The sequence below is a fragment of the Sminthopsis crassicaudata genome, chromosome 6 (assembly GCF_048593235.1).
Source record: "Sminthopsis crassicaudata isolate SCR6 chromosome 6, ASM4859323v1, whole genome shotgun sequence".
NCBI lineage: Eukaryota > Metazoa > Chordata > Mammalia > Dasyuromorphia > Dasyuridae > Sminthopsis > Sminthopsis crassicaudata.
In genome coordinates, this window is record NC_133622.1 from 131364759 (window position 1) to 131436847 (window position 72089).

Here is a 72089-nt window from a genome sequence, read left to right on the forward strand (position 1 = left end):
GAGTTAGAGGTAAAATGAAAAATTACTTTACAAACAATAACAAAGAGAGATAAAAGAATTACAGGCTGAGTTACTGGTTGAGTTAGAGAAAAGACAAAAAGAACTGAAAGTTCAGCCTACTAGCTGAAACTGAGAAGGAAAAAAACAAGCAGAAAGTTGGTGAACATACCATGTGGAAGTTAACCAGAGAAATATTCTTTAGTATTTTGTTAATTTATCTCAGCTGCTATTGCTTTAGGGGATCTACAGAGAAAAGAATTAAATATCCTGCTAATGGGAAGGGGTTTGGATCTATTCATACACAAAACTTGGTTTTGGCTTTAATTCTGCCTACCACCAAGCATGCACCTTTGGGGAATTTCCCATTTCTTGATCTTCCTCCCTCAACTCCACCTTCATGGGTGGGAGAAGGAGGAAGAATGGGAGGGGTGATGATATTATCAGCACTGCTCACTAACCAATTCCAACCCCCATGAGGCTTCATGGCCAGAGGCAAAGGAGACTTGTGTTTTAAGTGTACCAGTTGTTATTATGCTCAGAGAGTTTTTGAAAATGCAGCACTCCAACCTGATCAGTTAGTCTCTAAGCAAGCCTGTGAGGATAAGAGATTGCAGTTAGAGAAAGTAGAGTTTTATGCCTACAAGACTACAAAGATATTATCTGGGGAGCTGAAACTTGCCTTTGTTCATCTTATAGATCTTTCTTTCGCTTTTGCACAGAGTTGAATGTCCTTTGTTCATTATCTGTATGAATGACATACCATTGAAAAGATTGTTAGACACAGATGTAGATCGTACAGCTATTAGAAATGCCAGCTGGTCCAGTAATTGGCTAAAGATTACAGTAAACACCTATATGTCTGCCATAAAAGGCTCTATAGTAGCTAAAATTAGTGCTACCTCTTTGAGATGGGAATTTAAAGATAAGACAGAAGTTTATTTTTTTTTAATAATTAAAATAAGATATGATTTAATTAATTATAATGTATATAATGTACTTTTTTTTTTAATGACATAAGTAAGTAGTCTGCATAGGGTCTAGGAAAAGTAAAGGCAAATATTAATAAAGTTCTCTCATTGCAGGCTGTCAGAAGTTCGGTTTTGGAATGTCCCTAAAGGTTTTCTAGTCAAAACTATAAGTCTTGTCAAGATAACATGCATATATTAAGTGCTTACTGTATAGCAGAAATAGTGCAAAGTGATGGAAATACAAATAGGTAAAAACCCGTCCTTGCCATCAATGAGTTCAAAGGCAGTAGGCATTTCCTCTACCACATTCTCAACAAGTAAGCTTCTATCATTGTGTGAAACATTAAAGTGAAGCTCCAAAGGAGCCTCTTCCACTATAGTTAGTTCAAATTTATTGCAGGAAGTGAAATCTCTGTCTCTGAAATACCTACTCAGGATTCCTTTTTTTTTTTTCTTCCATGTGGGGTAAGGTAAAACACGTTTTTAATCGTTCAGTTCTTTTTTTTTTTTTTTAATTAATTAATTTTTATAATTATAACTTTTTTTTGACAGTACATATGCATAAGTAATTTTTTTTTTTTTACAACATTATCTCCTGTACTCCCTTCTGTTCCGAATTTTTACCCTCCTTCCCTCCACTCCCTCCCCTAGATGGCAGGCATTCCCATACATATTAAATATCTTATAGTATATCCTAGGTACAATATATATGTGCAGAATCGAATTTTGTTGTTATTGTTGCAAAGGAAGAATTGTATTGGGAAGGTAAAAATAATCTGGGAAGAAAAAAAAAATAATGCCCCAGTTCACACTCATTTCCCAGTGTTCCTTTTCTGGATGTAGCTGATTCTGTCCATCATTGATCAATTGGAATTGGATTAGCTCTTCCCTATGTTGAAGATATCCACTTCCATCGAATTTTGTTTTTATTGTTGCAAAGGAAGAATTGTATTGGGAAGGTAAAAATAATCTGGGAAGAAAAAAAAAATAATGCTCACAGTTCACACTCATTTCCCAGTGTTCCTTTTCTGGATGTAGCTGATTCTGTCCATCATTGATCAATTGGAATTGGATTAGCTCTTCCCTATGTTGAAGATATCCACTTCCATCAGAATACATTCTCATACAATATCATTGTTGAAGTGTATAATGATCTCCTAGTTCTGCTCGTTTCACTCCGCATCTCTTCAAGCCTCTCTGTATTCCTCCTTTTGGTCATTTCTTACAGAACAATAATATTCCATAACATTCATATATCATAATTTATCCAACCATTCTCCCATTGATGGACATCCATTCATCTTCCATCTCCTAGCCACTATGAAAAGGGCTGCCACAAAAATTTTGGCACATACAGGTCCCTTTCCCTTCTTTAGTATCTCCTTGGGATATAAGCCCAGTAGTAGCACTGCTGAGTCAAAGGGTATGCACATTTTGATAGCTTTTTGGGCATAATTCCAGATTGCTCTCCGGAATGGTTGGATTAAGACAGAAATTTTTATTTATTTTATAGTTGAAAGATTCCCCATCGGTGGGAGACATCTTACAAAGTGAAAAAATTCAGACCTTATTTTATATAGGACAGGAGCAACTTAACCAAGTACATTAACAAGCTTCTCTAAGTCCTTGGAATTCCCCTAAATTTGTTATGGATTCAAGATAAATAAATGGACAGATGGAGACAACGGAAGCTCTTCAGTTTGGGCTTCCATGTCCTCAACTGCCTCAAATAGTCTCTTTGGATTAAAGATTATTTCTATTCTATCCCTCTAGATAAGGAGAATATGAAGGGATTTGTCTTTTCAGTGCCCAGCATTAATCTAGCTCAGCCTTATAAAGAATTTGAATGGACAGTTTTGCCATAGGGTATGAAGAATAGCCCTAGTATGTGTCAATGTGAATGTGACTGCTTACCTTACTCCTGTAAGAATAGCATCTCCAAAAGTTATATTGTAACCACCATTAAGAGAAGACAGTGCTTTAGACTCGCCATGCCAGCTTGTAAAAAAAATCTCAAGAGACTCTAAAAGAGATGAAAATATGAACCTCCCAGCACAATCAGAACAAAATTTTATTTCTTTTATTTCTTACCCAGTGTTTATGGATAGAATTTCAATAAAAGCCATTAAGAGAGTACTACAATTTTCTGGTACAAGACCTGGCAAAATATATACCTCTCATGCCAGTGCAACATTGATGTGTGTTGTGGAACATTGATGTGTGTTTCCAGAGTGGAAAAATTTATTGTCCACAGCTCCAAGCCTTGCACATGGGTATATAAATATAATTTTTAATATGGCTTATTCAGTAGATGTAGTACAAAGAATTGCCACAGCCTAAGTAAAATTTGTAGTTTTTGAAATATATTACAAGCTCTTTAAAGAAGTTCAAGAGCGAGTGAGAAGGCACTAAGGTAAGTATTATATCCTGCATGTCCATTTTCATAGTGGACTTTCCAATCCTATCTTTTATCATCAGGCTGCTAGAGCTTTACATTTGCAAATTGTGATAACTAAAGAGGAAGCTAGCAGCACAGCAAAAGGATGTATAGCTTGCCTTTTCACATTCCTATGCTGCTCTATGGCAAATGGACATCACTCATGTTAAGAGAGTTAAGAGGCAGAGCATCTATGTAACCATGGATATAAAACCATGGATATACATTCTCAGTTCCTTATGGCTTCATTCCAATCAGGAGAAACAGTCAGCCATCTTTCCCTTGTAGGAATCTCACATGCACTTTAGATAGGTAATGTGCCAGCTTATACATCTTCTGCCTGTAGGTCCTTTTGCATTGAATCTGGCATTGCACATTCACTGGCATCCCATATCATCATTGAACAGTCTATTTAAACCCCCAAGATATTCCTGTCCAGGCCGGAGAAGGGAATTTTGGGATTTGCATGAGATGTAGCAATACCTACATGTAATTGCCTGCAATTTTTAAATTCTTTGGATTTTACCCTAGCAATGTGCTTCTGACACATGCAGAATGTGTGGCTAAACAACAGACTGGCTGACAAGGACAAGAACCCTTTCTCCACAGTGATGTAGAAGGGCTTAGATGGTATCTGAAAGGGCTGGGTTGGGTCAAGGTTTGGAGTCCGGATATGTTCTTGTTATTCCAGGTGCAGACCCAACAGCAGAGAAATGAATCCCAACCAGACACATCAGTGACTTGGGGAAACAAGAAGAAAAGGATTGGACGACAGCCCAGAGGGATCGGCCAGAGGTTAGCAGCCTTCCAGACACTGATGGCAGCCATGTCCCTCCTGACCATGCACCAGAGACAGCAGATACAGCACTAGTGTAGAAGCTCAATTGGACTGTCTTGGGTGATGTGCAATACCTACAGACTGATCTAATTGGACAATGAGCTTGTGTGTTTCTCCCATGGCTACTCACTGTTCATATGGTGGCCTGGGGAGAGACTTCACCCTGTTTTCCACTTATAGACAATGCCTCTAAGTTAGTGGGTGAAAAACCAACACATCCACCTGCCAAAGTTAGTGAGGCAGTGCTACAGGACATGATTTTTCTTGTATACACCTTCCTCTGTGCCTTTCTTTTACTAAAAGGTGTATACAATTGAAACTACAGACTTTGACATCCCACTTCATTGACGTCCCACCTTCTTGAGCATGACTTTATGGAATGGGTTGAACACCATGCTGCATGCTTGGTTTTGGCCACTGTTTGGCTTAGTTGTTATTGTTTTACTTTTGTTTGCCTTTGTTCTGTTATATACATTCTGTAATCTCATTGATTAGTCAAGCTATTGTTGATGCTAAAGTCAGTTTGATGTGATGAGTGGTCCCCCCACTTTACAAGAGAAGGAAATTGCAAGGGTCAGAGGAATCAGGCACTCTATAGTCAGGTAGTAAACGGTCAAAGAAAGCCTGAGACCCCCGGATGTGATTTGCTGTGAGTAAACAGAGACCACCTTATGGGCAGGAACTCTGGTCGAATTGAGATTGCATCATCAATGAGAAGTGTCTCCTTCTCTAATTGGCTGTGTGTTTGACTTCATAGACCCAATTAAAGCTGTGGGGACAAGGAAGCAGATTCTCTTTGACCTTGAGTTCATCAGGAGTTCACTGAAAGTCAGCAAGAGGTTAGCTAGAAACAGGATGTGAACACGTGAATAAAAGATCTTGAGCTTGCACATAGCTGTTCTCAAGCACTCTGTCGTGTATTTAAACCATCTCTCCTATGAAATGATGGCCAGAGATCTCTGAAGACCTCAGACAGAGGTAAGCTTGGTAAAATTCTTGTAAGCACTGCAAAAGACTCTAGTTTCTCTGAGGGCCTGGGAATTAGGAGAGATTGGTAGTAGTGAATGCAGAGTGGGCATTAACAAGGGTATTCACAAAAGTAGTGAATGCCTTGTGAGCATTCACATGCAAGTGGACAATAAGAGAAGGAGTAGAAATGCTATGTGGTGGATCACACTCATTTCCCACAGTTCTTCCCTGGGTTCTCTTCATTACTGAACAACTGGAACTGATTTGGTTCATCTCATTGTTGAAGATGGCCATGTCCATCAGAATTGACCATCATATAGTATTGTTGTTGAAGTACATAATGATCTCTTACTTCTGCTCATTTCACTCAGCATCAGTTCATATAAGTCTCTCCAGGCCTTTCTGAAATCATGCTGCTGGTCATTTCTTACAGAACAATAATATTCCATAATATTCATATACCACAATTTATTCAGCCATTCTCCAATTCATGGGCATCACTTCAATTTCCAGTTTCTACCCACTATGAAAAGGGTTGCCACAAACATTTTTACACATACAGGTCCCTTTCCCTTCTTTAATATCTCTGGGATATAAGCCCAGTAGAAACACTGCTAGATCAAAGGATATACACATTTTGATAACTTTTTGAGCATAGTTCCAAATTGCTCTCCAGAATTATATATTATTATTAAGATTATGATGTTGATACAAACAGGATTGGTCTAATAAAGAGACAGTGGGCCTTAGAAGATACTAGATACTAGAGATACCAGAGAGAAGGGAGAAGATATTAGGATGGTTTGCCATTTTCTCTTCCATTTATTTTACAGAGGAGAAAACATGATTGAGGGAGTTTACAACTAATAAATATCTGAAGTCAGATTTGAATTTGGAGGGATATATAAGTCTTCATGACTTCAGGCCTGGCACTCTATTCATTGTGCCAATTAGCTGGCAGGAAAGAGGGAGAGTCAGATTCAACGGCCACTTCTCACATTTATTTGCCAAGTGACACCAGGAAAGTCTTAATATCCTACTGCCCCCAGCATCTCTTTTAAAACTATATATTTCAGAGCAAGTGTTGAGCTGCATTAGTAAATAGCAGTTTCTCACTTGGAAGTTCCTTTACCAATGAAACCACAGAGCCAGTTCCTAAACTTGTATAATGATTATGATGATGATGATGATGATGATTTGAAGTGAGGAACATAACTTGAGAAAGAAGTATCTGAAACAGGGAGGAGCCAATGGCAGAGACAAGATGGCAGAGAGGACACAGACATCTTCCTAAATTCTCCTTTGCCCTCAATCTATTTTAACAATATTCAGCCTTGTAATTAATGCTTGACTGTCAGAACTCATGAATATTGGGAGTATAGAAGATATTCTCAAAATTTTTCAGAAAAGGTCTGTTTTTGCTTGCTGGTGCAAACAGAATAAGGCTACGTCAGGTGCAGCCTTCAGGCAAGTTGGCAGTGAGAGCATAGGAAACAGACCACAAGGAGGGATGGGGTGTGGTCTCAGCTGAAAATCTGCAGGGCAGAATTTTCCACAGTGGACCTTCTTTGCCCTAGCAGCAAGCCAGTAGATCAGCATAAAAGCTATAAAAATAGGAAGTAAAGACTATAATCCCAAAACACTAGGGTCTCTCTGGACCTGGCCACACCTACCCAACACCCAGAGTGACTCAGTATGATCCCAAGCACAGCTGCAGTAGTTGGCTCCAGCAAAGTCCTAGTAGCTGCCTTTCTATTGCTGCTTATTTCAGCGTAACTGCTAATTCCAGCACAGCCAGTGGCTGTCCGACTGTCCCTTCACTGCCACTTCCTGCTGTCTGTAGAGGAAGCTTGGAAATACTTCACTGCTCCCGTAAGCAGGTCATAAGGCTTTTTTTTTTTTTTCCCCCAGTACAGAAAGAGAGCAGACTTCAAACCCTGAGGAGACTAAAAACAGTTTGTCTCTAGATCCAAAGGTGGATATGATCTGGTCCCCATCAAAAAAGGCTCTCATAGAAGAAATTAAAAAGGATCTTAAAAGAGAGCTAGATAAAAAATGGGGAAAGGAAAGGAAAGTTTTGCAAGAGGGTCAGAACAAGTCATTAAAAGATAGAGTGGATAAAGAAATCAATTCCCTGGAAAACAGAATTTGTGAATTGAAAAAAAAAATGATTCTTTAAAAAAAAAATTGGCAAAATGGAAAAAAAAAATTCCATAAAATAAAACAACTCATTTTAAAACTCAAATTGACAGATACAAAAAGAAATTTAAAAAAGCAAATGAAGAAAATAATTCATTAAAAATCAGACTTGAACAAATGGAAATGAATGACTTGAGACACTAAGTCAAGCAAAACCAGAAAAAAAGAAAAAAAATTTGAATACCTACTTGGAAAAACAATAGACCTGGAATATAGATCTAGGAGAAATAATCTAAGGTTTATTAGACTCCCTGAAAAATCATGATTAAAAAAAGAGCCTTGACAATATTTTTCAGGAAATCATCAAAGAGAACTGCCCAGATGTTATAGAAACAGAAGGCAAAAGAGACATTGAAATAATTCACTGATCACCTGTGGAAAGAAATCCCAAAATCAAAACTCCAAGAAATAGCATAGTTAAATTTCAGAACTATCAGACCAAGGACAAAATACTACAAGCAGCCAGAAAAAAACAATTTAAATACTGAGGAGCCACAATAAGGACTACTCAAGATCTAGCAGCATCCACATTAAAGGACTGAAGGGCCTAGAATCTGATATTCCGAAAGTCAAAAGAACTTTGTATGCAGCCAAGAATAAGTTACCCAGCCAAAATGAAAATTTTCTTCCAAGGAATAAGATGGATATTCAGTGAAATAGGTGAATTCCATTTATTTCTGATGAAAAAACCAGACCTAAAGAAAAAAAATATATAGGACTCAAAAGAAGCTTAAAAAGGTAAAAAGAACTCTTGAGAATTGTATTTCTGTTATGGGTATACATAGAGAGTACATGTATAATTTGGTTTTATTGTTATAATATAAAAAAAGAACTAGAGGGGGAAAGGAAATTATACCAGAAAAAGGGGGAAATGGATGTAAAAAGAAGGAAACTACATCTCATGAAGAGGCAAAGGAAACCTATTATATCTGAGGGAATCAAGGAAAGGGGATGAACACAGTGTGAATCTTATTCTCATCAGATTTGGTTCAAAGAGAAAATATTAGACATATTGGTTTACATAGAAACTTCTCCCACCTCATGGAAAAGTGGGAGGGGAAAAGCAAAAAGGGAAAGGTGAAGGTAAATAGAAAAGAATACAGAAATAGTAAGGAAAAGGTTTAAGAAAAGGGAAGGGGGGATGGAGGGATTCTAAAGAGGGAAATCTGTGTGAGGCAAATGGTGCTCATAAGTCTAATACTAAGGAGAGGGGGTAAGGGGGAAAGAAAAGAGAAAAGAATAATCTGGGGATAATAAGATGACAGGAAATATAGACTTAGTAGTTTTAACCATAAATGTGAATGGGGTAAACTCCCCGCATAAAACGTAGGCAAATAGCAGACTGGATTAAAAGCCAGAATCCTACAATATGTTGTTTACAGGAAACACACTTGAAGCGGGGTGATATATACAGAATAAAGATAAAAGACTGGGGCAAGAATCTATTATGCTTCAGGTGAAGCCAAGAAAAAGAGGGGTACTAATCCTAATTTCAGATCAAGCAAAATCAAAAATTGATCTAATTAAAAGAGATAAGGAAGGACACTATATCTTGCTAAAGGGAAGCATAGCTAATGAAGCAATATCAATATTAACATATATGCACCAAGTGGTGTAGCATCTAAATTCCTACAGGAGAAGTTAAAAGAGCTGCAAGAAGAAATAGATAGCAAAACTTCAATAGTTGGAGATCTCAATCTTTCACTCTTAGCACTAGATAAATCAAACCACAAAATAAATAAGAAAGAAGTTAAAAAGGTAAATAGAACACTAGAAAAGTTAGGTATGATAGATATTTGGAGAAAACTGAATGGATTCAGAAAGGAGTACACTTTCTTCTTGGCAGTTCATGGAACCTATACAAAAGTTGACCATATATTAGGACATAAAGACCTCCAGTTCAAATACAGAAAGGCAGAAATAGTAAATGCGTCTTTCTCAGGTCACGATGCAATAAAAATTATATTCAGTAAAAAGCCATGGGGAAATAGGCCAGAAAGCAATTGGAAACTAAATAAGCTCAATTAATAATTTCATCCAAGAGAATGACAATAATGAGACATCATACCAATATGTGTGGGATGAAGCCAAGGTGGTAATAAAGGGAAATTTTATTTCTCTAGAGATGTACTTGCATAAAATAGAGAAAGAGAAATTCTAATTCTCTCTAATTCAATGAATTATGCTTACAACTAAAAAAAGCTAGAAAAAGAGCAAATATTAATTTGAAATTCTAAAAATAAAAGGAGAGATCAATAAAATTGAAAGTAAAAAAAAAACTATTAATAAATAAAACTAAGAGTTGCTTTTATGAAAAAAACTAACTAAATAGATAAAGGAAAACTAACTAAATAGATAAACCCTTAGTAAATTTGATTAGAAAAAGGAAAGAGAAAAATCAAATTGTTATTCTTATGAATGAAAAGATAAAAATTTCCGCTAAGAAAGAGGAAATTAGAGCAATAATTAGGAGTTACTTTGCCCAACTTTGTGCCAATAAATTTGATAACTTAAATGAAATAGATGAATACCTTCAAAAATATAGGTTGCTACATTAACAGAGGAAGAAGTAAATTGGTTAAATAATCCCACTTTAGAAAAAGAAATAGAACAAGCTATTAATCAACTCCCCCCCAAAAAAAAAAAAAAATCCACAGGACCAGATGGATTTACATGGGAATTCTACCTAACATTTAAAAAACAATTAACTCCAATGTTATATAAACTATTTGAAAAAATAGGGAATGAAGGAGTCCTACCAAATTCCTTTTATGATACAGACATGGTACTGATACCTAAACCAGGTAGGATAAAAGCAGCGAAAGAAAATTGTAGACCAATCTCCCTAATGAACATCACCTAATGAACATCAATGCAAAAATCTTAAATAAAAGATTAGCAAAAAGATTACAGAAAATCATCTCCAGTCTAACACACCAGGACCAAGTAGGATTTATATCAGGAATGCAGGGCTGGTTCAATATTAGGAAAACTACTAGCATAATTGACTATATCACAGTAACCAAATTAGCAAAAGCCATGTGATCATTTCAATAGATGCAGAACAATCTTTTGATAAAATCCAACACTCATTCCTATTAAAAACACTAGAGAGTATGTGAATAAATGGACTTTTCCTTAAAATAGCCAATAGCATCTATTTAAGATCATCAGTAAGCATCATATGTAATGGTGATAAACTAGAACTATTCCCAGTAAAAAAACAAGGTTGCCCACTATCACCATTACTATTCAGTATTGCATTAAAAATGCTAGCTTTAGCCATAAGAGATAAAAATAAAGTAAAGGAATTAGAGTAGGTAATGAGGAAATCAAATTATCACTCTTTGCAGATGATATGATGGTATACTTAGAGAACCTCAAAGATTCTACTAAAAAGCTATTAGAAATAATCCACAACTTTAGCAAAGTTGTAGGATACAAAATAAGTCCACATAAATCATCAGCATTTTTATACATCATTAACAAAATCCAACAGCAAGAGATACAAAGAGAAATTCCATTTAAAATAACTGTCGATGTATATGTATATTGTATTTAACTTATGCTTTAATATATTTAACTTGTATTGGTCAACCTGCCATCTGGGGAAAGGGGTAGGGAGAATGAAGGGAAAAGTTGGAACAAAAGATTTTGCAATTGTCAATGCTGAAAAATTACCCATGCATATATCTTGTAAATATAAAGCTATAATAAAAAATAAAAGTAAAATAACTGTCGATACTATAAAATATTTGGGAATTTATCTGCCAAGGGAAAGTCAGGTACTATATGATCAAAGCTACAAAACACTTTTTGCACAAATAAAGTCAAATGTAAACAATTGTAAAAATATTAAGTGCTCCTAGATAGGTTGAGCGGATACAATAATGACAATACTACCCAAACTAGTCTATTCACTTAGTACTATTCCAATCAGACTCCCAAAACATTATCTTAATGACCTAGAAAAATAACAAAATTCATCTGGAAGAACAAAAGGTCAAGAGTTTCAAGGGAAGTAATGAAAAAAAAAATCAAATGAAGATAGCCTGATCTAAAACTATATTATAAAGCAGTGGTCACCAAAACCATTTGGTATTAGCTAAGAAATAGACTGGTTGATCAGTGAATAGGCTAGGTTCTCAGGACAAAATAGTCAATAACTATAGTAATCTAGTGTTTGACAAACCCAAAGACCCCAGCTTTGGGGATAATAATTCATTATTTGACAAAAACTGCTGGAAAATTGGAAATTAGTATGGCAGAAACTAGACATTGACCCATATACCATACACCAAGATAAGATCAAAATGGGTTCATGATCTAGGCATAAAGAATGAGATTATAAATAAATTAGAAGAACATAGGTTCATTTACCTCTCAGATCTTGGAGAAGGAAGGAATTTGTGACCAAAGAAGAACTAGAGGTCATTATTAATTACAAAATAGAAAATTTTGATTATATTAGGATAAAAAGCTTTTGTACAAATAAAACTAATGTGGACATGATTAGAAGGGAAAACATTTTTGCAGCTAAGGGTTTTGATAAAGGCCTCACATCTCCAAAATATGTAGAGAATTGACTCTAATTTATAAGAAATCAAGCCATCCTCCAATTGATAAATGATCAAAGGATATGAACAGACTGTTTTCAGATGATGAAATTGAAACTATTTCTAGTTATATGAAAAGGTGTTCCAATCCTTGCTGATCAGGGAAATGCAAATTAGGGCAGCTCTGAGATACCACTCTGCCATACATATCTGAGATATGTATCTCTGAGATACATATCTGCCAGATTGGCTAAGATTGGCAGGAAAAGATAATGATGAATGTTGGAGGGGATGTGGGACAACAGTTCACAGATGCATTGTTGGTAGAGTTGTGAATGGATCCAATCGTTCTAAAGAGCAATTTGGAACTATACTCAAAAAGTTATCAAGCTGTGCACACCTTTTGATCCACTAATGTTACTACTAGGCTTACTTATATCCCAAAGAGATATTAAAGAAGGGAAAGGGACCCGTATGTGCAAAAATGTTTATGGCATCCCTTTTCATAGTGGGTAGAAACTGGAAATTGAAGAGATGCCCACCAATTGGAGAATGGCTTGAATAAACTGTGGCATATGAATGTTATGGAATATTATTGTTCTATAAGATGATCAGACGCATGAATACAGAGAGGCTTAGAGAGACATACATGAACTGATGCTAAGTGAAATGAGCAGAATCAGGAGATTATACACTTCAACAACAATACTACATGATGATGAGTTCTGACACATATGGCTCTCTTCAACAATGAGAGGATCCAAACCAATTCAAATTGATCTGTAATGAACAGAACCACCTACACCCAGAGAAAGAATACTGGGAAATGAGTATGGACCACAACACAATATTTCTATTCTTTCTGTTATTGTTTGCTTGCATTTTTTTCTTCTCAGCTTATTTTTATCTTCTTTCTAAATCTAATCTTTCTTGTGCAACAAGATAATTGTATAAATATGTATACATATATTGCATTTAACATATACTTTAACACATTTGATATGTATGGGACTACCTGCCATATAGGGGAGGGGGAGTGGAGGAAATGAGGAAAAAAAGTTGAAAGAGAAGTTTTTTCAAGGGTCAATGTTGAAAAATTACCCATGTATATGTTTTACATATAAAAACCTATAATAAAAATAAAACTTAAAAAAATATCTAAAGTATGGATTCATAGAAATATAAATAAGTGGGAAGAAACATTCATATGTCCATAGTTTGGGGGGTAAATCATGAAATAATATCTGAATAGTTATGCAATAATCAATTCAGAGTGAGAGAAAGCCATTGGAAGCTAATGAAATTTTATCTGAAAATTTTACATACATCAATTTTTAAAAATCTTTGGTAAAAAATTTTGTTTCTTTTGTTAGCAACAGACCTCTAGATTGGTACTTTAGATAAGGAATTGATTCCAATAGGATACAATTGTGGTAACCAAATGTTAGAATGAAATCTTGGCCATAGAGTTTCCAGAGAATTATCTGGCAGTGTTATGCAGAGTGAATTAGTAGATGGAGACTCTAAAGACAATGAAGAAAAATACCAATTTATAATTCCAGAAAAATTTAGAGTCTTTCCACAAATGCTAGGACTCTTAAAAATAGCTGTCAGATGCCAGCCATGAAATCAGGAGGATGTGAGTTCAAATCTCAGACACTTAACATTTCCCTGGGAAAGTCACTTAACCCCAATTGCCTCAGTAAAAAAAAAAAAAAAAAAAAAAAAAAAAAAAAAAAAAAAAGCTGTCATAGCAGAAACTCAAGGAATTTTAATGTATGTATTAGCAATTAACCACATAAGTCATACTGACACATTTGCACTATAAGCACAGAATTCTTTACACTGGAAAAACACAGGTTTGTCTGTGATTTTGCTGATGTAAATGACTACTGAATGAAAAAAAACAATTAGCTATCAAATACTTATTAAACATTTTTTATGATCCTCTCATCTAATACACTGGATGTGAGCAGTACAGATACAAAGAGTGAAATAGTCTTCAGAGGAAAAGAGCAAATTTTCTAATCAAAAAGACTGATACATTAATAGAAAAGTATATACAGAATAAATTTAAAGTTGATTCATCTAGCATAACTATAAGGTAAATATATATTTCACACGTGTTTATAGTTGGAAAATGTAAAATATAAGGGCACAGACGTTTTGGGGGAATCAAAGAAAGTTTCATAAAGAAAATGATGTCTAAGCTAAATCTTAAAGGAAGAGAGTAACTCTAGGAGGCAAAGAGTAGAGATTGCACTCCAGTCATGATGGCTAGTCAATAAAATGTCAAGGGAGACAGATGGGAACTAGAAGTGACATGAATTCTAGTTTGGCTGAATTGAAAAGACCAACACTTGGGAAATAATCTTTAATGAGGATAGAAAGATAGGTTGCAGTCAAATTGAATATGGATTTAAAAGCTACGATAGAAGATTATATTTTAACTAAGAGGTCATTGAGTAGGAGAGGCATGTGATCACATTTTCACTGAAGAAAATTCACTTTGTTGAATGCATAGGATGGACTTCAGTGGTGAGAGAATTAAGTTGGGGTGACCAAATATGCCTATTGTAATAATCTACACCAGAGCTGTTCTGAGTTTAAACTAAGTTAGTTACTATGAGTTCAAAGAAGGGGTTAGATACAAGAATGTGAAGGCAGAGACAGCAATAACTGGCAACTGACTGGATATGTGGAGTCAAGTAGAGTGAGAATAAAGACAAGATGATAAACCAGAAATACAGGAAGGCTATTAATATCTTTGACAGGGAAGCTTGAAAGGGAGTATATAGAAGGAAAGATGATATGTTTAGTATTTGACATATTGAGTTTAAGTTATATCTATAAAGTCTTTATAATATTCAATAAACAATTGGTAGTGAGAGAATATGTCAGGGTAAAGAACTGGATTATAATTCTGAAAATCTTCTACATAGAAACAATAATTAAACTTATGGGATCTGATGAAGTTCCCTAGTAAAGCGAGTATAAAGGATGAAGAGAAGATGACCCAAAACAGAATCTTAAGTAAAACTAAAATCCATTCAGAAAGAGAATATGATATGGATGATGAGCTAGCAAAAATATAGAGAAGATGAAATCAGGTAGGTAAGAAGTCATAGAGGAAAGAATAATGTCATGAAAACTCAGAGAAGGGAAAATCTTAAGGAGAAAATGGTAAACCGTATATATGTAGCAAACATATCAAGACAAATTAGGACTTAAGAGATTGATAACTAAGGAAAGAATAGTTTCAGTTGAATGTTAAGGTCCAAAGCCAAATCATACTGTTGAAGAACTACTGAGAAAGAAGGAGGAGCAAGAATAGACAATTTTTTCAAAAAGTTTGGCTGAGAATAGGTGAAGGAATATAGAACAAGATTTTTAGAAGATGACAGAGTCTAGGAAAGTTCATACTTTTGAAAATTAGAGAAATTGGAATACTTGAAATGGTTAGATAAGGAGAGATTAAAGATTTGAGAATGCTGATGTTTAAGGATGTCTGCTGTAGAGGATAAGAGGGTATGTGATTACTTTCTGTGCCAGTAACACATTTTCTGTATATGTGAATACTTACATGTTATACAACATATATGTGTGTGTGTGTGTGTGTGTGTGTATAAATTTTAAGAAAATTGAATGGACATGGATTGTAGGAAATTATAGGGTTTTTTGCTTTTAAAATACATTTTGTTATCTTTTGCTCTGCATTATATAAATTTCTTCCTCTATCCCTTCTCTTCTCTCATTCCAGAAAAATTAAATCATTCTATATATATATAATTTTAAAAAAATACATCAAATACAGCAATACATTAAAAGAAGATCATGAAACTATATAGACAGTATTCATACCTATATACTATCCAACTCTGAAAAGATGTGGTTTCTAATAACTCTTCTTTAGGAGCATATTTGTTCTTTATTATTTTTTCAATAATAATTTTGTATTTTTTGATGACTTTTCTTTCCATTTACATTTTCCAGTCATTTTGTATTTTGTTTTCTTGGTTCAACTTATTTCATGTATTTTTATGCTTTTTTTTTTTTTTTACTTACCACATTCATACTTTCTTACAAATAATATTCTGTTGCATTCATGTAAGGAGGATTATGGATAGAGGTAAAGGGGAATTTCTTTGGTACCCAAATTCAGGTCTCCCTAATTCTTATTATAGTAATCTGCTTTTCACCTTTTAATAAGTTATAACTTGATAAATAATCCAAATAATAAATGTCATACTATAAAAAATAACAGTAGTTTTTACAACTATTTGTTCACAACTATATGTGGATAAGAAGTCATAACAGGATGATGTAATCTTAATTTGCTGTCCTTTAATAATTCGGTATATTGTTCTTTTGAATTTTATTTTTCCCTTTTGTATTATTTCAGAAAAGACTTTTCATGTTTCTCTTAATTCTTCAATTTGTCCTTAATTGAAGTATAGTGAATATTAAATTACATCTACACACAAGTTGTGTAGTTATTCCCCAATTGTAGGGCATATATATCTAAGCTTTTGCTATAATTAACAGTTTCACAGATGCATGTTTTCTTTCTGTCATTAATCTTAAATTAAAAGCTCAGTTTTGATACCTCTTAATCAAAGGAATAATTATCATTAATATTATTTCATTATTTTAAAACTGTATCTTGTAAAATTCCATATTGTTTTTTAGAATGAATTGGACTAATGCTTTCCCATCAGTTAAAGCATAAATATGCATTGAATGTCTCCATTCTTAACCATATTTGTTGATTTGATGGGTGTGAGGCCCCAGGTTTATAGGTTTATTAACTTTGAGTTGGAGTGGATATGAGAGGTCATATAGTATAATCCATTTATTTTATAGGTAAAGAATCTGAGGACCAGAAAGCTTAAGTGACACGTTTCAGGTTACACAGATAGGATAGAACAGTTAGAATGTTCCCACAGTTCCAATCTAAATTTACAATTCTTTCATCTATATAATATATTATGCCTCAGGTTTTTAATTTATACACACACACATACATATCATTATCAGTGATTTGGAGAAGTTTTGTAGTTGGTTGCAATAAAATATTTCTCATTTACTTGGAGCTATTTTCATCCTAAATATTTATTTTAAAAATACTCAGAAATTTAAAATGTTATACTTCTTTTTTTTTGCTGAGGCAATTGGGGTTAAGTGACTTGTCCAGGGTCACACTGCTAGGAAATATTAAGTGTCTGAGGCCAGATTTAAACTCAGGTCCACCTATTTCAGGGCTGGTGCTCAATCCACTACACCACCTAGCTGCCCCTAAATATTTTACTTTTAATAGAGAATGTAAATGCAGATCTTTTCCAAACATATATTCATATATATATATATACACACACATATATATGCACACACACGCACACACACATACACACACACACACACACACACACACACACACACATATATACTTCTAATTATACTAATTTTAATCTTTCAGAATATTTTTACTTTATTGCAGTCAAGATGATCTATATTGTTGGTGGCTTATTGAATCAAACACTGGACTGGGATTCTGGAAAACTTGAGTTCAAATCCTATCTTAGACTAACTATATGACCCAGCTTCAGTTTCTCCTATATAAAATTAGTCTAAGGATAACACCTTCTTCATGGGGTTATTGTCAGGATCAAATTAGATAAAATGTGTAAAGTGCTTTTCAAACGTTAAATTTTGAGGATATTCTTTTTTATTTTTTTAAATTTAATTTTTATTTAATTTTATAATTATAACTTTTTTTTTTGACAGTACATATGCATGGGTAATTTTTTACAACATTATCCCTTGCACTTACTTATATTCAGATTTTTTCACTTCCTCCCCCAACCCCCTCCCCCAGATGGCAGGCAGTCTTATACATGTTAAATATATTATAGTATATTCTATATACAATATATGTGTGTAGAACCGAATGTCTTGTTGCACAGGAAGAATTGGATTCAGAAGGTAAAAATAACAGTTTACACTCATTTCCCATTGTTCCTTTTCTGGATGTAGCTGATTCTGTCCATCATTAATCAATTGGAAGCAAACGTTAAATTTTTATAGAAATGTGATTATGCATTTGTCTCCATCTATATTTGTGAACCTTTTAATCTTGTTACAATTTTTGGATATTTTATCCACTTGTAAGTTATTATGATGAGAGGCAGATTTGCTTAGTGGATACTATCCTTAAAATCAGAATCACCTTAAAGTTCAAGTTCTAAATCTGACCCATATTAATTGTGTAATCTTGGTAAGTGTCTCAACTTCTCAATGCTTCCAGAAAAAATCCTTCTAATTTCCTATTTCTATGAAAGGCACTTCCAGCACTTGAGTTTGCAATTACACATCATCCTTGACTCTTTACAGAACCCTCTGAATCTAGTTATTTGCTAGTTCTTATCTGTTATTTTACCTCAACATCTCTTTGCATATATCTATCTATTCATCCTGCCATTCATCAATTCTATAATCTTTATAAACTTGGCTCTCACAATCTCTTACTTGTTTCAAAAGGTTCCTACTTTTCTTCTGTATCTATTCTTTCTCTTCCCTGATCCATCATCCTAAACCTGCCAAATTGATCTTGCTAAAGTATAGATCAACTACTTCTCTCTTCTGTTCAAGAGGCATCTGTAGCCTTCCATTAACTTAAAAATGAAATATAAACTCCCATATTTGGTTTACAAATTTCTTTGCAATCTGCTGCCAGCCTATATTCCCAAACTGAATTTACATTCTTTTCTTTACTCTACCCTCCAGCCAATAGCTAAACTGACCTCTGTGTTCACATCAGTGGGCTGCCATTCTATTTCCCTTTGTACAAAATGCCCTTTAAATTTGGGTATTTTCCCCTCTGCCTCTAGGAAAATCTCCCTTCAAGGCTCAGAACAAGTGTCACTTCCTTTGAAATTCCTTTTCTGTTGAACCCTCATGTTAGTGCCCCACTTCCATCATTTTGTGTGTGAGAAGGTGACTAATCATTTGTCAATTCTTTACTAAAAGATATATTCCAGGATAATCACAAAACTCCTCTCTGGGATTCAGTATAAGTCTAATAAATATGTTCAGGAAATTGTGAGAAATTAGTAACCAGTTCAAAAGTAGTACATTCTCCCTCTGTCCCTCTGTCCCTTCCTCCCTCCATCCCTTCTTCCCTCCCTCTCTTCATCTCTCTCTCTCTCTCTCTCTCTCTCTCTCTCTCTCTCTCTCTCTCTCTCTCTCTCTCTCTCTCCCCCTCATTCCTTTCCTCCATCTCTCTCTCTCTGTCTTACACACACACACTCAGAGTTATCTTATATGTTTATTTTCCTTGACTCCTTTATCTTGATTTCCTCAAACTCAGAGGCTTCAAAAACTCTTTGTTAAAAGCTATGTGACTTGTTAAAATAATCAGGTGGCACCAAAAATACAGACATATTTTAAAAAATGCTTTAGGTAGTAGGCTACAATAATATCATAGCTAGGGTTGTTTTTTTTTCTCTTACCTGTAAGTTATTTCCTAGTTAGTCTGAGCAGAAAACAAGGGAAAAGAAATAAAATTTAAACCCTGATAAGAATTTATCCAGTGTAGTGCCCTGGATAAATGAGGAGTGAAAGAAGATTCATGCTAGATTTGATTTCAGTTGCTCTCACCAACCACAGCAGCCAGTTTTGCCACATATTCTCGCCTATATTCTTAGAGTCAGTCAACTTCTGCTTCTTCCAGTTTCTTCAAGCTCACTTTCAGTTCACTCACAACCTCATATTCATCCTTAGTAATTTTGTATCCATTTTATTCTGCTTGTTCTCTCTATGACAATGTATATCTTATCTTGCTTCCTGCAATATAAGAAAAGAATAGTATTACAGAGTGGCTGATCCTTCTTCTTATATTCTAGTTATGGGTAGACATGCCTTCAAGGTCAAAGGACTGAAACTAATGAATCTGAGAAATGTGGTAAAACACTCCCACACATTCCAACTCCCCAAATGATGCTCTGGCTTTTCTGGGCATTAACCATATTCATATGAATATGGCCTTTCATCTCAAAAGATTGCAAGATGCTTGAGGCTAGTTTATCTTACTTCTGTTATATTCCTAACATATAGAACAATATGTTGCATAAAAATCCTTGCTGATTAAGTCACATTTCAAGACACCAAATTCAGTCTATAGAATGAATTAGTAATAAAGTTCATTTAGCAGTCAATAAATAAAAAGTGTTTCTACAGGAATGGTAGAGAGAGATTGGAATGGGATTGTCAGTGTCCAATTGCCTGAAATAATTATTAGTCTGTTCCCCTAAGCACCTGTCAGATTGGCAAACAAAGAATGAGCCAGTTTTCCAAGATAAGTGATTGGTTGCTATTAGAAATGTCCTGAGAAAAGTTTTTACAAGTAAAAAAGGCTGCATACAGAAGATTCTGTTTAATTTGAATAGATACAAGTGATGAATTCAGTCCATGTTAGATTAAAAAAAAAGTTAGAACAGTGGATTTTATTCTTTTTCTGAAATAAGAGCTGTTCATAATATTGATGGCTTATGATTTCTGTGGCCAAAATAGTTTTTCCTATCTAAATATAATCATCAAGGGTACATCTGAAGAAGAAAAAAAAAGCAATGATCTAGGAAGTCTCCTAATGAACCAAAATTATTTAATGAAAAGGCAGCAAAAGGAGAGAAGGAGCTGTTTTCTCTAATGAAAAGGTAGTAAAAGGAGAGAAGGAGCTGTTTTCACAACTGGAAAGTTGGCAAATTTAAGTTTATATTAAAAGTTTATATTGATTATCTTGTTTCTTTTCCTTTTCTCTGCAGTAAAGACAATTCACACATATAAGCATCTCTCCAAAGAGGAAAGAAAGTTAAAAAAAAAGACAAAAATTAAGTCAATTTTCTTCAGTTAGCAGTGAGAAGTACTCATCAGAATTATGAAAAAGTAGATGGAAACTAAAAGTTGGAGTGAGATTTCAGATTTTTCATATAAAATTGTCTTTTTTTTTTCTGGAAAAACAATTGGAGTGATAGAGAGCTGGCCTTACGCTGAGGAAGACCTCAGTTAAAGTGTCACTTCTGATTTGCTGATTGTTATGAAACCTCTCAATGCCTTTTATAATTTTTTAAAAATTTTGTTTTACATTTACAATTTTATTTTCCCAATTCACATGTCAAAACATTATCTAACATTCATTTTACAGATTCTTAGTTCTTTCCCCCATACTCCTTTCTTGAAGGCAATTAATAAAATATTTTAATATATAATCATGTAAAACATTTTCATAATACTCATGTTGTGAAAGAAAGCAGGAAAAAAAACTCAAACTAATAAAAAAAAATGCTTCAATCTGTATTCAGAAACCATCAGTTCTTTCTCTGGAAATGATATCAGTTTTCAACACAAGTCCTTCAGAGTTGTCTTAGATCATTATATTGCTGAGAATGGCGGTCATTCACAGCTGATCATTTTACAGTATTGCTGTTTCTTTGTACACAGTAAATTTCACTTTGTATCAGCTCATGGAAGTTTTTCTGGGGTTTTCTGAAAGGATCCTTACTCATCATTTCTTATAGCACAATGGTAATATAATAGTAACAATATTCACATGCCACAATTTATTCAACTATGTCCCAGTTGTTAATTATCTCCTCAATTTCCAATCCTTTGCCACCAGAAAAAAGCTGCTCTAAAGATTTTTGTACATATAGATCCTTTTTGTTGTCTTTTTTGGGAATATAGACCTAATAGTAGTTTTTCTAGGTCAAAGTGTATGCATGATTTTATAGTTCTTTGTGTATAGTTCAAAAATGCCATATAATGTGGTTGAATCAGTTCACAGCTCCACCAAGAGCATTAATGCCTAATTTGTTCCACATCCCCTCCCACACTTGTCATTTTCCTTTGCTGTCCCATTAACCAATCTAATAAGAGGCAGTACTTCAGAATTCTTTTAATTTGCAATTCTGCAATTGATAGTGAGTCAGAGCTTTTTATTTTTTAATATGGCTATAGAAAACTCTTATTACTGCATCTGAAAACTATATACTTTGATCATTATACATTGGGAAATTTTCTTATTTTTATAAATATGACCCAGTTCTCTATATGTTTGAAAAATGAGGACTTTATAGGAGAAACTTGCTTCAATTTTTTTCATATTTACTATTGCTAATTGTATTTCCCTTCATCATATTTTCCTCTGTGTTTCTATTCTCTCTCTCCTTTCCCCTGTCCCTCAAAAATATTTTTCTTTTGAATATCACCTTTCCCAATATACCCTCAATATCTCCTTCTCTTATCCTTCTCTTACTATTTTCCTATAGAATAAGTTAGATTTCCATACTCAATTGAATGTTCATGTTATTCCTATGTTGAGCCAATTGAGCAATAAAGTTCACTTAGTACTCCTTACCTTCCCACTCTTCCTCTCCACAGTAAAAGATTTCTCTTGCCTCTTTTATGTGAGATAATTTATCCTATTATGCCCCTCCTGTTCTCTTTCTATGGATGCATTCTTCTTTCTCACCCCTTAGTTTTATTTTAGGTATCATTCCTTCCTGTTCAACTAATATCTGTGTCCTCTATATATGTTTCTGCCTGCCCCTAAAAAGGAGAAAATTTTTATGAGTTACAAATATCATCTTTCCATGTAGGAATATAAGTAGTTTAACCTTATTGAATTCCTCATGATTTCCCATTGTACTTAAAAACAAAATCATCTATTTTTTCCCCTCAGAGTACTTGAAAGTTCTCTATTTCATGGAATATTCAGTTTTCCACTAAAGTATTGTATTGCTTTGTTAGGTAGGTTATTCTTGGTTGTAATTCTTTGCAAGCCCTCTGACTCTTTAATGATAAGTCTTGTGTTATTTTGACTGTGGTTCCATTATATTTGAATTTTTTTCTGATTGTTTGCCACATTTCTCCTTAATCTGGGAACTCTAGAATTTGTCTATAATATTTATGGAAGTTATCATTTTGGGATCTCTTCTAGGAGTCAATTAGTGGGTTCTTTCAATTAATATTAAATCTCTGGTTCTAGAAATTTTCCCTGGCAATTTTGAAAGATGATACCAACCCAGGGAAACCCTTGGAACCCAGGGAAAAAGTAAATACAGAGAAAAACTTGGCAAATAGTGGTTAGTTTCAAAGTTCACTTTTTAATTCTTTATCATCACATCTAATTTTGTATCCAACAATATTCCAGTGAACAAATACATGCACATATATCCACTGTAATGTCTGGGCTAGTTTTCTGGAGGGTCCTAGGACAGTCCTTGGTATTTAGGTGGAGAAGTGAAGGAGGCAGGAGAACTACCACATGGCTGGTCAAAGATGGAGTCTGGAATTTTTAGTTTGGAGCCTGAAGTCTTCTCTGTGTCTGTGGCTGAGAGAGTCTTCTGTGTCTGAGACTCCCCTAAATATCTCAGTATTATTACATCACTGCAGCACATTGAGCATGTTAGAAGAGCCATTATATCACCATATGGAGAACTATTATCTCACATTGAGTAGGTGCTTCACTATAAGTACTGTGCAGTCCTTGATTCAAGTACACCTTTTCAGATTTCTAGCCCTCTACAATATACTCTACTATACTACATTCAGATCAATTAACAGATTCCCTAAAAACAATGAAAACTATTGAATATGTCTTAATGATGGGGTTCTATCACTAATATTCAAAGCAGGAAAAAGTATTGAACAAATTAATAAATTTTTAATCTATTTATATGCCCCAAGTTAATCATTTGGTAGCTTAAATAAGCTTTTTGTTATGATAAGCAGACTGAGCTGTATTGTTTTTTTTTTTGTTTGTTTGTTTGTTTATTTTTTTTCCTTTAATGTTCCTTAGTCTTTCAGCTGTGAGCTACTTAAATCCTTTCTTTCTTTTTTTTTTTTTTTTTTCCTGAGGCTGGGGTTAAGTGACTTGCCCAGGGTCACACAGCTGGGACGTGTTAAGTATCTGAGGCCAGATTTGAACTCGGGCCCTCCTGAATTCAGGTCTGGTGCTCTATCCACTGCGCCACCTAGCTGCCCCTAGCTACTTAAATCCTGACTTTTTGCATATCAGTCTTTAGGATGGCTAATGTCCAAACAGTAGGGAATATAAAAGGACCTTGGCCAGGTGGTCTGTGAATTTATATGAATTCAGCTTTGCTCTTCTACTCTGATTTTTTTTTTCCAATATCAATTACTAAGATTGTATTTTTTCCCTTGTGACCAATTCTCTACCTCTTACTGTTGGTCCAGTTAATTTTTTCCAGTATTATTAGAGATTGAGTCTGACCTCCTAGTCTAGACACATAGCCCTAGCATCTCCCCAGAACAATTTTGAACTTTAAGAGGAGAAAGTATATGAACTATGACTTTCCTATAGCACATAAGCATAACAATTGTGGACTTTTTCTCCCACTCTGGACTCTGTACTGTTGGGAAAAGCAGTAAATATTGTGATCACACTGAGAAAGGCATATGTTCATAGTACATTAATATATGATCAATTTTTAATTAAATACACTAATAGATTGGCTTAGTGACACAGATAGTCTAAAATAGTTGATAATTCAAATAAAAAAATTGTGTTTTTTGGAATGGTAAATCCTTTTTTTTTTTTCCATTTTGGCAATAGGCTTCTCTTGATAACTATGCTATTTTTAGTTCATTTACCATGATGTCCTCCATCTTTTCTTTTAACAAAGAAAAATATGAGAGGAAATGTGGTGAAGTAGATATGACTGGCTTCAGAGTCAGTAATATGTGGACCACAACATAGTGTTTTCACTCTTTTTGTTGTTGTTTGCTTGCATCTCTCTCTCTCTCTCTCTCTCTCTCTCTCTCTCTTTTTGGATCTGATTTTTTTTGTGCAGCATGATATTTGTAGAAATATATATAGAGAGAAATTGAACATGTTTATCATATATTGGATCATTTTCTAACTGGGGGAGAAGAGGAAGAAAGGGAAAGAATTAGCATACATGGTTTTGTAGAAGTGAATGTCAAAAATTATCCATGTACATATTTTTAAAATAAAATGCATAATTAAAATTGAGAGAGAAGGAGAGAGAGAGAGAAAGAGAGAGACAGAGAGACAGACAGACAGACAGATAGACAGACAAGCAGACGGAGGGAGGGAGGAAGAGAGGGAGAGGGAGAGGAAGAGAGAAATTGGGTCTGAGTCCAGATTGGAAAATACATTGGTATGAATCCTTTCCTCAAAGAATACTAGCTGTATGCCACTGACTAAATCACTTAGCTTTTCTTCAATTATAATTAGGAGTATGCAATGGATTTAGAGCTGCAAGTAATCTTGGGAGTTTAATCACCTTCAGCTTTTTTTTTTCTTTAAATATTTTTTTCCCAACAATATGTCAAAAGAAAAAAATTTTCCATTTATTTTTGCAAGAATTTGAATTTCAAATTTTTTCCCCTCCTTCTTCTTCCTTCACCTCTTCTGAAAATGTTAGGCAATATGATGTAGGTTATACATATTACTAATAAATCGTGATTGGGAAAGAAGAAACAGATTAAAAGGGAAAAAAATGAAATAATAAAATAAGGAAAAAGGTAAGCTTCAATCTACTTTTAGAATCAATCAGTTCTTTATCTGGATGTGAATGGCATTTTCCTTTGTGAAGCTATTGTAATTGTCTTGGATTATGATTCTAAGAAGAGCTGAGTTATTTACTGTTGAACACACAGTGTTGTTGATACTATGTACACTATTTTCCTAGTCCTGTTCACTTCACTTTGTATTAGTTCATACAAGTCTTTCCAGGTTTTGCTGAAATCTGTCTCCTCATCATTTCTTACTACACAATAGTATTCCATTACATTCATATACTGTAGCTTGTTCAGCCATTTCTCAAAAAATGGGCATCCCCTCAATTTCAATATTTTTGCCACCATGAAAAGGGCTGACATGAATATTTTTATACATGCAAGTCCTTTTCCCTTTTTTGGGGATGTCTTTGGGAAACAGACCTATTAGAGGTATTGTTGGATATTTATTTTTAGATTAGGAGTTTCCTGAGCATGTTCCTCACATACCATACATCACTACTAATCCTGGTAACTTTGAACTGCCTATCAACACATCTAGAATATTCTCACTCCTCACTATTATCGGTTGGAATATCTGAGTTAAAAACAAACAAACACATAAACACAAAACATCAAAATAAAAAACAAAAACAAACTCAGGTGCCAGCTTTTTTCAAGGAAGCTTTTTCTGATCTGTTCAGCTCCTAGCATCATTCTCTTCTAAAGACTGTGATAAAGATTAAGAAGTCTTAGTTTTTTCTTATTATTTTAGTGCTTGGCATAATACCAGGTATATAGTGGGCTCTAAATAAATGCTTGCTGATTGATTAAGGAGGACACAGTAGAGAGGAGAAGGTTGATAATGTAGAGAAAAGGGGAGATTATGAATAGAGCAAAGTCTTGGAGGAAACAGGAAGGGATGGGTTCAAGGACATAGATTAGAAAAAGGAAAGCCACCTAGTCAAAGACTGGAGAGAATGAGCAGAGAAGAAACCTGAGAAGAAAGATAGGAATAGAAAATTAGGAGAATAGAATTGAAGGATTTCATATAAAGTATTTTCATCTAAGTAAATTAAGAGTCAAGTCTGGCCCAAAGTGAAAATGGAGCAGGTAAAGTTGGGACTTGAGGAGGAGAAAAGGTTGAAATAGCCACTGTGGTGTTTCCAGGTATCAAAGATGCAAAATGTTCTGGACCATCATCTCCAATATTTCTGTACTAAAAATCAATTGAATTGAGAGCCAAAATGATTTTACTATTTTCCCTTTATCTTTTCCCATACATGCTTTCTGATTCATCCAATAAGACTGATTTACCTGGTCACAGTACTATTAATTAAAAAATGCACTATGCTCTAAGTTCTGACTTTGTTTCATTCTTGATATTCCCAGATTCTGAGAAGCTTTAATGATATCTGAGAAATTTAGGTCTAGAAACTAAACTTTGAAATGATTTGTATGCCAAAGAACTGAACCTGTAATTAATATACACTACCACTAGGTGACAATGGTGAATGCTTTGTTATAAATAAGTTTAAATATCACTAACAGAACATTTAAAACACTTTATCCATGGGGAATGCTTTTAAAATCATAAAACCTAGGTACAACTCAATACGTTTTTTATTAATCTTTAGCAATGAACAATTTAAAAATGCATTCTTATTCAATGACTTTGACTAGGATTTTATTGTTCAACAAACCTGCTTTTCTTAGAGTCAAAAGCCAAACTACAGGCCATCTCAGCATCAAAAGACCTTGTGCTAATTTCCTCCATTCACCAGTGGCCTTCCTTCTTTTCCTGATAATAATAATTTCTATTTACTTGTCAGAGAGAAATTTTAATTTCCTTTTCCACCATCTTGATTTTCCTCTTTCCTTGTATGGGGTAGAACTTCATTTGTCTATGTTACTGTGTGTATAAAACAGCATGAATATATTTTTATTTTTCAAAATTCTGAAGGAAATAGTTTTTCATATTTTACAACATACTTTTTATTTGTTTCTTTACCAACAATTCTAACTCTCAGATCTAGTTCACACACACACACACACACACACACACACACACACACACATCCCTTTTAAAGGAATACAACCTTTTCTGTAGTTGAACAGATCAGAAAAGGCTTCATATAAAAAAGACTTTTCCCAGTGGAGATGCCCCAACTATGAGTTCTCTAATTGAGGGGAATGCCCAATGCTTGGACACATTAAACCAGATACCCTATCTTTTCATTTAGGAAACCAAAGTTTGAATACTCAGATTTAACAAACCAATGGAAGTTATTAATGACAACAGCCTTGAAGCAGGATCTTTAGAAGCAATTTCTGAGGGTCCAGACTCAAAATGTATTCAACTTATTGTTGGATACAAGGGCCCTATTATAAACAATCTAAGTTTAAATTTTTTGAATACAAATATTTTTCTGATGATGTGTGGCACTATGAAACATTACAATTCCTGAAGAGTTAAAGATAAAGTGATAGATCTGGGCAATTTCCAGTCACCTGATCTATCTCTTGCCACTGAGCCAAAATGACTCCGGAAGAGAAAGTGAAACAGGCCTCCCTCACTTCAATCCAATTCACTTGCATGCCATGGCATCCCCTCCTTGAAGTCATTGTCCTTTTCAAGGAAAAAAAAAAAAAAAACCTTCTGTGAGAAGCAATAGGAGCCCCCCCCCCCACTGGGGACTCAACTGAAACTGGCCAGTTGGGCAACATAGTTCATTGTTTTTCCTCTTCTCTTCAACTCTTTTCTCTTCTCTTTCTTCTTCTTTCCCTTCCCTTTTCACTATTATAACTTCATCTTTAGGTGCTGTAAATATAAGGAATATAAATCTTGATTGCTGAAGCCTTCCAAGATAGCTTGGAGGTTTATAGGCTAGGACCATGCCTTAAATCCAAATCATTTTTGGTGCTTGTTGATTGAACAACTATTGGTCCCAGGCCAAAACTCACTTAGTCATTGTTTGACCCTTGATTAGCTCAGAGTGAATTTTCTTCTGTTTTGGCCAGAATTCTAAGGGTCTTCTCCTCCCTTGATTTTTTTTTTTTTCTGACTAGGGAAAAGAGGTCATTCTCTCCCTTATTTCTTACTTATCCTTACTCAATCACTGGCCTTTACCTTGTCATACCCTGAGATCTGAGAAATATCTTAATGAGACCAATGTTTCTTACTGTATCCAGGGCCATCTGTAGTTATCCTGTTCTATATTGGCTCTGGATAAAGTGAGACTGGTGACCTTGCATAAGCCTGTCATACTTTAATTTAATATACTTGTATGTCATAGCATTATTTTCTGGATGCCATGGTCCTCTTCAAAATAGTACAAGCAGCAACAACAAAGATAAGGTTCACTCAAACATCAATTTTGATCTCCTTGATGTTACCAGGCTATGATTCATTATATGACAGGACTTACACAAAAGATGTAGTATGAATGATGTTATCAAATAAAGGTGTAAGTGAAAAAATAAGTAAAGTTGCTCATATTGCAATAGTAAAGGATGACTGGAAAAACCACATGCTTCGCTGGTATTCTCATATCAAGGAAACTTAAAGAAGACCCATGCATCTTGGGTACTCATTGGGTAGAGACATATATTTTTTTAATTTGCCAATGACTACTTCCTAAACCCTCTCAATATTATAGGCAATATAACATTATATAAAGAATTAAAAACTTCAGTGCCAACAAATAAAATTTCCATTTTTATCTAGATTATAATTTATTTTCATAGGAAGATACATTCTATTTTACAGTAAAAATAGTATATGCTTTTTGTACATATAAGCTCCAAAGCTATTCCCTCAAATTTCCATTCACACCATCCCCTAAGGGCTATCAAAATGTGTATACTCTGATCCAGCAGTGTTTTTACTGGGCTTATATACCAAAGATATCTTAAAGGAAGGCAAGGAATCCAGATGTGCAAAAATGTTTGTGGAAGTCCTTTTTTGTAGTGTCAAGAAATGGGAAAATGAGTCGATACCCATCAGTTGGAGAATGAATAAATTATGCTATATGAATATTATGGAATATTATTGTTATATAAGAAACTATCAGCAGGATAATTTCAGAGAGGCCTGGAGGGATTTATATGAACTAATGCTAAGTGAAATGAACAGAACAATATTATATAATGACCAATTCTGATGGACGTTGCTTTTTTCAACTATGAGATGATCAAGGTCAGATCCAATGACATATCAAGATAATTATATAAATATGTATGCATATATTGGATTTAACATGTATTTTTACCATGTGTAACATATATTGAATTACTTTCAAATAAGGGGAGGGGAGGGGGAAGAGAGGGGAATTGGAACACAAGATTTTGCAAGGGTTAATGTTGAAAAATTATCCATATATATGTTTTGAAAATTAAAAAGGTTTAATAAAAAAATTTCCATCCACACTGTCAGGTCTTATTTCCAGAGATCAGATTGCCAAATATCCCCTCATAGTTTTAGGAATAGCCCTGAAAAATTAGGCATATCTATTTTTAATGTTATTTTAGTTCATGAGCTCCTAATGGCTCCTATAAATCATTGATATATGGATATCAGCTAATTAGTTAGATTTTTGTAAAGGTCACTTACTAAGGTATTGTAGCAGATCAGTTGTTACAAACTAACCATTCCAAAGTCTTTTCCACAAATATGTATAAAGTCAAAAGGAGAGTAGTCTTGAGCTTAGAACACATGTGGTAAAGATATGGCTCACAAATCTGAGAAGTCCTTTTGCTCAATTATCAACATGTTTTACTTAGGTATGCTGAATTCAGTTTTTTGGTTGGAATTTTTGTGGAATCTTGAACCTGCCTTTCCTAATTTATCTTAGGATTGCAATACAGACCTTACAGAATGTGATTCCTCCAGGAATTTTGATGCAATGCTAATTTGGAAAAATTGTAATTCCTTGGTCTTCTAAAGTCCATAGTTCTTTTCTAGACAAGGGCAGAGGAAGCTGAGACCTATGGCATAGACCTCTCCACTCCAATGATTCCTTTTCAAAGGCTTTAGCTAAAAAATCTTTAATTTACCATGAACAAAACAAACTTCAAAACAAAAACTGGTTAGCTGTTTTAGAAAGGACTTGTTGCTTGTGGCCAATTCCATAAACCAATTCAAATTGACTTAACAAACCCTGTTCACACTTAGATCACACTTTCAACTGATTGATTCAAAGGTAACTGGAATTAGTGTCTTCTTATAACTTTAAAGGAATGGAATAATTGTCTACACTGATCCTACCTCCTCTCTTAAATATTCATTGAAATACCAACTTTCATGAAAACAGTCTATGTCTCATTGGGACACAGAGTTTCTACTGGGCTTTCATCCTTCCGTAGGGAATACACTTGGAAGTTTTACTAAGCTGCAAAGATTTTGAGTATGAGCAGATGGATGGCTATGAACCTATCATATGAATAACTAAAAATCCACCCAAGAATGGAAAGAAACTGTGTTGACAGAGTGTGTAAATGAGATTTGGCCTTGCCACCATTCGGGAGCACTGGGTTTATTCAATTCCAATTTTCCTTTCATAGAAACAACTGTGTGTGTGGTGCAGGTGGGATTGTCAACTCCCACAGAAATGAAATGCCTTATCATTCAACTGCAACCACTTTGGCTGAGCAAAGAGTGAGATATCGATGGGCTCTGCACAAGAGAGCAAGGGAATGGCATCCAAAACCCTGAATGAAAACGTTGTGATGTAGAAAAAAGGTAAGGATAATAATAATGTATTGTGCTGACTGAAAACATCTTTTCTTTGACCATCTTGTGGTCTGTCCTCAGTTGCATAAAATAAGAGAAGTACCATTCTGCTAGAAAAAGAAAAACAAAATGGGCTGGGAAAGAGTCATGACAGAGTCTTGAGGGGCAACCATGATTAGTGGCCAAGACTTAGATGTCAATCAGGAAATATTAATCATATCTCTTTACATACTTGAGACTTAGGAATTAGAAACTATTATCTTCATTTTATAGATGAGAAAACTTATGGTCTTACCACTAGTGTCTAAATCTGGATTTGAACTTAGGTCTTGCTCTATGTCCAATGCTCCATCCATTTGACCCCTAGTTACTTTATTAGAAATCAGGAACAAAGTCATATAGAAAGTTTTGGATGAACCAAACTGAATTGTAAAGGAACCAAAGGATTCTTAGGGAGAAATATGAGAAAATAAGGATGTAGAATGAGGACAAAGGCACTAAGATGTGTGAGGAAAAATAGGGAGAACAGTTTGGCTGGACTGTAGTATGGAAAGTAATGTGTAACACGGTTGTAAAGATAGATTGGGGTCAGGTGGTGAAGAGCTTTACATATCAACAGGAGAGTTTATGTTAGCTGCTAGAGGTAATGGAAAGCCATTGCAGTTTATTGAATAGTGGAATAACATAGTCAGACCTTTGTTTTTGGAAGACCACTTTGTCATTTGTGAAGAGAGGATGGATCAGACAGTCATGAGGCAGGAAACCTAATTAAGAGATTAGTTATTGCTCTAGTCTATGCAAATAATACTATAAGTCTGAAATAAGATGTTGGCTGTGTGAGTAGAAAGGGAGGGGATGTATTTGAGAGATTCAATGAAGCTAGGAATGACAAGATTTGACAAATACAGGATATATGTGGTGAAAGGAATGAAGGATGATATCAGGTTGTGGCCCTGAATCTTGGCTAATAGGGAAATTGGGAAGAGGGGTGGGTTTGTGGGAAAATAATTCTATTTTAGATATATTGAGTTTGAGATGAGAGTCAGTTTATAAATCTTTATTAAGTGCCTCTGCCATGCCAGGCACTATGCTAAACATGGAGGATACACAAGAAGGTTAAAGACAATTCTTGTCCTCAAGGGTTCACAATCTAAAGAAGGAGACAAATATGTAAAAACAAGCTACGTATAGAAGAAATAGGAAATGAATACGAGAGGGAAGGCTCTGGAATTGAGAGGGATTAAAAAAAGTTTCCTGTAAATGAAATTTTAGTTGGTACTTGGAGGAAGCCAGGGAAGTCAGTAGGCAGAGATGAAGAGAGAGAGTGTTCTAAGTATCGCCAAGAAAATGCTCAGAGCCAAGAGATGGAATAGCTTGTTTGTGAAGCATCAAAGAGATCAATGCCAGTGGGTCAAAAGTATGTGGGGGTGTCTAACCTGTGAGAAAATTAGAAAGGTTGGTTTGAAGGGTGGGAAAGCTGGTTTTAAAATATTTTGAATGACAGAGGGTTTTGTATTTTTTCCAGTAAGTATTAAAGAGTCACTGAAATTGCTTGAATGGGAAGGTGAATGGAAGGAGACATGTACTTTAAGAAAAGTACTTTGGTATCTGGATCAATGCTAATTGGCTACAGGAAGAAACTTGAGAAAAATAGACCCACTAGCAGATTATCACTACAGTCTAACCTACACAATGGTGATAGTAATATCAAAGGAGAGAAAAAATTGAGAGATATTGAGAATTGAAATTGACAGGCCTTAGCAATAGATTGGATATGAAGGGTGAGAAATACATAATATGGAGGAAGATACCCGTGTTACAAATCTGAGGAAATGGGAGCTCTTCACAGAAATTGCTCTTAACAAAAATAGGGGAGTTAGGGCAGGGGTCTGGTTTAGAGGTAAGAGAATGAGTTCACTTTTGGACATGTTGAATTTGAGTTGTCTTCTGAACATCCATTTTGAGATGTCTGAAAGGCCATTAGAGATTCAAGATTGGTAGTCAGCAGAGATTTATGGAAAATAATATAAAGATTTGAGGAACATCAGCATAGTGATGATAATTAAATCCATGGGAGCTGATAGTCAGGTGAAGTAGTATAGAAAAACAAGAGAAGAGGAGTCTGAGGGACACCTTTGGTTAGAGGTCATGACCTGGATTAGAATCTACCAAAGAAAACTGAGAAAGAATGGTCTGAGAGGTAAGAGAAAAAAAAACCAGGAAAGAAGGAGGTCCTAAAAAAGGACCTAAAAAAAGGAAAAAAAAAAGAAAGAAGAGGAGAAGAGGGTGATCAATAGTGTGAAAGGCTTTAGAGAGGTTAAAAAGGAGTGTTAATAAAAATTGGATTTGGAGATAGAATGGAATGGGATTGCTAGAAGCAGGTGGGTCTTAGTAAGAAGCAGAGCCACTTCTTCATATAAGGAAAAAGTGAAGAAGAAAGAGGAGTGATACAAAAAAGGAAAATGGGAGAGGAAGGAACTCATGGTGAATGGTCTCAATTGTTCTGAGACAAGCTCTTCAGTTGAGAGATTGTCAGGAAGGTAAACTATTATATTTTGAGGAAGGAAAAAACGGTTTGGAAGAACTGCTGTGAAGAGTAGCATAGTGAACTGATGTGTAGCAGAATAACCTAGTGGCAGTGAGGATCCAGTTAAGGTTATATAACAAATTAAAATTGACACAGAACTGTGTGATTTTTCTCCCCTGGCATTTGGTAACATACTCAAGAACGAAGATGGCAGATAGAAGATGGGAGTCATCCAAAAGTGAGACAAGGTGTAATTGATATTATAATAATATTTGAGCTGATCACCAAGATGTAGAGTTGGGGGAAAGAAAAGTTAGTGCAGGGGAGATAGCCTAGGATAAAATGAAAGGGTTAAGGGATTGGATATGGTATGGTGTGGATAAAGGGTTGGGTTTGGTAAGGGAAAGCAAAGCAAGGGTAGAAAGCCAATAAATTATAGTCAGATAAAGATATCTCAGGGCTTTGGAACATGAAGGTGATGCATTTGTGGATAATGAAAAGTGCAAGAGTCTTTGTGTGTAGCTGAGATGGGGTGGAGGAGTAAGTCATGGGAAGTGAGTAGGCTGACAAACTGAGTGATTAGGGTAGTTATTTGAGGAAGAGTCAATGTATATTAGATGTCTCCAGGATGGCTAATTCAAGCTCTTCCTGCCTGTAATATAGACAAGATGTAGAGATAAGGACTAGAGCAGGTCTTAAGTTTTTTCTATTCACAATCCCTTTTCACCCAAGAAATTTTTACACAACTCCAGGTACATAAGAATATAAAATAGGTATGCAAATTATACATTTGTGGACAATAAATCACAAACAAATCTATTTAAAAACAATTCTTTAGTATATATATATATATATATAATTTTACCATTTATTAAAGACAAAATAAAATTTGCATACTAATGAGATGATGCACTTTACTTTTTTTTTTAAACACAAAGAATTAAATCTTGATGAAATATTTGACTGTTGCCAAATTTATCATGACCCCAACATTCAATTATATGATCCACAGTTTAAGAAACTTTGGGTTAGATGTCAATATAAATAAATTGATTCAAAATTGGTTAAATGACTTCTACTAAGACTAGTCATAAATGGTTCAACTTCACTTAAAGGAAGGGCTTCAGTAGACTGCTTCAGGGTATCTAGTTGGTCTAGTTTTATTTATCATCTCTTCAACCTGATCACCCTTTTTCTGACTCTTTCCTGACTATCCAGTCTATTCTATATTCACACCAATCTCTCATCATGAAGATGTTTCTGACTCATCAGTCTTCCCCATTGCCAAATTCCTAAGACCACTATTTCTTGACTGGTCCAGGTCTTAATATGCTCACCTATCTCTTGGCTCCACCCTTGACTTTGCCTCTCCATACAATAGTACCTCTTTACATGTTATTTTCCCTTATTCATCTGTAACATTCTGGAGAGTTGGGAGAGTTTTTTTTTTTTTAATTTAAGTTAAATTTGTATTCCCAGAAACTGTCACATGGTAAATGCTTAATAAACACATTATCTCTCAATGATTTAGTTAAAGGTATAGATGGCATGCTCATCAAATTTGTGGATGACATAAAGTTTGAAAGGGTCACTTTGAGGAGATAATGGGTGAAATACCAAGAAGGAACATAAGCACTCAAGAATCACAACTCAGTCAGTTGATTATTCACAGACATGCACGCATATAGTTCCTTGGTCCTTCAGTTCCACAATCACAGCAATGTCAGAGAAATACAGTAGTATATGTACCTTGATTGAGGAAAGTACAGAACTCAAGGTCTCTGCCTTTATGTCTAGTTATATGGTTATTGGTGCTGAATGGATACACATGGACCAAGTGGAATGGGGGCCTTAGGAAGAATCAATCAGCAGATGGCCTGTACCATGATCCCTATGGCTTTATCTTCCATAATGTAATTAGGAAAATTTGCTAATCTAAATACCTGGATTAGCTTGTTTGCTGAACTGATTTTGAGCAGAGAAGCCTTGCATTCATTACTAAAATGAAGATGACAAAATCAGTTACTGAGTACATTGGAACTTCCCGGGATGTATAATGGTCAATTAATAGTGGCATGATATCATTTTTGTTAGCTAGACCCTAGCTAGCAAAAAGCCAATATTCCTAGCAGCTAATGTTGGGTTGCAGTATTTAGATTCAAAAAGAATCAATTTTTAAAAATGATAAATCAAAAAAAATTAGGAACAACTCCCCAGTACTCCAATACCCCAATGTATAATATTAAGATTAAGCTTAACAGGAAAAAATATTAAGTCTTACATTTGAATAAAAATGTCAGCTTCACAAGTATAAGATGATGAAGGCATGGCTAGACAGCAGGAAATCTGAAAAAAAAATTGTGGAAATTTAGTTGACTGAAAACATTAGCTTAATATATACCAATAGTGAAATATGTCAGCCAAAAATCTAACTTTAATTTGGGCTGCATTATGAGATGCATATTTTTCTTAAATCAGATATTCACTTTGCATATCTGTTTTTCTTTTCTAAAGTCCTTATTTCTGATGGGCAATGTGATGAAAACACCCCTTGTGTGCCTAAAGTCTTCCACTGACTGACTCAAATGTCCTAATCTTTAGTAATGGATCCTAAATTCTTTGTGTAAGTATAATTTATGTCCTTCTAAATCATTAGAAACAGAGACTAATCATCTATTCTGACAAGTCTTAGAAGTTTCTATTTCATATTTTTGATTCTTCCCAAGGAAGACAATGGACCTCTCTATTGTGATTATCAGATTAAAAAAAAAAAATTGGTAGTCCTCAGCAAGCAAAAAAAACTACTTCTCTCTTCTCCTCTTGAATCTTAGTAAAATATATATCTTGCCTGATGGTATCCCTGGAGCCATAGTATAATTTTTTGGAGGCAAGCAGTTTATTTCTCTTCAAAATATATATCTCTCTCTTCTCTGGCAATAGCCACACATGTTTCTTAGTCTAAAATGCTCAGTAGTCCTTCTCCATGGACTCTGGGTAACAATCAAGGATCTCAACATCCTGAAATAATTTGCTTAATGTGATGAGACAACATTGGTGCAAATAGCATGTAAGAGCAGAAAGAGAATTAGACTGGGAATAATTTAGAGATATGGGTTCCATTCCCAGCTCTTGATAGTGCCTTGCAGTGTAGTCTTGCATGAGTTAATCACTTTGGGTCCATGTCTTCATCAAGGATAGTCAAGGATAGAGGAGAAGAAGAGAAAATATCTCTCTGATCAACTTCGTGAGATTTTTTCACATGCATCATAACAAGAGATATAGGATATAACTTGTATAGAAATATTTTGGAGAATTGCAAGTGCTATATATATAAATTTACAGCAGTATAATGCCCTAGAGTGAGATAATAAACCACCTCAGGAGGCTTGGTTGAATTCTGATGATTGTGTATAAAATTCTCAAAAAGTATGGGGAAAAGTATGTGTATAAAATTCCTCAAAATATAAAATATTTAGTGCTGGAAGAGCTGTTAGAAGCCATCTAGTCTGTTCCCTGTTTTACAAATGAAGAAACTGAATTTCTGAAGGAAAGTGAACTTACCTCAGGTCCCTCATCTAATAGGGACCAGAATCAAAAGTGAACCCAAATCTTATGATTCTAAATTGAAGGCCAGTGTCATTGTGTCTTGCTACTCTTTTGAATTTGAAGTCATATTCTAGAATTATTTCAAGCTGAGTTACTGAAGAATTTTATCCCCTATGAATACAGGACATTCTCCATTTAACACTTTCAAAGTTCGAATTTCACAGAAATTTAGTATGAATGACTGCAAAACTGAAGCATATACAAAAACAGTCCTTAAAAACATGAACAAAACACTACCGACTACTCTTACTCCAACCAGAACATTTTGTTGCTAATAAAACCACATAAATTGGGTTTTGGACTGTTTGTTTAGAGCATGGTTTATTGGAACAGGAAGTATGTTTCTTCTTTTCTGTCCCTCTCCCTGTTTCTCTCTTTGAATTTACTCAGCGTTGGGTTGTATTTGCACAGAGCATTAATAAGTTTAAATTAGATAGGTCTGCTTTAGAACTCTTTAACACATATCCATCAAATATTCTCTCTGGTTCTCTGATTGTAAGAAGGAGTGTGGTTAAAATTCTGTTCTGGTTTACTTTGGGGGACGAGCTAATAACGCTTTATACACATAAATCATATTACTTACACTTTAAGTTACTTGAGGAAATAGACAAATTTCCTTCATATTGAATGGCTGTTGAATGTTATTTCTCATATTTGTGTGATTGGCCAATGAGAAAACAATCCTTATGAGCCTGTGCAGAGTGCTTGGATTGTATCAAGGCTTGATACAATCTCTTATTGAATATTTTGGAGCATGTATTGGATCCATTCACTGAAGGTCCTTTTTGATTAGTTTCTAGGATGAAATTGGATATGTGTAAAAAAGATTCCCACTCAGCTGTTAACTTCTTAGTTATATTTGTGTAAGGGAGCAATAACTTTTGTAAAATCTGGGGAAGAAGAGGACCAAAATATACCTTTTCCATGATTAAAATGGAATGATGAACACATGGCTTTACTGGTATTTCTATCTGTTGTGTAAGGCTATTTTTTTTTGCCTGAAGAAATATTGGAGATAGCTGAGACTTGGCAAATTTTGAGACTGGAAGTTTGGGAACTGGTGTCCATGCCAGAGTTTGAAAACTCTACACCATTGAGGCCTGGAGGAGGGACCTGTTTGACCCAGTCCAGCAATAGATTAACATCAAGAATTCTGTGGTCTGCTTCAGTAAGACATCAGTTTTTTTTTTTTTTTTTCCATTGGTTTTGCTGTATTTGCAAGACAATTTGAAAAGTTTGAGTTATATTTCCCATATACTGAGGTGGTGACTCATTGGTATTTGAAAGAATTGTTTATACTTTAGTTCTTGCTATGCCTTTTCAATACAAATTATTTTGCAAAAACTTAATTAATGTTAATTGATTAAAGCATACCAGGGCACTAATCACTAAATTAATCAATGATATAAGAAAGATGAAGAAAGAGGAAACTGATATTGGAAATATACCCCAATCCTTCAAGGATACTTTAAAAATCTTGAGACGTGCTCCTGAGGGACTAAACTCCCCTGTGTGAGTAGATGTTGAGATGAGAACTCCCAGAGTTCATGTATGGGTATATATGCATTCTGATTCTTTGCTTGTCTATTATTGAAACTTAGGGGGCCTTTTAGCTCTAATTGTTAAGAGATTGTTTTGTTCCAAGCCTAATTTTTACCTCTTTGTAATGTATATATAAGATATTTAAGGCTCTATTTTCAAAGACTTAAAAAGTAATAAGGGAAGGAGAGTTTGGGAAGTGAAGAGAATATATATTCTAAATAACTTTGAAGGAAGAGACAGGTAAGTATAAAGAAGTTTAGGCAAAATGATTTGAGAAATTCAGGCAGGTGGAGACTTCTTTTACCTAGAATTGGAAGATGTCCATGAACAGCTCTATAAAGTAAGTAATCTGAGTCAAGCTTTAAAAGCAGAGGACATCAATAAATGGAGATAGAAAATGGAAGATAATTTTTCAGATTTAGAGAACAGAATGATCAAAGGCGCAGAGTTGGAAGATAACAGGATGAGAATGGGGGCTTAGAAAATAAGAAGAGTAGTAACCTTGGATAAATTCAAGCTAGCTTATTGGGGCCTCCATACCAGGATCAGGTCCTATTCATACTTAATTAAATAGGTAAGGGGGGTGAAACAAAACGTTTTCAAGTCAATTTATATGATTTTTAACAATGAATAGAGAAGATACAGCAATGTTAATGATGGGAGGGGGTAAGCCAAAGACAAGAAAATCAGTTAAGAGGCTACTGACAAGTGAAAATATGTGAGAATCTGAACTAAGGCAGTTGCAGTTCAAGTGGGAAGGAGGATGGTGTCTTGGCAATTTATCAATTGATTAAATGTATGGGATAAGATAAAGGGAAAAGTCAAAAATAATTCCTAATTAGGATTAATTAGGTAAGTTGTGAAAGGAAAGTTTAAGGAGGAAGATGGTGAATATAGGTCTAGATAAATTGAGTCTGAAATACCAACAAAATATTCTGGTGATTGTGAATATAGGAATAGAGATATAGAAAGATATAGATATGGAGATATAGATTTGGAAGCTATCTGCTTAGAGTTAATAATTGGATTGATAGGCATGGATGAAATGACTAAAGGGAAGAGAGTAAAGAGATAAGAGAAAAGGTACATGAACAGGATAGTGGGGAAATACCCATGTTTAAGTGGGAAGTGAGGAGAAAGGAAAAGATAGAGGAATAGTCAGAGAAGTAGGAAGATCCTAAAAGAGTAAGATCAAGGGAGCAGATGTGTATCAAGTTGAAAAAGAGTGTCCATAGTATGATACCTTCCAATGTCATTGAGGAGGATTAAAAAATGGTTTTAGCAATAAGGAAATAATTTGTAACCTTGTAGAGAACTCTTTCCATAGAGTGGTGGTAGAGATAGAAGCCATATTGCAGAGGTTTGTGTATGTATATGTACGTGTGTACACAAGTATACATGTTAGAGAACAAAGCTAGTGTTAGAGAACAAAATTACAAAGGTAAATTTATTTTAAAGTATTTTGTGATATATTTTCTTTTACTAAAAACATACCTATAACTCGGCCCCAACTTCTACACTCATTTAACTTGAACTTGTAAGTTTTACTTAATTTTAGACTTTTAATACAAATGATTACTTTGTTTTAAACCACAGCAATATAGTCAATTCACATTGAAGGGCAATTTGAGATACATATATGAAAATTCATGACTCTGGTAGTTGCTATTCAGTTTTAGGATCAGAGACTCAAAACTGGAAGGAACTGCAGAAGCTGACTCCTTATTTTACAGATGAGGAAACTGAGGTCCAAGGTGGTTGTAACTTGTCCAGGGTTCCATAGGGAATTAAGTACCAGATGCTCTGGCTGTAGTCAGTGATTCTCCTATTATGTCTTTTTCACTAATTCCTATTTATCGTGTATACATCTTGTTTGTGCATAGTTGTTTGTCTATTGTCTTCCCTATTAAATTGGGAATTAATTTCCTTTACCTTTTGCACAGTGCTTGATATGTAGCAGTCATTTAATAAATGCTTGTTGACTGACTGACTGTGCTATTTTGGCAGTGAACAATTTACTTAAACGATGTGAGTGCTAGATTTAGAATCCAAATTTCTGGATTTAAACTCCAACCATGTCAGCATTTATTTCCTATGTGACCTCAGGTAACTGATAACTTTTCCAAATCTCAGTTTACTAGGTGGTAAAATGAGAGATTTGATCTGCAGCAACTCTACAATTCCTTTTAGCTCCATTTTACTGATCCTGTTATCAGTAAAATAAGGACAAATAAACTTTTAATTTCCTCTTTCATGAAGAAATTGTAAGGAAAATATTTAATAAAGTCTCAAACATCATACCACAAGCCATTTTTATTATTGTCTATAATAATAAACTTGAAACAGACTAGTCTCTTATGCTAAAATGAACATAACTTGTCCTTCCCCTCCATTTTTCCTAATTTGAAATCAAATTTTTACCATATAAAAGTACATATGATGGTTACAATTTAACCATTTATTGTCTATTAATAATACACTTTAGTATATCCTTTTCCAACTACATTATGTAACATATAGAGAATACTCAAAATAATATCACTTAATTAAGTGTATGAAACAAACCAAAAAGAGACTGCTAAAATTTTCTAATACTATGTTTAGTTTTATGAGTTTCTTTTTCAACCTCCTAGTTAGAGATTTGAGTAAGAACTATGTTAAGTTCCATAGGTGTGTTGGAGTTGGGGAAGAAAGGAGATCATCAATATTTATGGAAACAGGGCAGTCTAGGAGAGGGGCTGGAACCAAACTTTCAAATAATCACTAATTTAGTTTCCTGTGCAGTAATAACATTCCACTTATTTCTTAATCATTGGATGTTTGACCTGAGGATATCAGCCTAAGGCTGGAATAATGAAATTGGAGATATGCTACAATATGCTATTAATTTAGAGAGAAAAAAAAAAAACAATTTGTCTGGATGCTTAAAAATTCGGTCATGGTTTCTATGCTGTCTGCTTTGTCTAAAGGTGATGTTGGAGTAGATGCGTATGCCCAGAATGTGAACAGAAGATTTATTTAATTCAAAATCTTAATTACTAAAGTATCAATGAATTTAAAGTGACATTTAGCCATTTGATTTACCCTATTAATTTTTTAATCATTCATTCAACAACCATTTATTGAATGGTTTCTATGTATAGAGATATAATTATGATCCTTTCCTTACCCTCATCCAATTTATTTTTTTATTTTTAATTTTTAAAAATTAATTTTGTAATTATAAATTTTTTGACAGTACATATGCATGAGCAATTTTTTTAATAACATTATCCCTTGTATTCAAGTTTCCAAATTTTCCCCTCCCTCCGTCTACTTCCTCCCCTAGATGACAGGCAATCCCATACATTTTACATGTGTTACACTATAACCTAGATACAATATATGTGTGTAAATCCAATTTTCTTGTTGCACGTTAAGAATTGGATTCCAAAGGTATAAGTAATCTGGGTAGAAAGACAGTAGTGCTAACACTTTACATTAAATTCCTAGTGATCCTTCTTTGGGTGTAGCTGTTTCTGACCATCATTGATCAACTGGAAGTGAGTTGGATCTTCTTTATGTTGAAGATATCCACTTCCATCAGAATATATCTTCATACAGTATTGTTGTTGAAGTGTATAGTGATCTTCTGGTTCTGCTCATTTCACTCAGCATCAGTTCATGTAAGTCTCTCCAAACCTTTCTGAATTCATCCTGCTGGCCATTTCTTACAGATCAATAATATTCCATAACCTTCATATACCATAATTTACCCAACCATTCTCCAATTGATGGACATGCATTCATTTTCCAGTTTCTAGCCAGTACGAAAAGAGCTGCCACAAACATTTTGGCACATACAAGTCCCTTTCCCCTCTTCAGTATTTCTTTGGGATATAAGCCCAGTAGTAGCACTGTTGGATCAAAGGGTATGCACACTTTGATAACTTTTTGGGCATAGTTCCAAATTGCTCTCCAGAATGGCTGGATTGTTTCACAACTCCACCAACAATGCATTAGTGTTCCAGTTTTCCCACGTCCCCTCCAGCATTCATCATTATTTGTTCCTGTCATCTTAGCCAATCTGAGAGCTGTGTAGTGGTATCTCAGAGTTGTCTTAATTTGCATTTCTCTGATCAGTAGTGATTTGGGACGCACTTTCATATGAGTGGATATAGTTTCAATTTCATCATCTGAGAATTCTCTGTTCATATCCTTTGACCATTTATCAATTGGAGAATGGTTTGATTTCTTATAAATTAGGGTCAGTTCTCTATATATTTATTTTCTAGATTCTTTTATGGATTCTCAAATTTTTCTAGATTTTTTTTTCTGGATCCTCTCTCTAAAAACAACTCTGCTAGAATCTTTTCTAGAGCCTCAATTCAGAAATTTTTTTACAGCTTCTATTCTGCTTTGTCTCTCTAGAAAAAACTCTTTCCTAGATCATTTTCTGAAGCCTCAATCTTTTCTAGATTATTTTCTGGAACTTCAATCTTTTCAGATCCTTTTCTGGATTTTCAAGCCAGAAAACATTCTTTACTAGCGTCTTTCCTGGACCTTCAACCTATCAGAACCTTTAGCTATAAAAATATTTAACAAATTTGTTACTTTCCTCCTAATCTTGTTTGCATTAGTTTTGTTTGTACAGAAACCTTTTAGTTTGATGTAATCAAAATCTTCTTCTATTTTGTGATCAATAATGATCTCTAGTTCTCTTCTGGTCATAAATTCCTTCCTCCTCCACAGGTCTGAGAGGTAGACTATCCTCATTTCCTCTAATCTATTTATGGTCTCATTCTTTATGCCTAAATCATGGGCCCATTTTAATCTTATCTTGGTATATGGTGTTAAGTGTGGGTCCATATCTAATTTCTGCAATACTAATTTCCAGTTTTCCCAACAGTTTTTTTCAAATAATGAATTTTTATGCCAAATGTTGGTATCTTTGGGTTTGTCAAACACTAGATTACTATAGTTAAACCCTTTTTTGTCCTTTGTACTTAATCTGTTCCACTGATCGACTGGTCTATTTCTTAGCCAATACCAAATAGTTTTGGTGACTGTTGCTATATAATATAGCTTTAGATCAGGTACAGCTAGACCACCTTCATCTGACTTTTTTTTCATTAATTCCCTTGAAATTCTCGACCTTTTATTCTTCTATATGAATTTTGTTGTTATTTTTTTCTAGGTCATTAAAATAGTTTCTTTGGAGTCTGATTGGTATAGCACTAAATAAATAGATTAGTTTGGAGAGTATTGTCATCTTTATTATAGTCACTTGGCCTATCCATGATAATTTTTGGAAGCCTCAATCTTTTCTTGATCATTTTCTGGAACTTCAATCTTTTCAGATACTTTTCTGGATTTTTAAGCAAGAAAACATTCTTTACTAGCGTCTTTCCTGGAGCTTCAACCTTTTCTAAACCCTTTTCTATGGCTGCAATCTAATAAAAGAGTTTTCCAGATTCTTTTCTGGATTCTATCTTTAGAAACGTGTTTTCTAGATTATTTTCTAGAGTCTAATTCTAGAAAGCGTTACTTTCTAGATTCTTTTATGCATCATCTCTCTTGAAATCATGTTTTTCTAGATTCTTTTCTACAGCCTCAGTCTAGAAAACACTTTTCTAGATTATTTTCTCGATCTTCACTCTAGAAACCAGACTTTTCTAGATTATTTTCTAGAAGTTCAGTGTAGAAAACATTCCTTTCTAGAATCACTTCTGGATCCTCTCTCTAGAGAATAATTTTTTTCTAGATTTTTTTTTTCTATTGCCTAAATCTAGAAAATATCCCTTTCTACTTTTTTTCTGGATCCTCTCTCCAGAAACAACTATTTTCTAGGTTCTATCCTTGAGCCTCAATTCAGAAAAAAAAACATTCTTTTTTAGATTCTTTTATGAATCCTATCTCTAGAAAAAAACCTCTTTTCTACATTCTTTTCTGGAGCATCAATCAACATTTTCTATATTGTTGTCTAAACCCTCAATCCAGAAAAGTCTTTTCCAGATCCTATAATAGAGCCTTAGTCCAGAAAACGATATTTTCTATATTGTTTTCTGGATGCTCTCTCTATAAACATCTTTTTTTCTAGATTATTTTCTCGAGGCTCAATCAAGAAAACTTTTTTTTTGTAGATTCATTTCTAGATGCCCACACCTTTCTAGATTATTTTTGAAGCTTCAATCTTTTCTAGCATCACAATAAAATAACACTCAGTGTTTTCTAGATTATTTTCTGGTTCCTCAATCTTTTCTAAATTCTTTTCTGGATCTGCTCTGTATAAACGACTCTTGTATAGTTTCTTTTCTATAGCGTCAATTAAAAAAATTCTTCTAGATTTTTTTTCTGGATCCTCTCTCTAAAAAACAACAGTGCTAGAATCTTTTCTAGGGTCTCAATTCAGAAAATTTTTTCTAGCTTCTTTTCTGCTTTGTCTCTCTAGAAAAAACTCTTTTCTAGATTATTTTCTGGAACTGCAATCTTTTCAAATTCTTTTCTGGATTTTCAAGCCAGAAAACATTTTTTGCTAGCATCTTTCGTGGATCTTCAACCTTTTCTTGATCCTTTTCTATAACTGTAATCCAGAAAAAGTCTTTTCTAGATTTTTTTTCTGGATTCTTGCTTTAGAAAGAAATCTTTTCTAGATTCTATTCTAGAACCCCAATCTAGAAAACAATCTATTCTAGAATCTTTTCTGGATCTCCTCTCTAGAAAAAATTCTTTTCTAAGTCCTTTTCTAGACCTTCAATCTAGAAAACATTCTTTTCTAGGGTCTTTCTTGGATCTTATCTCTAGAAACTACCCTTTTCCAGAGCCCCAATCCGTAAAACAATCTCTTCTAAATTTTTTTTCTGGATCCTCGATATTTTCTAGAACCTTTTTTGGATACTCTCTCTAGAAACAACTCTTTTCTAGTTCCTATTCTAGAGCCTCAATCCAGAAAAACAATCTTTTCTAGATTATTTTATGAATCCTCTCTCTAGAAAAAAAAAACCCTCTTTCTATATTCTTTTCTGGTGCATCAGTCTTTTCTATATTGTTGTCTAAATCCTCAATCCAGAAAACATTCTTTTTTAGATCCTATAATAGCACCTCAATTTAGAAAACAATCTTTCCCACATTTTTTTCTGCCTCCCGACTCTAGAAATATATTTTTTTCTAGATTCTTTTCTAGAACTTCAATCATTTGAATTCTAGATTCATTTGTAGTCCCCCAAACCATCCTAGATTTTATTTGGAGCCTCAGTGTTTTCTAGAGCCTCAATAAAATAACCCTCACTGTTTTCTATATTATTTTCTGGATCCTCTCCTCTGGATCCTTTTCTAAATCCTTTTCTGCATCTGCTTTCTATAAACGATCCTTGTATAGTTTCTTTTCTACAGCCTCAATCTAAAAAAAATTATTCCAGATTTTTTCTGGATCCTCTCCCTAGAAAACATTCTTTTTTAGATTCTTTTATGGATTCTCAAATTTTTCTAGATTTTTTTTTTCTGGATCCTCTCTCTAAAAACAACTCTGCTAGAATCTTTTCTAGAGCCTTAATTCAGAAATTTTTTTATAGATTCTATTCTGCTTTGTCTCTCTAGAAAAAAACTCTTTCCTAGATCATTTTTTGAAGCCTCAATCTTTTCTAGATTATTTTCTGGAACTTCAATCTTTTCAGATCCTTTTCTGGATTTTCAAGCCAGAAAACATTCTTTACTAGCGTCTTTCCTGGACCTTCAACCTTTTCTAGATCCTTTTCTATAGCTGTAATGCAGAAGATGTCTTTTCTAGATGCATTTCTCAATTCCATCTTTAGAAAAAGTTTTTTCTAGATTATTTTCTGGAATCTCAATTTAGAAAAACGTTCTTTTCTAGATTCTTTGATGGATCATCTATTTTGAAACAATGTTTTTCTAGATTCTTTTCTACATCCTCCTTCCAGTAATCATTTAATAGATTCTTTTCTATATCTTCTTTCTAGAAACCAGCCTTTTCTAGATTCTTTTCTAGAACCTCAGTCTAGAAAACATTCTTTTTATAGAATATCTTCTAGATCCTGTCCCTAGAAACAATTCTTTTCTAGATCCTTTTCTAGAGCCTGAATCTAGAATATATTCTTTTCTCCATTCTTTTCTGGATCGTCTCTCTAGAAACTAGTCTTTTGTGTATTTTTTTCCAGTGCCTCAATCCAGAAAACATTCTTTTCTAGATCCTATAATAAAGCTTTCATTCAGAAAACAATCTTTTCTACATTCCTTTCTATATCCTCTCTCTCGAAACATCCTTTTTCTTGATTCTTTTCTAGAGCCTCAATCAAGAAACATTTTTTTCTAGTTCACTTCTAGACCCCCAAACCTTTCTAGATAATTTTTGGATCCTCAATTATGTCTACAGCCTCAATAAACAAAAAATCCTCACTGTTTTCTAGATTATTTTCTGTACTTCAATCTTTCTAAATTTTTTTCTCGATCTCTTTTTATAAACAACCCTTATATAGTTTCTTTTTTACAGCCTCAGTTAAAAAAAAAGTTCTAGTAATTTTTCTCGATCCTCTCTCTAGAAAACATTCTCTTTGAAATTCTTCTATGGATTCACTATACTTTCTAAATTTTTTTAGATTTTTTTCTAGATCATCTCTCGAAAAAGAGCTTTGCTAGAAACTTTTCCAGAGCCTAATGAAGAAATATTTTTTCTAGCTTTTTTTCTCGTTCGTCTCTCTAGAAAAAAAAAACACACAACTTTTCTGAATCATTTTCTGGAGCCTCAATCTTTTCTAGATTATTTTCTGGAACTTCAGTCTTTTCAGCTCTTTTTCTGGATTGTAAAGCCAGAAAACATTTTTTACTAGCATCTTTCCTGGAGCTTCAACCTTTTCTAGATCCTTTTCTATAGCCTCAATCTATCAAAAGACTTTTCTTGTTTCTTTTCTTGATTTTGTCTTTATAAAGAAGTCTTTTCTAGATTCTGTTCTAGAGCCGCAATCTAAAAATCGTTCTTTTCTAGATTCTTTTACGGATCATCTCTCTTGAAACAATGTTTTTCTACATTCTTTTCTAGAGCCTCATTTTAGAAAACATTTTTCTAGTTTCTTTTCTAGATTTTATCCCTAGAAATAAATCTTTTCTAGGACATCAATCTAGAAAACATTCTTTTCTAGAATCTTTTCTGGAACCTCTCTCTCTAGAAACATGTTTTTTTCTAGATTCTTTTCTACAGCATCAATGTAGAAAAAATATTTTCTAGGAACTTATTTGGATCCTCTCTCTAGAAACAACTCTTTTCCAGAGCCTCAATCTATAAAACAATCTCTTCCATATTTTTTCTGGATCCTCAGTCTTTCCTAGATGCTTTTATGGATACTCTCTCTAGAAAAAACTCTTGCCCAGATTCTATTCTAGAGCCTCAATCCAGAAAAAAAAAGAAAAAACAAAAACAAAAACAAAACAAAACAAAACAAAACATTTTTTCTCCATTCTTTAATGAATCCTCTCTCTAGAAAAAATCCTCTTTTCTACATTCTTTTCTGGAGCACCTACTTTTACATATTGTTGTCTAAATGCTCAATACAGAAAACATTCTTTTCTAGATCCTAAAATAGAGCTTCAATAGAGAAAACAATCTTTTCTATATTCTTTTCTGGATTCTCTCTCTATAAACATCTTTTTTTCTAGATTCTTTCTATTCCCTCAATCAAGAAAACATATTTTTCTAGATTCATTTCTAGACCTCCAAACCTTTTTAGATTATTTTTGAAGCCTCAATCTTTTCTAGAGCCTCAGTAAAAAAAAAAAAAAAAAAAAAAAAAAAAAAACCTCTCTGTTTCTAGATTATTTTCTGGTTACAAAAACTTTTCTAATTCTTTTCTGGATTTCCATTCTATAAACAACCTTTCTATAGTTTCTTTTCTACAATCTCAATCTAAAAAAATATTCTAGATTTCTTTTCTGGATCCTCTCTTTAAAAACAACTTTGCTAGAATCTTTTCTAGAGCCTCAATTCAGAAAATTTTTTTCTAGCTTCTTTTCAGCTTTTTCTTTCTAGAAAAAACTCTTTTCTAGATCATTTTATGGAGCCTCAATCATCTAGATTATTTTCTGGAACTTCTATCTTTTCAGACCCTTTTCTGGATTTTCAAGCAAGAAAACATTCTTTGCTCACGTCTTTCCTGGAGCTTCAACCTTTTCTAGATCTTTTTCTATAGCTGCACTCCAGAAAAAGTCTTTCTAGATTGTTTTCTTGATTCTATCTTTAGAAACGAGTCTTTTCTAAATTCTTTTCTAGAACCTGAATCTAGAAAACTTTCTTTTCTAGATTATTTTATGGATCATATCTCTTGAAAAAATGTTTTTGAAGATTCTTGTCTAGAGCCTCATTCTAGAAAACATTTTTCTAGATTCTTTTTCTAGATCTTCTCTCTAGAATCCACTCTTTTCTAGATTCTTTTCTAGAACCTCAGTCTGGAAACCATTTTTTCTAGAATCTTGTCTGGATCCTCTCTCTAGAAAAAAGTCTTTTCTATTCTAGAGCCTCAATCTAGAATATATTCTTTTCTAATTCTTTTCTGGATCCTCTCTCTACAAACAAGTCTTTTCTAGATTCTTTTCTAGTACAACAATTTAGAAAACATTTTTTTTTTCTAGAATCTGTTCTGGATCCTCTCTCTAGAAACAACTCTTTTCCAGAGGCTCAATCCATAAAACAATCACTTCTAGATTTTTTTCAGGATCCTCTATCTTTCCTAGATCCTTTTCTGGATACTCTCTCTAGAAACAACTCTTTTTCTAGATCCTATTCTAGAAAAATCCAGAAAACATTCTTTTCTAGATTTTTTTGTAAATCCTCTCTCTAGAAAAAAACCTCTTTTCTACATTCTTTTCTGGAGCATCAACCTTTTCCATATTGTTTTCTAAAACTTCAATCCAGAAAACATTCATTTTTCGATACTATAATAAAATCTCAATCCAGAAAACTATTTTCTAGAATCTTTTCTGGGTCTTCTTTCTAGAAAAAAACGTCTTTTCTACATTGTTTTCCATATTGGTTTTTAATTAATTTTATAATTATAACATTTTTGGACAGTACATATGCATAGTTAATTTTTTTTTTTTACAACATTATCCATTATACTCCCTTCTGTTCTGAATATTTCCCCTCCTTCCCTCCACTCCTTCCCCCAACTAGATGGCAGCTATTCCCATACATATTAAATATCTTATACTATATCCTAGGTACAATATATATGTGCAGAACTGAATTTTGTTGTTGTTGCAAAGGAAGAATCATATTCAGAAGGTAAAAATAATCTGGGAAGAAAAACAACAACAACAAAAAACGGATATAAAATGCTCACAGTTTACACTCATTTCCCAGTGTTCCTTTTCTGTGTGTAGCTGATTCTGTCCATCATTGATCAAATGGAATTGAATTAGATCTTCTTTACGTTGAAGATATCCACTTCCATCAGAATACATCCTCACACAGTATCATTATTGAAGTGTATAATGATCTCCTAGTTCTGCTCGTTTAACTCAGTATCAGTTGATGTAAGTCTCTCCAAGCCTCTCTGTATACCTCCTATTGGTCATTTCTTATAGAACAAAAATATTCCATAACATTCATATACCATGATTAACCCAACTATTCTCCAATTGATGGACATCCATTCATTTTCCAGTTGCTAGCCACTATAAAAAGGGCTGCCAAAAACATTTTGGCACATAAAGGTCCCTTACCCTGCTTTATTATTTCCTTGGGATAATAAGTGCAGTAGTAACACTGCTAGGTCAAAGGGTATGCTTATTTTGATAACTTTTTGGGAATAATGCCAGATTGCTATCCAGAATGGTTGAATTCTTTCACAACTCCATCAACAATGCATCAGTGTCCCAGTCCTATTGAAACATCAATTCCTTTCCTTACTTGTTCTTCTCTATTTCCCATTCTATTCAGTCTAATTTTCCCTTTGTTACTTTTGCAGTTTGGGATATTATTGTTGATATCAATTCTCTCGTATTTGCTTCAAAGGAACTTTTTTTGTACTATGCATTATCTTCTTTATATTTAATGCTGGATCAAAGGATTCTTAAGAGGAATCCTATTTAGCAGAAAGAGTGAATTGCAGAGAAATCTTCCAGTTATTCCCTTTGGAAAAATCCATGTCTTTGGATACTTTTCTTTTCTATTTACCATTCAATTGAGTCTTGTTTTCCCTGTGATTCCTGTGCATTTTTGATCATGATATTTGATGTTAATTCTCTCGTATTTTCTTTACTGTAACTTTCTCTATATGATTCATTATCTTCTTTATATTTAAACTTTATAAAAGGTTTCATAACAGCAATCCTTTTCAGTGTAAATAGTTTACGTCCAAAGAAATGATCCAGTTATTCCCTTTCGAAAAAACAATTCCTTTTCAAACTTGTTCTTCTCTATTTCACATTCTATTGAGTCTAGTTTACCCTTTGTTCCTTTTGCAGTTTGGGATATTATAGTTGATATCAATTCTCTCATATTTGCTTCAATGAAACTTTTTGTGGGCAATGAATTATCTTCTTTATATTTAAGCTGGATCAAAGGCTTCTTAACAGGAGTCCTATTAAGTGGAAAGAGTGAATTTCAGAAAAATCTTCCAGTTATTCCCTTTTGAATAATCCATTCCTTTGGATACCTGTTCTTCTCTATTTCCCCTTCTTTGTAGCCAAGTTTTCCCTTTGATGTTAGTTCTCTCCCAATTGCTTCAATGGAACTTTCTGTACAAGTTGCATTAACCTCTTTATATTTAAAGCTTGATCAAAGGTTTCTTAACAGCCATCCTTTTCAGTCTAACAAGTTTTTGCCCAAAGCAATGTTCCGGTTATTTCCTGTTGAATAAATAATTCCCTTACTTACTTGTTCTCCTCTATGTCACATTGTATTGAGTCTAATTTTCCCTTTGTTTGTTTTGCAGTTTGGGATATTATAGTTGATATCAATTCTCTGGCACTTGCTAAAATAGAATTTTTGTGCACAATGCATTATCTTCTTTATATTTAAAGCTGTATCAAAGGATTCTTATACAGCGGAAAGGGTGAATATGCAGAGCAGTCTTCCAGTTATTCCCTTTTGAAAAGTCCATTCCTTTGCTTACTTGTTCTTCTCTATTACCCATTCTATTGAGTCTAGGTGTTGTTTTGTGTCCCTTGCATTTGGGATCATTATACTTGATGTTAATTCTCTCCCCTTTGCTTCAGTGGAACTTTCTGCACAAGTTGCATTAACTTCTTTATATTTAAAGCTTGATCAAAGGTTTCATGACAGTAATCCTTTTCAGTCTAAAAAGTTTTTTTTTCCAAAGCACTGTTCTGGTTATTTCCTTTTGAAGAAAAAATTCCCTTACTAACTTGTTCTCCTCTATGTCACATTCTATTGAATCTAATTTTCCCTTTGTTTCTTTTGCAGTTTGGGATATTATAATTGATATCAATTCTCTTGCATTTACTTCAATAGAATTTTTGTGCACAATGCATTATTTTCTTTATACTTAAAGCTGTATCAAAGGATTCTTATTCAGCGGAAAGGGTGAATGTGCAAGCAGTCTTCCAGTTATTCCCTTTTGCAATGTCCATTCTTTTGCTTACTTGTTCTTCTCTATTACCCATTCTATTAAGTCTAGGTTTCTATTTGTTTCCCTTGCATTTGGGATCGTTATACTTGATGTTAATTCTCTCCCATTTGCTTCAGTGGAACTTTCTGTACAAGTTGCATTAACTTCTTTATAATTAAAGCTTGATCAAAGGTTTTGTAACAGCAAGCCTTTTCAGTCATAAAATTTACGTCCAAAGAAATGAACCAGTTATTCCCTTTTGAAAAAACAATTCCCTTACTTAGTTGTTTTTCTCTCTGTCACATTCTATTGAGTCTAATTTTCCCTTTGTTTCTTTTGTAGTTTGGGTATTATAGTTGATATCAATTCTGTGGCATTTGCTTCAATAGAATTTTTGTGCACAATGCCTTATGTTCTTTATATTTAAAGATGTATCAAAGCATTCTTAACAGGAGTCCTATTCAGCGGAAAGGGTGAATGTGCAGAGAAATCATCCAGGTATTCCCTTTGGAAAAGCTATTCCTTTCGATACTTGTTCTTCTCCATTTCCCATTCTATTGGGTCTAAGTTTCCCTTAGTTTCCCTTCCATTTTGGATCATTATAATTGATGTTAATTCTCTCCCATTTGCTTCAATAGAACTTTCGGGAAAAAGTCGCATTAACCTCTTTATATTTATAGCTGGTTCAAAGGTTCCGTAACAGCAATCCTTTTCAGTCTAAAAAGTTTTTCTCCAAAGCAATGTTCCGGCTATTTCCTTTTGAAGAAATAATTCCCTTACTTACTTGTTTTCCTCTATGTCACATTCTATTGAGTCTAATTTTCCCTTTGTTTCTTTTGTAGTTTGGGATATTATAGTTGATATCAATTCTCTGGCATTTGCTTCAATAGAATTTTTGTCCACAATGCATTACCTTCTTTATATTTAAAGCTGTTTCACAGGATTCTTAACAGGAGTCCTATTCAGCAGAAAGGGTGAATGTGCTGAGAAATCTTCCAGGTATTCCCTATTGAAAACTCCATTCCTTTGAATACATGTTCCTCTCCATTTCCCATTCTATTGGGTCTAGGTTTCCCTTAGTTTCCCTTCCATTTCCAGTCATTATAATTGATGTTAATTCTCTCCCATTTGCTTCAATGGAACTTTCTGTACAAGTTGCATCAACTTCTTTATATTTAAAGCTTGATCAAAGGTTACGTAACAGCATCCTTTTCATTCTAAAAAGCTTAAGTTTAAAGAAATGATCCAGTTATTCCCTTTCAAAAAACAATTCCTTTTCTTCCTTGTTCTTCGCTATTTCACATTCCATTGAATCTAGTTTTCCCTTTTTTCCTTTTGCAGTTTGGGATATTATAGTTGATATCAATTCTCTCATATTTGCTTCAATGAAACTTTCTGTGCACAATGTATTATCTTCTTTATATTTAAGCTGGATCAAAGGCTTTTTAACAGGAGTCCTATTAAGTGGAAAGAGTTAATTGCAGAGAAATCTTCCAGTTGTTTCCTTCTGAAAAATCCATTCCTTTGGATACTTGTTCTTCTCCATTTCCCATTCTGTTGGGTCTAGTTTTCCCTTAGTTTCCCTTCCATTTTGGATCATTATAATTGATGTTAATTCGCTCCCATTTGCTTCAGTGGAACTTTCCGTACAAGTTGCATTAACCTCTTTATATTTAAAGCTTCCTCAAGGGTTTTGTAACAGCAATCCTTTTCAGTCTAAAAATTTTTTGGCCAAAGCAATGATCAGGTTATTCCCTTACAAAAAAACAATTAATTTTCTTACTTGTGCTTGCCTACTTCACATTGTATTGAGTCTAGTTTTCCCTCTGTTTCTTTTGCAGTTTGGCATATTAGAGTTGATCAATTCTCTCGTATTTTCATCAATGGAACATTTTTGGTACAATGCATTACCTTCTTTATATTTGGTGCTGGATCAAAGGATTCTTAACAGAATCTTATTCAGTGGAAAGAGTGAATTGCAGACAAATCTACGAGTTATTCCCTTTTGCAAAATCCATGCTTTTGGATACTTGTTCTTCTCTATTTCCCCTTCTATTGAGTCAATTATTTCCTTTGATTCCTGTGCATTTTCGATCCTTATAGTTGATGTTAACCCCTCCAATCTGATTTAGTGGAATTTCTGTAAATGATTCATTATCTTCTTTATATTTAAAGCTTGATCAAAGGTTTTGTAACAGCAATGCTTTTCAGTCTAAAAAGTTTTTGTCCAAAGCAATGTTCTGATTATTCCGTTATGCAAAAACAATTCCTTTTCTTAGTTGTTCTTCTCTATTTCACATTCTATTGAGTCTAGTTTTCCCTTTGTTTCTTTTGCAGTTTGGGATATTAGAGTTGATCCCAATTATCTCTTATTTTTTTCAATGGAACGTTTTTGGTACAATCCATTACCCTCTTTATATTTAATGCTGGATCAAATGATTCTTAAGAGAATCCTATTCAGCAGTAAGGGTGAATTGCAGACAAATCATCCAGTTATTCCTTTTTGAAAAATCCATTCTTTTGGATACTTGTTCTACTCTATTTCCCCTTCTATTGTGTCAATTTTCCCTTTGATTCCTGTGCATTTTGCATCATTATAGTTGATGTTTATTCTCTCCCATTTGATTCAGTGGTACTTTCTATACAAAGTGCATTATCTTCTTTATATTTAAAGCTTGATCAAAGGTTTTGTAACAGCAATCCTTTGCAGTCTAAAAAGTTTCTGTCCACAGCAATGTTCCGGTTATTCCCTTACGAAAAAAAAATCCTTTTCTTGCTTGTTCTCTATTTCACATTCTATTGAGTCTAGTTTTTACTTTGTTTCTTTTGCAGTTTGGGATATTATAGTTGATACCAATTCTCTCGTATTTGCAGCAAAGGAACTTTTTTGTCACAATGCATTACCTTCTTGATATTTAATGCTGGATTAAAGGATTCTTAACATAATCCTATTCAGTGTAGAGAGTGAATTGCAGACAAATCTTCCAGTTATTGCCTTTTGAAAATTTCATGCTTTTGGATAATTGTTCTTCTATACTTCCCCTTCAATTGAGTCAAGTTTTCCCGTTCATTTTTGTGCATTTTTGATCATCATAGTTGATGTTAATCCTCTCCCATTTGATTCAGTGGAAGTTTTTGTAAATGATTCATTATTTTCCTTATATTAAAACTTGATCAAAGGTTTTGTAACAGCAATCCTTTGCAGTCTAAAAAGGTTCTGTCCAAAGCAATGATCCGGTTATTCCCTTATGAAAAAACAATTCCTTTTTTTACTTGTCCTTCTCTCCTTCACATTCTATTGAGAGTAGTTTTCCTTTGTTTCTTTTGCAGTTTGGGATATTAGAGTTGATACCAATTCTCTCGTATTATCATCAATGGAACTTTTTTGGTACAATGCATTACCATCTTTATATTTAATGCTAGATCAAAGGAATCTTAACACAATCCTATTCAGTGGAAAGAGTGAATTGCAGACAAAACTTCCTGTTATTCGCTTTTGAAACATCCATGTCTTTAGATACTTGTGCTTCTCTATTTCCCCTTCTGTTGTGTCAACTTTTCCCTTTGATTCCTCTGTATTTTGGATCAATATAGTTGATGTTAATTCCTCCCATTTGATTCAGTGGAACTTTCTATACAATGTGGATAATCTTTTATATATTTGAGGCTTGATCAAAGTTTTTGTAAAGGCAATCCTTTGCAGTCTAAAAAGTTTTTGTCCAAAGCAATGATCCGGTTATTCCCTTACGAAAAAACAATTCTTTTTCTTACTGGTTACCTATTTCACATTCTATTGAGTATAGTTTTCCCTTTGTTTCTTTTGCAGTTGGGGATATTAGAGTGGATCCCAATTCTCTTGTATTTGCATCAATGGAACTTTTTTGTTACAATGCATTACGTTCTTTATATTTAATGCTGGATCAAAGGATTCTTAGAATGCTATTCAGTTGAAAGAGTCAATTGCAGAAAAATCTTCCAGTTATTCCCTTTTGAAAATTTCATGCCTTTAGACAATTTGTCTTCTCTACTTCCCCTTCTATTGAGTCAACATTTCCCTTTGATTCCTTGCATTTTGGATTTTTATAATTGATGTTAATTCTCTCCCATTTGATTCAGTGGATCTTTCTATACAAGGTACATTATCTTTTTTATATTTTAAGCTTGATCAAAGGTTTTGTAACAGCAATCCTTTGCAGTCTAAAAAGGTTTTTGTCCAACGCAATGATCCGGTTATTCCCTTACGAAAAAACAATGCCTTTTTTTTACTTGTTCTTCTCTCCTTCACATTCTATTGAGAATAGTTTTCCTTTGTTTCTTTTGCAGTTTGGGATGTTAGAATTGATCCCAATTCTCTCGTATTTTCATCAATGGAACTTTTTTGGTACAATGCATTACCTTCTTTATATTTAATGCTGGATCAAAGGATTCTCAACAGAATCCAATTCAGCAGAAAGAGAGAATTGCAGACAAATCCTCCAGTTATTCCCTTTAGAAAAATTTATGCTTTTGGATACTTGTTCTCTATTTCTCCCTCTATTGAGTCGTTTTCCCTTTGATTTCTATGCATTTTCGATCCTTATAATTGATGTTAATCCTCTCCCATTTGATTCAGTGGGACTTTCTATAAATGATTCATTATCTTCTTTATATTTAAAGCTTGATTAAAGGTTTTGTAACAGCAATCCTGTTCAGTCTAAAAAGTTTCTATCCAAAGCAATGTTCCGGTTATTCCCTTACGAAAAAACAAATCCTTTTTTTACTTGTCCTTCTCTACTTCACATTCTGTTGAGTCTAGTTTTCCTTTGTTTCTTTTGCAGTTTGGGATGTTAGAGTTGATACCAATTCTCTCATATTATCATCAATGGAACTTTTTTGGCACAATGCATTACATTCTTTATATTTAGTGCTGGATAAAAAAGATTCTTAACAGAATCCTATTCAGGGGAAAGGGTGAATTGCAGACATATCATCCAGTTATTCCCTTTTGAAAAATCCATGTTTTTGGGTCCCTGCTCTTCTCTATTTCCCCTTCTATTGAATCAACTTTTCCCTGTGAATCCTGTGCATTTTCGATCCTTATAGTTGATGTTAATTCTCTCCCATTTGATTCAGTGGAACTTTTTATACAAGATGCATTATCTTTTTTATATTTAAAGCTTGATCAAAGGTTTTGTAAAAGCAATCCTTTGCAGTCTAAAAAGTTTTTGTCCAAAGCAATGATCCGGTTATTCCCTTAGGAAAAAGCAATTCCTTTTCTTACTATTTCTGTATTTCACATTCCATTGAATCTATTTTTCCCATCGTTTCTTTTACTGTTTGGGATATTAGAGTTGATCACAATTCTCTCGTATTTACTTCATTGGAACTTTTTTGGTACAATGCATTACCTGCTTTATATTTAATGCTGGATCAAAGGATTCTTAACAGAATTCTATTCACCAGAAAGAGAGAATTGCAGACAAATGCTCCAGTTATTCGCTTTTGAAAAATCCATGCCTTTAGATACTTGTGCTTCTCTATTTCCCCTTCTGTTGTGTCAACTTTTGCCTTTGATTCCTGTGTATTTTGGATCAATATAGTTGATGTTAATTATCTCCCATTTGATTCAGTGCAGCTTTCTTTATAACGTGCATTATCTTTTTTATATTTAAAGCTTGATGAAAGGTTTTATAATAGCAATCCTTTTCAGTCTAAAATGTTTCTGTCCCAAGCAATGTTCCGGTTATTCCCTTATGAAAAACAAATTCCTTTTTTTACTTGTCATTCTCTACTTCACATTCTATTGAGTCCAGTTTTCCCTTTGTTTCTTTTGCAGTTTGGGATATTTTAGTTGATACCAATTCTCTCGTATTTACTTCATTGGAACTTTTTTGGTACAATGCATTACCTACTTTATATTTAATGCTGATCAAAGGATTCTTAACAGAATCCTATTCAGCAGAAAGTGAGAATTGCAGACAAATTATCCAGTTATTCCCTTTTGAAAAATTCATGCTTTTGGATACTTGTTCTCTATTTCCCCCTCTATTGAGTCGTTTTCCCTTTGATTTCTGTGCATTTTCGATCCTTATAGTTGATGTTAATCATCTGCCATTTGATTCAGTGGGACTTTCTGTAAATGATTCATTATCTTCTTTATATTTAAAGCTTGATGAAAGGTTTTGTAACAGCAATCCTGTTCAGTCTAAAAAGTGTCTGTCCAAAGCAATGTTCCGGTGATTCCCATTTGAAAAAACTATCCTTTTTCTTCCTTGTTCTTCTCTATTTCACATTCTATTGAGACTCGTTTTCCTTTGTTGCTTTTGCAGTTTGGGATGTTAGAGTTGATACCAATTCTCTCGTATTATCATCAATGGAACTTTTTTGGTACAATGCATTACCATCTTTATATTTAATGCTAGATCAAAGGAATCTTAATACAATCCTATTCAGGGGAAAGAGTGAATTGCACACAAATCATCCAGTTATTCGCTTTTGAAAAATCCATGCCTTTGGATACTTGTGCTTCTCTATTTCCCCTTCTGTTGTGTCAACTTTTCCCTTTGATTCCTCTGTATTTTGGATCAATATAGTTGATGTTAATTCTCTCTCATTTGATTCAGTGGAACTTTCTATACAAGGTGCATTATCTTTTATATATTTGAAGCTTGATCAAAGTTTTTGTAAAGGCAATCCTTTGCAGTCTAAAAAGTTTTTGTCTAAAGCAATGATCCGGTTTTTCCCTTACGAAAAAACAATTCTTTTTCTTACTGGTTACCTATTTCACATTCTATTGAGTATAGTTTTCCCTTTGTTTCTTTTGCAGTTGGGGATATTAGAGTGGATCCCAATTCTCTTGTATTTGCATCAATGGAACTTTTTTGTTACAATGCATTACGTTCTTTATATTTAATGCTGGATCAAAGGATTCTTAGCATGCTATTCAGCGGAAAGAGTGAATGGCAGACAAATCTTCCAGTTATTCCCTTTTGAACATTTCATGCTTTTAGACAATTGGTCTTTTCTACTTCCCCCTCCATTGAGAAAACTTTTCCCTTTGATTCCTGAATATTTTGGATCCTTATAGTTGATGTTAATTCTCTCCCATTTGATTCAGTGGAACTTTTTGTACAAGTTACAATAACTTCTTTATAGTTAAAGCTTGATCCAAGGTTTTGTAATAGCAATCCTTTTAAGTCATAAAATTTACGTTCAAAGAAATGATCCAGTTATTCCCTTTCAAAGAAACAATTCCTTTGCTTACTTGTTCTTCTCTATGTCACATTCTATTGAGTCTAGTTTTCCCTTTGTTCCTTTTGCAGTATGGGATATTATAGTTGATATATATTGTCTCATATTTGCTTCAAGGAAACATTTTGTGCACATTTCATTATCTTCTTTATATTTTAGCTGGATCAAAGGCTTCATAACAGGCGTCCTATTAAGTGGAAAGAGTGAATTGCAGAGAAATCTTTCAGTTATTTCCTTTTGAAAAATCCATTCCTTTTGGATACTTTTTCTTCTGTATTTCCTTTTCTATAAATCTTCCAGTTATTTCCTTTTGAAAAATCCATTCCTTTTGGATACTTTTTCTACTCTATTTCATTTTCTATGTAGTTAAATTTTCCCTTTGATGTTAATTTTCTCAAATTTGATTCAATGGAACTTTCTGTACAAGTTACAATAACTTCTTTATATTTAAAGCTTGATCAAAGCTTTTGTAATAGCAATCCTTTTAAGTCATAAAATTTACGTTCAAAAAAATGATCCAGTTATTCCCTTTCAATGAAACAATTCCTTTGCTTACTTTTTCTTCTCTCTGTCACATTCGATTGAGTCTAGATTTCCCTTTGTTCCTTTTGCAGTTTGGGATATTATACTTGATATATATTGTCTCATATTTGCTTCAAGGAAACGTTTTGTGCACAATGCATTAACTTCTTTATATTTAAAGCTGTGTCAAAGGAATCTTATTCAGTGGAAAAGGTGAACGTGCAGAGCAGTCTTCCTGTTGTTCACTTTTGAAAAGTCCATTCCTTTGCTTCCTTGTTCTTCTCTATTACCCATTTTACTGTGTCTAGGTTTCGCTTTATTTCCCTTGCATTTGGGTTCATTATACTTGATGTTAATTCTCTCCCATTTGCTTCAGTGGAATATTTCTGTACAAGTTGCCTTAACTTGTTTATATTTAAAGCTTGATCAAAGGTTTTGTAATAGCAATCCTTTTAAGTCATAAAATTTACGTTCAAAGAAATGATCCAGTTATTCCCTTTCAAAGAAACAATTCCTTTGCTTACTTGTTCTTCTCTATGTCACATTCTATTGAGTCTAGTTTTCCCTTTGTTCCTTTTGCAGTATGGGATATTATAGTTGATATATATTGTCTCATATTTCATTCAAGGAAACATTTTGTGCACAATGCATTATCTTCTTTATATTTTAGCTGGATCAAAGGCTTCATAACAGGCGTCCTATTAAGTGGAAAGAGTGAATTGCAGAGAAATCTTCCAGGTATTTTCTTTTGAAAAACCCATTATTATTGGATACTTGTTCTTCTCTATTTCCTTTTCTATGTAGTTAAATTTTCCCTTTGATGTTAATTCTCTCAAATTTGAATCAATGGAACTTTCTGTACAAGTTACAATAACTTCTTTATACTTAAAGCTTGATCAAAGGCATTGTAACAGCAATCCTTCAACGTCATAAAATTTATATTCAAGGAAATGATCCAGTTATTCCCTTTTGAAAAACAATTCCTTTTTTCCTTGTTCTTCTCTATTTCACATTCTATTGATTTTAGTTTTTTCTTTGTTCCTTTTGCATTCGGGGATATTAAAGTTGATATCAATTCTCTCATATTTGTTTCAATGAAACATTTTGTGCAAAATGCATTATCTTCTTTATATTTTAGCTGGATCAAAGGCTTCATAACAGGCGTCTTATTAAGTGGAAAGAGTGAATTGCAGAGAAATCTTCCAGGTATTTTCTTTTGAAAAATCCATTATTATTGTATACTTGTTCTTCTCTATTTCCTTTTCTATGTAGTTAAATTTTCCCTTTGATGTTAATTCTCTCAAATTTGAATCAATGGAACTTTCTGTACAAGTTACAATAACTTCTTTATATTTAAAGCTTGATCAAAGGTTTTGTAACAGCAATCCTTTTAAGTCATAAAATTTACGTTCAAAGAAATGATCCAGTTATTCCCTTTCAATGAAACGATTTTTTTGCTTACTTGTTCTTCTCTCTGTCACATTCTATTGAGTCTAGTTTTCCCTTTGTTCCTTTTGCAGTTTGGGATATTATAGTTGATATATATTGTCTCATATTTGCTTCAAGGAAACATTTTTTGCACAATGTATTAACTTCTTTATATTTAAAGCTGTGTCAAAGGAATCTTATTCAGCGGAAAGGGTGAACGTGCAGAGCACTCTTCCAGTTGTTCACTTTTGAAAAGTCCATTCCTTTGCTTCCTTGTTCTTCTCTATTACCCATTCCATTGTGTCTAGGTTTCGCTTTGTTTCCCTTGCATTTGGGTTCATTATACTTGATGTGAATTCTCTCCCATTTGCTTCAGTGGATTATTTCTGTACAAGTTGCATTAACTTCTTGATATTTAAAGCTTGATCAAAGGCTTTGTAATAGCAATCCTTTTAAGTTATAAAATTTACGTTCAAAGAAATGATCCAGTTATTCCTTTTCTTAAAAACAATTTCGTTTCTCACTTGTTCTTCTCTATTTCACATTCTATTGAGCCTAGTTTTCCCTTTATTCCCTTTGCAGTATGGGATATTATAGTTGATATCAATTCTCTCATATTTGTTTCAACGAACCATTTTGTGCACAATACATTATCTTCTTTATATTTTAGCTGGATCAAAGGCTTCATAACAGGCATCCTATTAAGTGGCAAGAGTGAATTGCAGAGAAATCTTCCAGGTATTTCCTTTTGAAAAATCCATTCCTTTTGGATACTTGTTCTTCTCTATTTCCTTTTCTATGTAAAGTTTTCCCTTTGATGTTAATTCTCTCAAATTTGATTCAATGGAACTTTCTGTACACGTTACAATATGTTCTTTATATTTAAAGCTTGAACCAAGGTTTTGTAACAGCAATCCTTTTAAGTCATAAAATTTACGTTCAGGGAAATGATTCAGTTATTCCCTTTCAATGAAACAATTCCTTTGCTTACTTGTTCTTCTCTATGTCACATTCTATTGAGTCTAGTTTTCCCTTTGTTTTCTTTGTATTTTGGGATATTATAGTTGATATCAATTCTCTCATATTTGCTTCAATGAAACATTTTGTGCACAATGCATTATCTTCTTTATATTTTAGCTGGATCAAAGGCGTCCTATTAAGTGGAAAGTGTGAATTGCAGAGAAATCTTCCAGGTATTTCCTTTTGAAAAATCCATTCCTTTTGGATACTTGTTCTTCTCTATTTCCTTTTCTATGTAAAGTTTTCCCTTTGATGTTAATTCTCTCAAATTTGATTCAGTGGAACTTTCTGTACACGTTATAATAACTTCTTTATATTTAAAGCTTGATCCAAGGTTTTGTAACAGCCATCCTTTTAAGTCATAAAATTTACGTTTAAAGAAATGATCCAGTTATTCCCTTTCAATGAAACAATTCCTTTGCTTACTTGTTCTTCTGTATGTCACATTCTATTGAGTCTAATTTTCCCTTTGTTCCTTTTGCATTTTGGGATATTATAGTTGATATCAATTCTCTCATATTTGCTTCAATGAAACATTTTTTGCACAATGCATTATCTTCTTTATATTTTAGCTGGATCAAAGGCTTCATTACAGGCGTCCTATTAAGTGGAAAGAGTGAATTGCAGAGAAATTTTCCAGTTATTTCCTTTTTAAAAATGCATTCCTTTTGAATACTTGTTCTTCTCTATTTCCGTTTCTATGTAGTTAAGTTTTCCCTTTGATGTTAATTCTCTTAAATTTGATTCAATGGAACTTTCGGTACAAGTTACATTAACTTCTTTATATTTAAATCTTTATTAAAGGTTTTGTAACAGCAATCCTTTTAAGTCATAAAATTTACATTAAAAGAAATGATCCAGTTATTCCCTTTTATGAAACAATTCCTTTGCTTACTTGTTCTTCTCCATGTCACATTCTATTGAGTCTAGTTTTCCCTTTGTTCCTTTTGCAGTATGGGATATTATAGTTGATATATATTGTCTCATATTTGCTGCAAGGAAACATTTTGTGCACAATGCATTATCTTCTTTCTATTTTAGCTGGATCAAAGGCTTCATAACAGGCGTCCTATTAAGTGGAAAGAGTGAATTGCAGAGAAATCTTCCAGGTATTTCCTTCTGAAAAATCCATTCCTTTTGGATACTTGTTCTTCTCTATTTCCCTTTCTATGTAAACTTTTCCCTTTGATGTTAATTCTCTCAAATTTGATTCAGTGGAACTTTCTGTACAAGTTACAACAACTTCTTTATACTTAAAGCTTGATCAAAGGTTTTGTAACAGCAATTCTTTTAAGTCATAAAATTTACATTCAAAGAAATGATCCAGTTATTCCCTTTCAATGAAACAATTCCTTTGCTTACTTGTTCTTCTCTATGTCACATTCTATTGAGTCTAGTTTTCCCTTTGTTCCTTTTGCAATTTGGGATATTATAGTTGATATATATTGTCTCATATTTGCTTCAAGGAAACATTTTTTGCACAATGCATTAACTTCTTTATATTTAAAGCTGTGTCAGAGGAATCTTATTCAGTGGAAAGGGTGAACCTGCAGAGCAGTCTTCCAGTTGTTCACTTTTGAAAAGTCCATTCCTTTGCTTCCTTGTTCTTCTCTAATACCCATTCCATTGTGTCTACGTTTCGCTTTGTTTCCCTTGCATTTGGGTTCATGATACTTGATGTTAATTCTCTCCCATTTGCTTCAGTGGCATATTTCTGTACAAGTTGCATTAACTTCTTGATATTTAAAGCTTGATCAAAGGTTTTGTAATAGCAATCCTTTTAAGTCATAAAATTTACGTTCAAAGAAAAGATCCAGTTATTCCTTTTCTTAAAAACAATTTCTTTTCTCACATGTTCTTCTCTTTTTCACATTCTATAGAGTCTAGTTTAACCTTTGTTCCCTTTGCATTTTGGGATATTATAGTTGATACCAATTCTCTCATATTTGTTTCAATGAACCATTTTGTGCTCAATGCATCATCTTCTTTATATTTTTGCCTGATCAAAGGCTTCATAACAGGCGTCCTATTAAGTGGAAAGAGTGAATTACAGAGAAATCTTCCGGGAATTTCCTTTTGAAAAATCCATTCCTTTTGGATACTTTTTCTTCTCTATTTCCCTTTCTATGTAAATTTTCCCTTTGATGTTCATTCTCTCAAATTTGATTCAGTGGAACTTTCTGTACAAGTTACAATAACTTCTTTATACTTAAAGCTTGATCAAAGGTTTTGTAACAGCAATCCTTTTAAGTCATAAAATTTACATATAAAGAAATGATCCAGTTATTCCCTTTCGAAAAACAATTCCTTTTTTACTTGTTCTTCTCTATTTCACATTTTATTGATTTTAGTTTTTTCTTTGTTTTTTTTTGCGTTCGGGGATATTATAGTTGATATCAGTTCTCTCATATTTGTTTCAATGAAATATTTTGTGCACAATGCATTATCTTCTTTATATTTTAGCTGGATCTAAGGCTTCATAACAGGCGTCCGATTAAGTGGAAAGAGTGAATTGCAGAGAAATATTCCAGTTATTTCCTTTTTAAAAATCCATTCCTTTTGGATACTTGTTCTTCTCTATTTCCTTTTCTATGTAGTTAAGTTTTCCCTTTGGTGTTAATTCTCTCAAATTTGATTCAATGGAAATTTCTGTAAAAGTTACAATATCTTCTTTATATTTACAGCTTGATCAAAGGTTTTGTAATAGCATTCCTTTAAAGTCATAAAATTTACGTTCAAAGAAATGATCCAGTTATTCCCTTTCAATGAAACAATTTTTTTGCTTACTTATTCTTCTCTATGTCACATTCTATTGAGTCTAGTTTTCCCTTTGTTCCTTTTGCAGTTTGGGATATTATAGTCGATATATATTGTCTCATATTTGCTTCAAGGAAACAATTTTTGCACAATGCATTAACTTCTTTATATTTAAAGCTGTGTCAAAGGAATCTTATTCAGTGGAAAGGGTGAACCTGCAGAGCAGTCTTCCAGTTGTTCACTTTTGAAAAGTCTATTCCTTGGCTTCCTTGTTCATCTCTATTACCCATTCCATTGTGTCTAGGTTTTGCTTTGTTTCCCTTGCATTTGGGTTCATTATACCTGATGTTAATTCTCTCCCATTTGCTTGAGTGGAATATTTCTGTACAAGTTGCATTACCTTCTTGATATCTAAAGCTTGATCAAAGGTTTTGTAACAGCAATCCTTTTAAGTCATAAAATTTACATTAAAAGAAATGATCCAGTTATTCCCTTTTATGAAACAATTCCTTTGCTTACTTGTTCTTCTCTATGTCACATTCTATTGAGTCTAGTTTTCCCTTTGTTCCTTTTGCAGTATGGGATATTATAGTTGATATATATCGTCTAATATTTGCTGCAAGGAAACATTTTGTGCACATTTCATTATCTTCTTTCTATTTTAGTTGGATCAAAGGCTTCATAACAGGCGTCCTATTAAGTGGAAAGAGTGAATTGCAGAGAAATCTTCCAGGTATTTCCTTTTGAAAAATCCATTGCTTTTGGATAAATGTTCTTCTCTATTTCCCTTTCTATGTAAAGTTTTCCCTTTGATGTTAATTCTCTCAAATTTGATCAATGGAATTTTCTGTACAAGTTACATTAACTTCTTTATACTTAAAGCTTGATCAAAGGTTTTGTAACAGCAATCCTTTTAAGTCATAAAATTTACGTTCAAAAAAATGATCCAGTTATTCCCTTTCAAAGAAATAATTCCTTTGCTTACTTGTTCTTCTCTATGTCACATTCTATTGAGTCTAGTTTTCCCTTTGTTCCTTTTGCAGTATGGGATATTATAGTTGATATCAATTCTCTCATCTTTGTTTCAATGAACCATTTTGTGCACAATACATTATCTTCTTTATATTTTAGCTGGATCAAAGGCTTCATAACAGTCGTCCTATAAAGTGGAAAGAGTGAATTGCAGAGAAATCTTCCGGGTATTTCCTTTTGAAAATCCATTCCTTTTGGATAGTTGTTCTTCTCTATTTCCTTTTCTATGTAAAGTTTTCCCTTTGATGTTAATTCTCTCAAATTTGATTCAGTGGAACTTTTTGTACAAGTTACAACAACTTCTTTATACTTAAATCTTGATCCAAGGTTTTGTAACAGCAATCCTTTTAAGTCATAAAATTTACGTTCAAAAAAATGATCCAGATATTCCCTTTCAAAGATATAATTCCTTTGCTTACTTGTTCTTCTCTATGTCACATTCTATTGAGTCTAGTTTTCCCTTTGTAACTTTTGCAGTATGGAATATTATAGTTGATATCAATTGTCTCATATTTGTTTCAATGAAACATTTTGTGCACAATGCATTATCTTCTTTATATTTTAGCTGGATCGAATGCTTCATAACAGGCATCCTATTAAGTGGAAAGAGTGAATTGCAGAGAAATCTTCCAGGTATTTCCTTTTGAAAAATCCATTCCTTTTGGATAAATGTTCTTCTCTATTTCCCTTTCTATGTAAAGTTTTCCCTTTCATGTTAATTCTCTCAAATTTGATCAGTGGAACTTTCTGTACAAGTTACAATAACTTCTTTATACTTAAAGCTTGATCAAAGGTTTTGTAACAGCAATTCTTTTAAGTCATAAAATTTAAATTCAAAGAAATGATCCAGTTATTCCCTTTCGAAAAACAATTCCTTTTTTACTTGTTCTTCTCTATTTCACATTCTATTGATTTTAGTTTTTTCTTTGTTCCTTTTGCATTTGGGGATATTATAGTTGATATCAATTCTCTCATATTTGTTTCAATGAAACATTTTGTGCACAATGTATTATCTTCTTTATATTTTAGCTGGATCTAAGGCTTCATAACAGGCGTCCGATTAAGTGGAAAGAGTGAATTGCAGAGAAATCTTCCAGGTATTTCCTTTTGAAAAATCCATTCCTTTTGGATAGTTGTTCTTCTCTATTTCCTTTTCTATGTAAAGTTTTCCCTTTGATGTTAATTCTCTCAAATTTGATTCAATGGAACTTTCTGTACACGTTACAATAAGTTCTTTATATTTAAAGCTTGAACCAAGGTTTTGTAACAGCAATCCTTTTAAGTCATAAAATTTACGTTCAGGGAAATGATTCAGTTATTCCCTTTCAATGAAACAATTCCTTTGCTTACTTGTTCTTCTCTATGTCACATTCTATTGAGTCTAGTTTTCCCTTTGTTTTCTTTGTATTTTGGGATATTATAGTTGATATCAATTCTCTCATATTTGCTTCAATGAAACATTTTGTGCACAATGCATTATCTTCTTTATATTTTAGCTGGATCAAAGGCTTCATAACAGGCGTCCTATTAAGTGGAAAGTGTGAATTGCAGAGAAATCTTCCAGGTATTTCCTTTTTAAAAATGCATTCCATTTGAATACTTGTTCTTCTCTATTTGCTTTTCTATGTAGTTAAGTTTTCCCTTTGATGTTAATTCTCTTAAATTTGATTCAATGGAACTTTCTGTACAAGTTACATTAACTTCTTTATATTTAAATCTTTATTAAAGGTTTTGTAACAGCAATCCTTTTAAGTCATAAAATTTACATTAAAAGAAATGATCCAGTTATTCCCTTTTATGAAACAATTCCTTTGCTTACTTGTTCTTCTCCATGTCACATTCTATTGAGTCTAGTTTTCCCTTTGTTCCTTTTGCAGTATGGGATATTATAGTTGATACATATTGTCTCATATTTGCTGCAAGGAAACGTTTTGTGCACAATGCATTATCTTCTTTCTATTTTAGCTGGATCAAAGGCTTCATAACAGGCGTCCTATTAAGTGGAAAGAGTGAATTGCAGAGAAATCTTCCAGGTATTTCCTTCTCAAAAATCCATTCCTTTTGGATACTTGTTCTTCTCTATTTCCCTTTTTATGTAAACTTTTCCCTTTGATGTTAATTCTCTCAAATTTGATTCAGTGGAACTTTCTGTACAAGTTACAACAACTTCTTTATACTTAAAGCTTGATCAAATGTTTTGTAACAGCAATTCTTTTAAGTCATAAAATTTACATTCAAAGAAATGATCCAGTTATTCCCTTTCAATGAAACAATTCCTTTGCTTACTTGTTCTTCTCTATGTCACATTCTATTGAGTCTAGTTTTCCCTTTGTTCCTTTTGCAATTTGGGATGTTATAGTTGATATATATTGTCTCATATTTGCTTCAAGGAAACATTTTTTGCACAATGCATTAACTTCTTTATATTTAAAGCTGTGTCAGAGGAATCTTATTCAGTGGAAAGGGTGAACCTGCAGAGCAGTCTTCCAGTTGTTCACTTTTGAAACGTCTATTCCTTGGCTTCTTTGTTCTTCTCTATTACCCATTCCATTGTGTCTAGGTTTTGCTTTGTTTCCCATTTGGGTTCATTATACCTGATGTTAATTCTCTCCCATTTGCTTCAGTGGCATATTTCTGTACAAGTTGCATTAACTTCTTGATATTTAAAGCTTGATCAAAGGTTTTGTAATAGCAATCCTTTTAAGTCATAAAATTTACGTTCAAAGAAATGATCCAGTTATTCCTTTTCTTAAAAACAATTTTGTTTCTCACTTGTTCTTCTCTATTTCACATTCTATTGAGTCTAGTTTAACCTTTGTTCCCTTTGCATTTTGGGATATTATATTTGATATCAATTCTCTCATATTTGTTTCAATGAACCATTTTGTGCAAAATACATTATCTTCTTTATATTTTAGCTGGATGAAAGGCTTCATAACAGGCGTCCCATAAAGTGGAAAGAGTGAAGTGCAGAGAAATCTTCCAGGTATTTCCTTTTGTAAAATCCATTCCTTTTGAATACTTGTTCTTCTCTATTTCCTTTTCTAAGGAAAGTTTTCCCTTTGATGTTAATTCTCTCAAAATTGATTCAGTGGAACTTTCTGTACAAGTTACAATAACTTCTTTATACTTAAGGCTTGATCCAAGGTTTTGTAACAGCAATCCTTTTAAGTCATAAAATTTACGTTCAAAGAAATGATCCAGTTATTCCCTTTCAAAGAAACAATTCCTTTTCTTACTTGTTCTTCTCCATGTCACATTCTATTGAGTCTAGTTTTCCCTTCGTTCCTTTTGCAGTATGTGATGTTATAGTTGATATATATTGTCTCATATTTGCTGCAAGGAAACATTTTGTGCACAATGCATTATCTTCTTTCTATTTTAGCTGGATCAAAGGCTTCATAACAGGCGTCCTATTAAGTGGAAAGAGTGAATTGCAGAGAAATCTTCCAGGTATTTCCTTCTGAAAAATCCATTCCTTTTGGATACTTGTTCTTCTCTATTTCCCTTTTTATGTAAATTTTTCCCTTTGATGTTAATTCTCTCAAATTTGATTCAGTGGAACTTTCTGTACAAGTTACAATAACTTCTTTATACTTAAAGCTTGATCAAAGGTTTTGTAACAGCAATTCTTTTAAGTCATAAAATTTACATTCAAAGAAATGATCCAGTTATTCCCTTTCAATGAAACAATTCCTTTGCTTACTTGTTCTTCTCTATGTCACATTCTATTGAGTCTAGTTTTCCCTTTGTTTTCTTTGTATTTTGGGATATTATAGTTGATATCAATTCTCTCATATTTGCTTCAATGAAACATTTTGTGCACAATGCATTATCTTCTTTATATTTTAGCTGGATCAAAGGCTTCATAACAAGCGTCCTATTAAGTGGAAAGTGTGAATTGCAGAGAAATCTTCCAGGTATTTCCTTTTGAAAAATCCATTCCTTTTGGATACTTGTTCTTCTCTATTTCCTTTTCTATGTAAAGTTTTCCCTTTGATGTTAATTCTCTCAAATTTGATTCAGTGGAACTTTCTGTACACGTTACAATAACTTCTTTATATTTAAAGCTTGATCCAAGGTTTTGTAACAGCCATCCTTTTAAGTCATAAAATTTACGTTCAAAGAAATGATCCAGTTATTCCCTTTCAATGAAACAATTCCTTTGTTTACTTGTTCTTCTTTATGTCACATTCTATTGAGTCTAATTTTCCCTTTGTTCCTTTTGCATTTTGGGATATTATAGTTGATATCAATTCTCTCATATTTGCTTCAATGAAACATTTTTTGCACAATGCATTATTTTCTTTATATTTTAGCTGGATCAAAGGCTTCATTACAGGCGTCCTATTAAGTGGAAAGAGTGAATTGCAGAGAAATTTTCCAGTTATTTCCTTTTTAAAAATGCATTCCTTTTGAATACTTGTTCTTCTCTATTTCCCTTTTTATGTAAACTTTTCCCTTTGATGTTAATTCTCTTAAATTTGATTCAATGGAACTTTCTGTACAAGTTACATTAACTTCTTTATATTTAAATCTTTATTAAAGGTTTTGTAACAGCAATCCTTTTAAGTCATAAAATTTACATTAAAAGAAATGATCCAGTTATTCCCTTTTATGAAACAATTCCTTTGCTTACTTGTTCTTCTCCATGTCACATTCTATTGAGTCTAGTTTTCCCTTTGTTCCTTTTGCAGTATGGGATATTATAGTTGATATATATTGTCTCATATTTGCTGCAAGGAAACATTTTGTGCACAATGCATTATCTTCTTTCTATTTTAGCTGGATCAAAGGCTTCATAACAGGCGTCCTATTAAGTGGAAAGAGTGAATTGCAGAGAAATCTTCCAGGTATTTCCTTCTGAAAAATCCATTCCTTTTGGATACTTGTTCTTCTCTATTTCCCTTTTTATGTAAACTTTTCCCTTTGATGTTAATTCTCTCAAATTTGATTCAGTGGAACTTTCTGTACAAGTTACAATAACTTCTTTATACTTAAAGCTTGATCAAAGGTTTTGTAACAGCAATTCTTTTACGTCATAAAATTTACATTCAAAGAAATGATCCAGTTATTCCCTTTCAATGAAACAATTCCTTTGCTTACTTGTTCTTCTCTATGTCACATTCTATTGAGTCTAGTTTTCCCTTTGTTCCTTTTGCAATTTGGGATATTATAGTTGATATATATTGTCTCATATTTGCTTCAAGGAAACATTTTTTGCACAATGCATTAACTTCTTTATATTTAAAGCTGTGTCAGAGGAATCTTATTCAGTGGAAAGGGTGAACCTGCAGAGCAGTCTTCCAGTTGTTCACTTTTGAAAAGTCTATTCCTTGGCTTCCTTGTTCATCTCTATTACCCATTCCATTGTGTCTAGGTTTTGCTTTGTTTCCCTTGCATTTGGGTTCATTATACTTGATGTTAATTCTCTCCCATTTGCTTCAGTGGATCTTTCTGTACAAGTTGCATAATCTTCTTTATATTTAAAGATTGATCAAAGGATTCGTAACTGCAATCCTTTTCAATCTGAAAAATGTTTTGTCCAAAGGAATGTTCCGGTTATTCCAGTACCAAAAAACATTTGGTTTTCTTACTTGTTTTTCTCTATTTCACATTCTATTGAGTCTAG